Source organism: Danio rerio, chromosome 19, assembly GCF_049306965.1.
Source record: "Danio rerio strain Tuebingen ecotype United States chromosome 19, GRCz12tu, whole genome shotgun sequence".
NCBI classification, from domain to species: domain Eukaryota; kingdom Metazoa; phylum Chordata; class Actinopteri; order Cypriniformes; family Danionidae; genus Danio; species Danio rerio.
Window position 1 is genome coordinate 13,851,303 of NC_133194.1, and position 72,089 is coordinate 13,923,391.

Below are 72,089 nucleotides of genomic sequence, written 5' to 3' on the forward strand. Positions count from 1 at the left end.
GGCGCAGTAGGTAGTGCTGTCTCCTCACAGCGAGAAGGTCGCTGGGTTGCTGGTTCGAACCTTGGCCTGTTCTCCCTGCCTTCACATGGGTTTCCTCCGGGTGCACCGGTTTCCCCCACAGTCCAAAGAAATGCGGTACATGTGAAATGGGTAGGCTAAAATTGTCCGTATTGTGTGGATTTGTGTGAATGTGTGTGGATGTTTCCCAGAGATGGGTTGCGGCTGGAAGGGCATCCGCTGCGTAAAAACTTGTTGGATAAGTTGGCGGTTCATTCCGCTATGGCGACCCCGGATCAATAAAGGGACTAAGCTGACAAGAAAATGAATGAATACAAACAGATTTGGGTAACACTTTAGAATAACCTTTGAATAACTATAGATTTGTCATGTGACATTGTTATTTTTTATACTCATTATAATACTTCATTTACACTGTTTTGTTTATTTAAACATGCATTTTTATGTGAATTACATTAGAATCCTTAAACCAATTTTATTTTAATTTCGTCTAATTTTATACATATAAAAAAGATTATTTACAACTTACACAGCAAATATTTGTCGTTTATGCAAAAAAAAAAGAAAAAAAAAAAGAAAAGTAGAGAAGTTTCCTGTTTCCCCTCGCCATCTTCAGGCAGCTGACTTTGCTTATATGAGTCACCTTCACAGTCCGCCTTTTTTCTGCAGGCTTTATCATTTTCATGAGGCCCTGCAGACCTTCAGAAAACACGAAAGCTGATCCTGAGAAAACAGACACACATTAAATACTGTGAAATCAGTTATAGTCAATGATTTCTCACAGTTCCAGGCCATTTATTATGTTTCTCAGTTGGGTTATCATTTCATTAAAATCTTTCTCAATATCTACAATTATGACTGATATATTATGTCCTCAGTTGACTGATTACCTCAAGAATTGCAAAGGTTTGTATTGCAAGGTTTCTAAAATGTTTCTAAAAACAGAATGTCACTGAGCTGAATTTAGAGCTTTGCGGCAAAGGCTGTGAATCTTTGTGTACATGTGATTTTTCAGGTTTTTTATTTGTAATAAATTTGTGTGTGTATCTGTTAATACATTATATACATAATGTACATCTCTCTCTCTTTCTCCCGCTTTTTTCTTCGTCACATGTCCCACGCTAAACGCCACAGGGGATTGGATGGAGTGACGTAGGGCCTCTTTTAAAAAGTGGAACGGTCGGGGAGAGCGGGGAGAGAAGGTGTTGGTTGTATTGATTGTGTATTCTTTTGTTGTGTGTAACGGATGCCCTTTCAGCGGCAACCCATCTCTGGGAAACATCCATATACACTCAACCACACTCATACAGACAATTTAGACTACCCAATTCACCTGTACCACATGTCTTTGGACTGTGGGGGAAACCGGAGAACCCAGAGGAAACCCACGCAAACACAGGGAGAACATGCAAACTCCACACAGAAATGCCAACTGACCCAGACGAGGCTCAAACCAGTGAACTTCTTGCTGTGAGGTGACTTGTTTTATGGGCAGTAAAATGTATTATTATTACTATTACCATTATTATTATTATTCATTCATTCATTTTGTCGGCTTAGTCCCTTTATTAATCCCGGGTCGCCACAGCAGAATGAACCGCCAATTTATCCAGCAAGTTTTTACGCAGCGGATGCCCTTCCAGCCGCAACCCATCTCTTTGGACTGTGGGGGAAACCGGAGCACCCGGAGGAAACCCATGCGAAGGCAGGAAGAACATGCAAACTCCACACAGAAACGCCAACTGAGGTGAGGTTCGAACCAGCGACCCAGCGACCTTCTTGCTGTGAGGCAACAGCACTACCTACTGCGCCACTGCCTTGCCCATTAATAATATTAATATTATTATGATTATTTAGGTAGATTGTAATTTTTATTTATTATTTTTTTGTTGGTCATCTCCAGGGTATAAGATTCACGTTTTGGGTGTTTAAAAAAAAGAGAAAACGGAAAAAAGACCCTTCATAGGGTTCATAAAAGTTATTTTATTTGTCAAGTGTTTTATTTATGCTACGTCCTTAACCCTAGACCAGGGTCATAACGTGGAAAAAATTAGTGGTTCATTCCACTGTGGGGACCTCTGATAAACAAGCGACAAAGCTGAAGGAAAATTAACGAATGAATGAATGAATGAATGAATGAATGAATAGCACATGCCTCAACTCTTTCTCAATATTTCCCAATAAACTAACGTTTAGTTTAAACATTAGTACATCATTATTAATTTATTGTTATTGTAAAAAGCTGCCTATATTTTGTGAGTCAACTTTCATCAAAACTTTTTCCCTCACATTCTTTAAAATGTCTTTTTACAGCAGACAAAAAAGTCAGAGATGAGAGTGCATAAATGATAACAGAACAGTCATTTTCCATTCTTTTCAGTCTTTATGCATATTGTATAGCGAGTGCTTTTGGCTGCATTTTTATAGTCTCACGCAGGTTACTTTCCAAGCATTTCACAGCTCTTACACCTGTCATATTACAAAAAAATATGAAATACAAAAGCAGTCTGCAGCCAATTTGATTGCATGTTATGGACGGATTTGCTTATTACAAATGCCTCCCTATCTTCAACTCTGTGAAGAGGTTCAAAGGCACCTATTGTCATCTCTTGAAGAGGTAAATGTAGGTTACTTCACAGGAAATTGTCTTGAGGAAGGAGAAGAAAGCGAAATAGCATTCTCCCCTGCTGGTATAAATAAAAAGCAATTATTCTAATCCTTCATCTGCATTCATGCGTTTCTGTTTTTTTCCCACCCAGCCTGCAGTCAAGCTTTTAATAAGCGGTCAGCAAGGCAACTAATTAATTATACTGCTAATTTCATGCTGCGCTAATGCTATTGTAATACGTTGAAGTGATTCCATCAACTTCTTTAGGGATCCTTTGGGTTTCCTTTGTGTTAAACTTATTATTCACATTGCGCATTTGGTGATGTACAAAATGATTCCGCTTATGCCCCACAGTCTCTAAATTATCTGCTTTCATTTCGACATGTAATATGCAGGAAATCAGTTAATTGATAACATAGGAAAAGTAAAGTCATTAATATACATGCACTCAGGGTAAACCGTTTGAAATGTTTGTTAATAAGTCTAATGTACAATTGACTCTAGTTGTGTTAAAGGGCATATGTTGCTGAACAAGGGAAAGAAAGCAAATGCTTAATGGAGAGAAAACGGAAAGTGGTTTAATGAAAAACAGGAACGTAATGTGTTTAGTTCATTACAGTTCGCTGTGGGAAATTGCTTTAATATTACCATGGGAATATTGCAAGGTCAGTAAATTAGTAGCTTGGAATATTAATTATGTGCAATGGCAATCTTATCTTTGAATGTGCCAGGGGATTTTTGGACATTAGGGAAAACTGTGCGGCTGTTATAGAGATCAAACAGAAACATCACTTGACTGCTGTGATCTTCAGTTCACCTTAAGGCCATTAAGGAGATGTAGCTGTGGGTGGCAGGATGAGGTTGCTAAGGTGTTTTGAGTGTTTATGCTGTGTGCCATGCAGTAGCTTGTGTACTGGGTGGTTGCTAGGCCCTTGCTGGCAGGGCTCAGCAATAAAAGTGACTTGTCTCTTGCCTTTTTACCACTGCGGTGGCTTACCTTTATTCTTTCATTTTGTACATAACTTTATTTCTTTCTTTCTCTCTTTCTTTCTTTCTTTCTTTCTTTCTTTCTTTCTTTCTTTCTTTCTTTCTTTCTTTCTTTCTTTCTTTCATAACATTGTAAAGATGCAGTGGTGGAAAGAGTACTGAAAAATCATACTCATGTAAAGGTACCATTACTTACCCCAAAATGTAGTGCAGGTAGAATAAAAATATCTGTTGTAAAGAGTAGCCTTTTTAAAAGAACTCATGAGTAGTGAGTATTACATTGAGTAAAGTTGATGCGTTTGCATGCAGTTTGTGCAGGGATGTGTAAACGTAACATTCTGTAGTGGATTTAGTGATTTTCCTATTTTCCTTCCTTTCTTCCTTACTTCCTTCCTTCCATTGTTTGTTTGTTCTGTCCTTCATTCAATTATTTTTTTTTGTTTGTTCGTTCGTTCCTTCATTCATTCGTTCATTATTTTGTTCCTCACTCACTTGGTTCTTTCTCATTCCTTCCTTCGTTCTTAGTTTGTTCAGTCCTTCCTTGTGTCATGATTACCAGCGATCTAACCACCAGAGATTGCTTTACTCTGATTATTTACAGACTGATTATACTCTCACAGCTGAAGCTGCTCAGACACTGATTATTTGGAATATGTAAACCCCTCTGCTTCACACACATGTTGCTGAGTTTTGTTAAGCTTTTGCTGTCTGTACGTATGCGTTTCTCCCTGTTTCCTGTGTTTTTGACCTTGGACTGTTTATTGTGTTTTGATCCTTTGTTAGGTGATGCAGTGGCGCAGTAGGTAGTAAAGGTCGCTGGATCTCTGCTTTGAACCTCGTCTTAGTTGCCGTTTCTGTGTGGAGTTTGCATGTTCTCCCTGCGTCCGCGTGGGTTTCCTCCGTGTGCTCCGGTTTCCCCCACAGTCCAAAGACATGCGTTACAGGTGAATTGGGTAGGCTAAATTGTCTGTAGTGTATGAGTATGAATGAGTGTGTGTGGATGGTTTCCAGTGATGGGTTGTAGCTGGGCAACATTCTGCTGTGGCGACCCCAGATTAAAAAAGGGACTAAGCCGACCAGAGAATTAATTAATTAGCAGAAATCATGACCACTTATATCAAACATATAGATGAATAGTTTGTTGGGTGTTTTTTTGTCCTTGTTTCAGTTCTTTGACCTAGTTTTGAGTTAGTGTCCTCAGATTTCATCTGTTTCTATGGTGATTCATTGGTTTATTAGCGTTTGTACTAAGATATCAGTGTATGTCATTTCTTGGTCTGTACATTAAGTCCTGTGTTTTCCGGTGTGTTCTCTCTGCTTTTTTTTTTTTACTGTTCTCATTGCTTTTTCATACTATTTATCTTGCTTGCTTGAGATCTCCAGATTCGTTAGTTACAGGAATCAGTGAATGCTATGGGTTTAAAGAAAACAAAAAAACTGCTATGATTAGATGCTGCTTTATTGCAGCCACTGGATCTAATGGCAGTTTAAATCCTCCTTTAACAGGCGATCACTCCTTAAAGTGCACAACATAGAACCTCCTAGACCTTTACCATTTATTTCACAACACAAAATGTCATATTTACACAAACAAGTTTGCAAATAGTGCTGCAAAGTATTGTGAAGTATTGCAAATGAGAGTGCATGCTTGATGAACTAAAACAAATATATACATGAAACACAAAAATAGCTTATTACATAATTAAAATATGCCTAAAAATAAATTATATTTAGCTTACTGTAGATTTATGTGGATGTTGTTTCATTTCAAATTAAAAACAGCATTTATGTCCATGTCTTACAATTGAAACTACAAATATCCTACACAAGATCTACAACAACTAAAGGGATGAGTTTCAGCAACATATCTGAGAAGGACTGGCTGTTCTTTGCCGATTTGAGAATAACATCACACGAGAAGCTTAATTTTGTGACACAATGTATTTTTCAACATTGCAGGCTTTCTCCTCTGTGGTTTACTGTAGTTGGTCCGTTTTAAAATGCATCTAGATACATGTCTGTTACAGATTTAACTCTTGATGCATCATTGATAAAAAATGTGCTTCAGGAACATGTTCAGGGATTCAAACGGTTCTTGGCAAGATGTGAACTTGGATTTGCATTTGTACTTTAGCAGTGATTGATGAGATTTCACAAGAATGCAAGAATAGATAATAAAGCATATTGAGAAATAGTCACGAGAAATTAGTTGATGGCCTCCTCAGCATATTTATTGTCCATGCACTGGGCCCTTCATGAAGGGAAGAGCCACAAGCAACCGCTTGTAGTGCCTGTTGGAAAGAACGACACTGGTGAGCCATATGAAGGGATAAAATGCAGCACGGCCCCCTCAACTGGAGGAAGGGGATCTTTGGAAGATCATTATTTACTGAAAACAGCATGGCATGTTTGAACTCTTGTTGTATTCTCTTAACATGTATTTTTTTATGTCACAAACATCTTATTTAAAAAAGCCATAAATTTGCAAGTTGCAAAAGCTTTATGAAGCGAAAGACAGTGTTTGCATGTCTGGCATATGGTTTTGAACATATGAAATTTAAGAACCTGCTTTGTGTTCAGCCTGAGTACTTCATTAAAGCTGATGGTTTTCATTAAGATAACATCATACATCCATGTGTTGTTTTAAAGAACTGTCCCTAATAAGCACTGGCCATGATATGTAGGTTCACACTGTTCCTTTGCTTCGTTTATTTATGTTTAGAAAAATGTTTACACAGGAGTGCATGGTAAACAATCTAGTGCCTGATGCTACATAATGAGTCCCTTCAGTCTTCCAACATATGGAAGATCAGAGGTGTGCACAGTGATAAAGGTCATATAGCACTAGACTAGATGAAAAATACTGAATTTAGCATTCAGGGACCTATATGGTATATTGATATATGATGAGTTCAGATGCAAAAGCCTCTATGTGCCATCTGTCATGTTCTTCTAAAATTAGTATTTTTGCACAGGCTCTTGTGTAGCAATAAATAGGTTCTTTTTATTTTGTTTAAAGTGAAATAACTGAATCTAAGCATAGGAGGACATAGGATATATATATATATATATATATATATATATATATATATATATATATATATATATATATATATATATATATATATATCGGCTTAGTCCCTTTATTAAAAACGGGGTTGCCACAGCGGATTGAATCGCCAACTCATCCAGCATTTGTTTTACACAGAGGATGCCCTTAAAGCTGCAACCCATCACTGGGAGACATCCATACACACTCATTCTCACACACTATGAACTATTTAGCTTACCCAATTCATTTATACTGCATGTCTTTGGACTGGGTGAATCTGGAATCCCACTCGAACAAAGGGAGAACATGCAAACTCCACACAGAAATGCCAACAGACCCAGCCTAGGCACAAACCAGCGACCCTCTTGCTTATATATATAACTAAAAAGACTGAAAGACTATTCAGGATAGAGGGAAAGACGAATGCAGCAATGTACAGAGACATCTGAATGAAAACCTACTTTAGAGTGCTCTTGACCTCAGACTGGGGCGATGGTTTATCATCCAGCAGTACACTGACCCAATGCACACCACCAAAATATCAATAGAGGGGCTTCACAACAACTCAGCGAATGTCCTTGAGTGTCCAGATCTTAATCCTATTGAACATCTCTGGAGAAATCTGAAAATGGCTGTCCAACCTGAGCTTAAGAGGTACTGCAAAGAGGAATGGGCAAAAATTCCCAAAGAAGGATTGCCAAGCTTGTGGCATCATATTCAAAAAGACTTGAGTCTGTAATTGCTGCCAAAGATGCATCAACAAATTATTGAGCAAAGGCTGTGAATATTTTTTTATAAATTTGCAACAATTTCCAAAAATCTTTTTTTTCACGTTGTCATTATGGGGTATTATGTGTATAATGAAATAAATTAATTTAATTTTATTTGGAATAAGGATATAACATAAATAATGTGGATAAAGTAAAGCGCAATGAATACTTTCCGCATGCACTGTACATCTGTAATGAGGGTTACATATGTATTTTGTTTACAGCAGCAGTGTGTTATATTCTCAGACTGCATGGGTTTGAATATACTGGCAGAAGCAATTCTTGGTAACAATCAAAGTAGCAGCAGAAGAGTGGCAGATCTATGCCACCAAGACTAAACACATCAACATTGTCATATACAAATTTAATAGATTAGATTAATCTAATTATTAAATAATAACTTTATTGTCATTACACATGTACAACACAACGGAATGCAGTTTATGTCTAACCAGGAGTGCAATAGCAGCAGGTGCATATAGGTACAAGATAGAAAGTGCATTTATTAAAAAAAAACTATGGGTAATATTTACAGAGGGACTATATTACCATACTAAATCTCTCCGAGAGTTGTCATGACAAATTTTGGGATTTTATGTTTTTACCCCACTTTTTGGAGTGATAACTATAACAGCTTCAACTCTTCTAGAAAGGCTTCCCACAAGGTTTAAGAGTGTGTTGAGGAATTTTGACTATATTTTTTTGAAGCACATTTGTGAGGTCGGGAACTGATGGCTTGCAGTCTCTAATTAATCCCAAAGGTGTTTAGGTTGAGATCAGGACAATCAATTTTCAGTCAGCTTCCTTCTTTAGAAGGTTTGAAGACCTTGTCTGTATATTCCATGTGCTTTGATTTTGTTCCTGGACTAGTTAACGTAAAATTGCAAAAAATTGCACTACATTCCAAAGGGACCTCCACCACCCTTTCTCCCAGTTGGTGCCCTTTTCTTTCCCACCTTTTGAATCACATAGAAGGAGATGCTGAATGTATTATGTTTAGACTGATATCAAAATATTAGTATATATAACACTGTCCATGGTCAGTCACATACATATCTTGTCTGTGTTGTCCTTGCTCATTGTGTCTGTTTATCTTGTGTCTGAGCACATGGCTTAACCTTTGTGTGTTTACCATGTGCTCCTTTGTTCCTCCCTCCTTGTTTCCAGATGCCAAGTCTCCTTGTTTAGCCCTCATCTAGTTCTCGTTAGTCTCAGTGTCTACACCTGGTCCTCATGTTTTTTCTTCCTTTTATATTGTGTTCTTTTCCCTCATGTTTTTGTTCATTGCTGCATGTTACTTGTTACTCAACTGTGCTTGGTTGTCTCTGTGCTGTTGTTTGTGAGTTGTTTTTTTCTTAATGTTTGTATATGTTTGTCTTTTTCAGTAGGCCTTCAGTGTCTTCACTGTCTGGCTTATCGTTATCAAGCCTGCTTGTTTAGGTTATATTTTTTATCTTGTTTAATTTCATAGCTTTAAGTGTTTAGTTTATTTTTATTGATTTTATTTTTGTTTTATTTCCAGAAAGTTAAATCAAATTTAATATCTTTGCTTTTATTTTCAATAGTTTCATTTCTTTTTTTTTGTTGTTGTTATTTTAGCTTGTTGTTTTGTTTCTTAGGTTTGTTCCCCTTGTCTGTCTTTGTCTCTGTGTCTCATCTCTCTCTCTGTCCCAGTCCAGCCCTGCCCACTGTGAGTCCCTGGCTGCTGGTGTGTGTCCTCCATCAGGCCACTTCTGGTGAGACTACAACTCTCCAGTGTGTCTAGTCAGCAGCACTTCTTCCCAGGCCTTCACCACCTCCTGCCTAGACTTGTCGCCCCAGGTCAGTTTCCTGTTCTAATGGCATTCTGTGGTTTCTGGCTGCACCATGTACACTCCAGCACTATCCATTTTCATGTCTACTCTATCCAGGACTTGCCAGCACTACCCCTTTCTTCACCATTGAACTGTGGTTTACCTTAAGCTGCAGTCACACTAGACTTTTCTCCCCATAGACTTTCATTCATAAGCATGCGAATGCATCAAACTGAAAACACAAGCTCATGCGACAAGTTTTGCAGTTCGCTGCATTGCAAAGTTCAAGCTTGGTAAACTTTGACCTGTAAAATCGCATCACTTGATTGTGTGAGACTAATGGAGGATGAAAACATGATCTCTCAGGACAGACATTTAAAATACAGACCAAACCCTTACTTTTTAAAATGTCTATTAATATTGTTTAATCCCGCCCTTTTTTTGCAGCTCCATATGACAGAATTTCACAAGCTCAAACTTTAGTGTGACCGCAGCATTACCCATATTACACTTCACATTGTCAATAAACACTCCATGCACTCAAGTAAACATAAATTGAAATTAAGGTTTATATTATTAAGGGAGAATAAAATTCAAAAACTACAAAGCCCTGTGTAAAAGTGTTTGCTCCTTGCTAAAACATGACTTATTACACCGAAAATCAAATTGTCTAGCCATACTTAGGGCTGATTGCTGCCACACCTGTTTGCAATCAAGAAATTACTAAAATAGGACCTGCCTGACAAAGGGAGGTAGACCAAAAGATCCTCAAAAATCAGGGAAAAAAATTAGAAATATATGCAGACTGACAAGACAAACTTTTTGGAAGGTGTGTGCTCCATAATGTATGGTGTAAAAGTAGCACTGCATTTTAGATAAAGAACATCATACCAACAATAAAATGTGTTGGTGGTAGCATGATGGCTTAACTTGTGCCGGAACACGCCGGATCCAGATCTGGCACCTCTGTAATCTGATCCAGCAACTCATTTCATCGATCCCCCTCCTCAACTGCCCTCCTCTCCCATCCGCTGTTCACTCTCATTTTCGTCTGCGACTCCCCCCACTCTTCACTTCCCTCCTGCGTCCGCAACACCCCTCTGCCATAGAAAAGTACGTTCTATACAGTATAAATGTGAGCAGTATGAATGGAACTCGGATGTACTACATCAGTCATTTTGTCATAATCACATGACCTAGATGCATGAGTTGTGTGTTCACATAGTGCAGCATGCATTGAATGCACACTTCACAATCTTGCCAGAAGTAGTAGGTACTTCTCACATACTGTTTTTCAAATTCTATATAGTATGGAAGTATGCGATTCTGAACGCAGCCCAGGTGATTGTGATACATGTGATTGCAGTGACTGCGACTGGTGAGAAAACAGCAACAAGTCTCTTTCAAATAATTCCTGATGTTAAAATAGATCACTATGGTACACTTTGTATTTATTATAGTATTTTGAACTTTACTTTTTAAACAACATAATTCATATCCGCTGGAATGACCAGAGCTGCACAATGTACACAACTATAAACAAGGATGCTTCAATCACACAACAGGAGTTCTGGTTTGTGGAGTTTAAATCAGGTGTATTTTATACATATATTATATATTATTATATTACATATATTAGCCATAATGGATCTTTATACAGCAGCATATTTACCTGTTTTATGGGCATCCTGTCACATAGTACAGTAGCTGTGAGTAGATGAGCAAAAACAGCATGTGTTAAATGCGTGGATGTGTTTGTATGTGCGTGCACAGTGAACATTGTCACTGCATTTGCGTGTGGCTTTTTCATCTTACTGTAGTATTTGTAACTGTGGGTCTCAGTTTCATCAGATCTATCTGTCATTTTTCTGTGGTTATCCTGACATCCTTCCCTTCTCTGAAGCAAAATGTCCTAAGAGTAGGTGGGAAGAACAGCTTATTCCAAAAGCCCAAAGCTCAAGCCCAAAAATTTTAATATGTAAAATAAATTATAAAAAGTATACCTGAAGTACTTGAAACTTCACAGGCACGTTCTGGAGACACAAACAACTTATTTCACATCATGTAAAAAGGCAAATTTGTTACCATTTTTTTAAGGATGGCATCCTACTTTGTAAAATTACACCCACCCCACTGCTCGAGTCAGTAGTATGAATCTGACCAAATTTTCATCTTGGGCACATTCTAGATTCAGTGACTACCAAGCAGACAAATTCACATTGGGTCTCTGATGCTACCTCTTCAGCCTTCTGGATTTCCTTTAGGTGTCAGAGCCTCCTCTAAAAAAGCTCTTTCAAACGGATGTCCCTTCCAGACATTTGTGCTTCAGCAGTCTGGAGCTCTCCACTCATGTTCATCAGCTTTTATAATGCTGATGTGAATTCAGCTCTTGGTCTGAGGTCATCTTGTGTTTAGTCATGTTTGCTTTTCACATGTTTGTGCTTGTGCATTCTGTTCACAGCTTGTTGGTTGCAAATATGAAAATGTAAAATATATTGATATAAATGTCAGAGGCAGTCCTTGGAGGATTTTTATTATCAACCAGAACTGATTTAGAATATTAAACTGTACATTAAGATATTTCATAGGATGTATTTTTATCTGATGACCATGTGTGGTAGTTCAGTTATGTTTAATCTTGTGCTCATTCTCTTGAATCATGCTTTGATTAATTAAATCCAAAGGAAATGTAAGTTATTGATGGTGGAAATTGTCTATATGCCTTAGGGAACACTGGAAATAACTTCATCAGAAGCTCAGAGAACATACAGAGACATTTGAACAAAGCTATTGTCATAAACTTTGTCTCTTTATCATATGATATATAATAAAAGGACCATGTAGCAGGCCAAATCTAAAAGTAAAATGTCCTGCATTGCAGCAGATGGCAATATAACGTCATTAGGCTGGAAAACTGATACCAAAAAGAACACTGTGATAACAATACAGAGCTTTCTAACATGAATAATACTGAATATACATTTTCCTTTGTTTCAAATTCATTATAAGACAGAGTGCTTATTTAAAGATATATTTTAAATGATGCAAAACATGTTTTTGGGGCTCCTTTTATGGTCTAAATCCTAGATCTAGAGGGTTATAAAGCTCATAGTCTACATTAATTGGCACCTTTTCTAACCCCTTTTCAAGATTTAAGATTAGTCATTTGTGTCTCCAGAGTGTGTCTGTAAAGATTCAGCTCAAAATACTCTTCAGATTATTTATATTCTTAATTTGAGAAATGTAAGCTGTTATGGCATTGCAGCTGTTTTTGTTGCTTATGCCTTTAAAGCTGGTTCTCCCTGCCCCCCATTCCCACGTGCATGTCAGAGCTGAAGGGGTCATGTAGATAAACAGCACAGTGACAGACAAGAATGAAGCAGATCTCCGTTACTACAGTAAAAACTTTATTAACGGATTATTGTTATATTTTATCCTGTTATATGTTTAGCTTTTCACTGTTTTTGCACAGCAAATGTGACAGGATACACATTGTATGGACATCCGTTATGTTAATATACAAAATAAACCTGATTTAAGTCCACAAACCGATATTCTTTTATAATTTTACTGACATGCGGCTGTTCGAATTACTATCCTTATTACAAACATGCACTGTTTTAAAAAGGTTTTAAACTTGTAAAACTCATTCATGATCACATTTGATGATGATTGATGATCACAGAGAGCTCAACTGATCTTTTATTCCTAGTTGTTTTGCGCACGTCCTGTCTTGTTGATATGATTATATGCGTCACTATGGAGATTTGTTAATACAAGTCTGTCAATCAATTCCGTGGGCAAAGGAAACCACTGTTATGTCACATTGTGGTGAGCCTCAAAATGGGAGGGATTTGGACCCTATTTTAACATCAGAAAATTAAAAAAAAGAGGCTTATTGTGTTTATATCACCTCAATATGAATGTGGACACACTATACCTACACACAGTTCTGTCCAAGCAGCTTACAAAAGTAGATTTTCTTAAAGGGATACATTTTAAGAAAACATTTCAGATCTGCCCTTAACACATCGACATTAAGTCAAGATGTTACTTCTGCAAATGTCTGCATTTCAGTTTGAATAATTTGTCACACAGTAATGCCAAAAGCATTCACAAAGAAAAACAGGGAGGCTGTAGACTTGTTGTTGTAGAGCTGCTGTTTATTTCCAGACAGTTATAAAGTACTAAATTACCACTTTGAAACATTTTATTCAAGTTGTGTACAAAGCCCATTCACATTGACTCACAATCAAGCAAATTCAGCAAAAGTAGCAACATTTTTAACTATATTTGCAATGAAGCCATTTAACAAGACTGCTGTGATGAAGTATGTTATAAGCATTCGTCAGCATTTTAAATCCTTGAAAGTTTTAAATATTTTGACAAAAAATAAATAAATAAAAAAAAAAAAAAAAAAAAAAATATATATATATATATATATATATATATATATATGAAAATGCATATGTATTTACTCATGTATTACTGTATGTCATCTTTGGTTAAAATCACAAGCACGGATGCATGCACACATGCAGGCATACTCTCTCTCTCTCTCTCTCTCTCTACACACACACACACACACACAACGCGCAGTACAGTGCACCAGGTGAGCGGCTCCTCAACCTCATCAGTGATTCATCAACATGCACGATCACGTTCATCAAGTTTGCTTAAACTAAGCATTCTAAAGTATGGCTGTATTTTACAAGCAAGGATTCTGACACAGCAACATTAAGCAGACGCTTTACAAAGGTTGCATGTAGGGGAAAAACACATTAAACTTAATGAAACATTTGAGGGCGCATGGAATCAGAGAAAAGAAAAGGGCTGTCTTTGACAGCTTGCAACATCATCTGGCACTTTCACTAAGTACATTTACATAGACACCAATACTCAGCTTTAATGACTAAGATAATACTCTGATTAAGAGTCTACCATGTAAGCAGCAATTATTTTTCTTTTTTTAATATTTCAAATTAATCGTGTGCGTTAACGCGTTAATTTTGACAGCCCTAATATATATATATATATATATATATATATATATATATATATATATATATATATATATATATATATATATGGAATTACTGCTTATAAGAATTATGTGAGGTGTTTTGAATGCAGCATCTATGGCAGGACAGTAAATTTAATGTTGTTCTTTTATTTGGCTGCCGTTATTAGTCTTGCACAATTTTTTATCTTTTTTTAAATATCTTTATAACACTATCATTGAGGTTTTCTTGTATTATTTGAGCTAATAGGATTGTAAAACTGCGCCATAACTATGCTTTAAATTTACTAAACTATGACGACTTCCACTGCTATGAAACTCAAAAATGTGTAAAGGGGCCATAGCTTAAGAAGCCTTGAAAGCTGAAACTAGTGGTAAAGGTAAGAAGTGTTATATTTCTGTTTGAAGTCCAGTCACAACACACTGAACCAGCTGGCCAATCAGAACACTCCGAGCTTTTCAGGAGGAGGGGCTTTTAGAAACCAGAACTAATTTCAGAAAGCATGGGAACTGCAAAAATTTAGTGTGTGAAACCATTTAATTGAATATTAAAGCCTATTAACTTAATACAGCACACCCAATAAACATTAGATTGACCTTTTCAAATGGCAGCATGGCCTCTTTTATAGAAAGGGTTGCATGAAATGTTACATATTTTTCTTCAATAAAAAATCCAAATAAGTAAAATTCCCAAGGCTATTTACTGTGGTTGATTCTGAGGATTTTATTCCGTAAAAGGATTGTTTATTTATGAATGCTGGTTGAGGTAGAAAAACTGAGTGCTATGACAAATTGTTTGTTATCTGACTCCCTGTGGAGAGAAGTAACCACAGTTTACGTTTAGTGCTATTTAAATGAGAGTCCTTAATCAAACACCCCTAGAGAAAGCTCTTGTGTTTCAGCTTCCGTCATCAGTAATTGTCTCCCACAGTTATATGGGATTTGTTGGAATTCGTTGGTAACAGAGATCACAGTGATACAGCTTTCTCAATGCACCCTTTGTTCTGATTTATAAAAAAAAAACAGTCATGGGTTCTGTTTAAGAGTATTTCTCACATGGTAATCCTGATGGTGAGCTGTCATTCATCGGATGAATCTGGATGACTTAAAACCGGCCTGTCCTAAAATAAACCACTCAAAAATATCTTTAGACATTTCAAATCATGTCACTTATTGAAACCACCTTCACTTGTGTGATTCTTCAGTACATATCTTTCTATTACTTGAATGTTTTCTCATTTCCCAGTTAATGCGTGACTAATACGAGGGATTGTGTGAGCAATAATAGGCTGACTTTTGAAGAGTGTAAACACTGTCTGGCTGTGTTTGTGAAACTCAACATATTAACACTACAGTTGACAAAAAAGCCCAACCCACCTGAGGGGAAAACAAATCAATGTTCCCTGTTTCTTCCTTCTGGGAAAAAGAAGATAGATTTGGCAGTTTAAAAGCAACAGCAAACTTTTGACTGAATATTTAATTCAACCACCTACTACGTGTAAGGCTACTCAGTTTTTAAAATAGCTTTTATAATATATATATATATATATATATATATATATATATATATATATATATATATATATATATATATATATATATATATATGAGGGAAGAATTTAAGTAAAAATTACGTATAATAATATTCATATTATATATTAACGTTTATAAAATGAAAATATAATCAAATTAATATTAATATAATAATGTGTTATGAACACACAATTTGTGATGCCCCCATACTCCAAAATTAATGTGATTTTAAAAAAATAATTTTTTCTATACCCTGTAAAACCCAACAGTCAACTTTACCAAATTAAATGAGTGTACTGTAGGTCACTCAAAATTTACTGAAAGGTAATTCTTCTCATTTGAAAACAGTTTTGAAGTCAGTGTTGAAAGTAATGAGTTAATTATATACCTCATTACTTCAACTTAAATGGGGTAAGTTCACAGTACTCGTATAGATTCGTTTTTTTTTAACTCAAATGGTTTGTAGCAAAACGGTTTGAGTTGTCTTATTAGGTTTTACATTACTCAGCTGGTTTAAGTTCTCTTCATTTATTGGGTTACACATTACACATTAGGATTAGTTTTTGAACTTAAATGGTTTATTGCAATCAGTTTCCTCAAATGGTTTGAGTTACCTTAACTTTTTGGGTTTTACAGTGCATATTTCATTAACAAACAAGATTTAATTGTATAATACATTTTATTAACCCACAGAAGTCTTATTTATTATCTGGGCTTCTTCTTTTAGGGTTCTGAATTTAATAATCAAAAAAACATTATTTAATAATTTGTATTTTTTTATTAAATTATAGCAAATTTTATTAAACATCAAGAACAATTGTGTTGCTAAAAGTACAGTTACATTTTTAAAAATGCTGCTCAGATATGGGGTAAAATTACATATTTAATTCATATACTGGTTAAAGTAAATAGTTTTGGATTAAAGGATAAAGCGTTTAGGTGATATTTGTACTTAAAATGCTGTAAGAGACTCTTGTCTAAAATACTTCACTTATTTTATCAAACACATTTAAAGTCCAATGTTTACATACATTGTGTAAGTCATTTTTAATAAAATATTTTTTTATATTGGTAATTTATAATATTTTTGCCCTTCCCAGAGATGGGTTGCAGCTGGAAGGGCATCCGCTGCGTAAAAACTTGCTGGATAAGTTGGCGGTTCATTCCGCTGTGGCGACCCTGGATTAATAAAGGGAATAAGCTGACAAGAAAATGAATGAATGAATATTTTTGCCCATCTTGTGATCTAATTTGTTTTCATTTGGCTTATTTAAAATTGGCCAAACAATGTCAACTTTCCTTATACCATCTTTGTTTGTCTTGTTGAAAAAATGTATTTATTTATTTATTTATTTATTCATTCATTTTCTTTTCGGCTTAGTCTCTATTAATAAGAGGTCACCACAGCGGGATGAACCACCATCTTATCCAGAACATGGATGCGCTTCCAGCTGCAACCCAACACTGTGAATTTATTTATTTATTTATTAAATAATTTATTTTTATTTTATAATTTTTATTTATTTATTTTGAAGCAAGTGATTATTTTCTGCTATTACCTTAAGTACTGGGGCACCATCCCGTAGTTAAAAACGTGTTTAGTAATGACAGCCCTTAGCAGTAAAAGTTTAGGCATTTGTGGACTAGAAAGACGCATTCAGTAAAGTTGCACGGGGTTCCGGAAGGTGCTGTGAAAGCTTGAGGAGCTCTGGAGGTGGAGCTGTCGCTGTTCCCGATCCTATATATGCATCTGATGCAGCAGAGACCCCGCTCTTCATGGAGATCTTCAAACACCCTCCTCCAGCGCGAATAAACGCCTCTGGACTGAAGGAAACACACTGTTTAAGATTCAGTACAGACAACTCCTGCTCCAAACAAGTGAGTCCGTTACTGAACTTCAGCTTTGTCGTTTCGAAACCTAAATGCATTTGATCCCCACCGAAACTTATGCAGTATTGTTTTGACCGATTTGATAACACGCACTGAAGAACATTTTCTATCTCATTCTTTGCACCGCATTCCGTTTGCATGGTTAGGAGCACTACTGCTAAACAGGGTTGTGTGTTTTGTAAAGCTTTTCAACTGCATGTTGGGATTACACCTCCAGACTATTCATTTGATCAATTCATTCATTAACCGAAGAAGTGATACGGCGCTGTCCACCAACTAGTGCTGAAACCTCATTCAGTTTTCATTCATCAAAATCCTGTCTATCACACGGGTAGGCGATACTGTCCTGTCATTTAGCAACTTAAAATGGTAACGTTTAACATGTGACGATTACGTCTTATAAATGTTATTAAGCAACCTCAATGCAATTGTATTAACCAGTTTGGCTATCTAAATGGTAGGCTATATCATCAAGATGAAACTTCTATTATTAACTAGCTGATATAAAACATGGCATTAAAATGGATGTTTTTTTTTTGTTGGGTCAAAATCTTTTGTAAAGCATATAAATACGATGTGCTGATGCCTGAATGGCGAGGTGGGGGTTAGGTTGATTTTTTTAGACTCGTTATGTTCATCGCACGCTGTTTTCAAAGCTTGGGTAGCAGTTTGGTGAAAATATTGTTGTAACTGTACTGAAGGTGTTGCTTGCTTCAGTAGCCTAAGTCTCGGCGTGTCCGTGGGTTTGCCTAGCTTGTTGCAGTGTTATGGACTAAAGGAGCGATGCCCGATGCGCAAGTGACTCAGTTTTATCGATTGCGGAGACGGTGAGCAGCAGGATCGCTTTCAGTGGATGAATTCGGAGGAAAACATTGTTACCATGTCTTAAACTTACTTTCACTTTAGTTATTTTAAATAAATGGCTGAAGACTGAAGTAGTTGGAGTATTCTAAAACCTGTTTACGACTTTTGCTTTACATGGTTCGTTAATTTGGAAACAAAGAATCTTTGTTTTCCGAATCATCTATAACTTAATATTTTTCAACTTAAACCATTTTTTTTAATGTAATTATCCACTTCTTGTTAATTAGTGAATGAAGGAAAAGTTTTAAATGCTACCATGTTTTACAATGTTATTACTGTATTCTTTTGTTTATTTATTGTTATCAACTGTGACCCTGAACCCATCTTAGGCTATATAGCTCGGGTCTATTTTTTCACGGGTTTAAATATTCCTTTCATACCAAAGATCATCTTTCATGAAGATATTTTGTATATCTCTTAATGCAGGTATATCCTAACTAAATTTTTGATTAGTAATGTGCATCTTTAAGCACTTGATTTAGGCAACTGAAAGCGGATTTTCTTATGGTTTAGATTAAAACTCCAGATTTTCAAATAGCTTTATCTTGGCAAATAAGGTCCTATATCCTAACAAACCAAAGCTTCTTCATTAAACTTTCAGGTGATGTATTAATCTCAATTCAAATAAAAATTACACATACAGTTGAAGTCAGATTTAATAGGGTCAGATATAATAATATATTTCCCAAATGATTTCTTCTGGAGACAGCTCTTATTTGCTTTATTTCGGTTAGAATAAAAGCAGTTATTATTTTTTTTAATAAATTATTTTTTTCAAAAATTTTAAGGACAAAATTATTAGCCCCTTTAAGCTATAATTCTATTTCATAGTATACAGAACAAACCATTGTTATACAATAACTTGCCTAATTACCCTAACCTGCCTAGTTAACCTAATTAAGTTAAGCCTTTAAATATCACTTTAAGCTGTATTAAAGTGTCTTGAAAAATATTTAGTCAAATATTATTTACTGTTAACATGGCAAAGATAAAACAAATCAGTTATTAGAAATTAGTTATTAAAACTATTATGTTTAGAAATATGTGGAAAAAATCTTCTTACAATTCAGGGGGGCTAATAGTTCTGACATCAACTGTGCGTCAAAAGGTAAATTTTCCTTAAATTAAACGAGAAATATAAATTTAATTGGATTTAATTTCTTTGAATTTAAAATTGATAAATGTATTTTTTTTTATTCAAAACAGCATAAGTATTACTCTGAAAAGTTTATAAATAAAATAAATTCATTTATATTTGCATAAATACTCACTTTCAGATAAAAAAGGTTATCAGTTTTATGGTGCTGTGGTTCAGTAGGTGTACATATCAACACAATTATGCCTCCAAAAATGTAAGATACAGTGCTCAGTATAAATGAGTACACCCCATTTTGAAAATCGATATTTGAATCCATTTCTCAGTGAATATGGGTAATATATATATTGGTGCATTTAAACAAAACAGATTTATTAAGATATATTTATTAAAATAATATTCTAGTTACAGAACACCTTTAGAAATGGAAATATAATACATTTAAATTCATGCAAAATATAGCAAAAAAAAAATCCATTTAAACAAAGTTGTATATATTTTTTGTTTTTCTTGATTTGTTTCTATTTTTGAAAATGTAATTTAATATTTTTCACTCACATATACTTTTATTTGTACTAGTTTTTTTTTAACCATTATCGTAAGTTATTTTGTTAGATTAGCTCCAGATTTGGCTTCAGTACTGAGTCTGATTAAACTAATGTATACGCACAAATATAATATTGTAAAGCAGTGGTCACCAAACTTGTTCCTGGAGGGCCGGTGTCCTGCAGATTTTAGATCCAACTCTAATCAAACACACCTGAACAAGCTAATCAAGGTCTTACAAGGTATACTTAAAACACCCAGGCAGGTTTGTTGAGGCAAGTTGGAGCTAAACCCTGCAGGGTCACCGGCCCTCCAGGACTGAGATTTGTGACCCCTGTTGTAAAGCATCAAACAGAAAAAAATGATTTAAATGAGAGATTCTTAAGGGGTGTACTTATATGCTAAGCACTGTACATGGAAAATTTATTTTTATAAAAGATTTTAATACTAAAATAATATAAACAACAAGCATTTTTGACAATTGAAGGCTTTACATATATACAAACCCCGAATTAGATCAAAAACAGATCAGTTATTAAAAACTGATTTGGTTCAATTATTTCTTTGAAATTTTCAATTTCTTGAAATCAGCAAATAAAAGTCAAACAAAACAATTATTTAAAATGACTGAAGCTAATCAATTATCTCTTAAAATTGGGTGTACAGTAAATAAATGTTAAACATTCAAAATATAAACAGGGCAGAATCTACAGTCAAAATATGTCATAACAGTATTTAGGAAAGTCTATATTTCAAATAGTTAGTACAAAACACTAAAATACCAGATGCACTGCAGGGAAGACATTTAACACAATCTATAAGGCAAGGATTTCAGGAGCAGTAGCCGATAATATCAATTTAATACGCTTTTGAAAAATGGCTCTGTGTTAAGGTGTGTGATGCAATGCAACCACAATCAATTTGACATTTAAAGCAGAAACATATTAATTTTATATTTAGTTCAAATAAACATAAAAAGATGCATGGAGACTGCTGGGAAAGCTATTAAAAGATAAAATAAATTACATAATTTAATTAATCTAAAACAATTATTTCTGTTGGTTTCTGTTGGCAATGAACAGTTGCAAGTTTATTAATTAATTTAACAAAAGCATGCATATAGCTGATTGTTTACCCTCAAAACAAATGATTGTTTTCCTAAACATACTGTATCTGATCAGTATCTTTTCATCAAAGAGTGAATAATAATGAGAATGCCTTTTCTATATATGAAGAGTTCAGATACAAAACCCTCTAAATTCATCAGAGCAATGATACAAAACCCTCTAAATTCATCAGAACAATGTCTATCAGGCTCCTCTAATTAGGTTCAGAAGTTTCATTTTACAGGTAATGATAAGGTTATAAATAAAATAGCTTTTTTTTTTTTAAATGTTACTGTAGACAATTCTTTGGTTTTTAACAAGGTAAATTTTCTTAGGCGTCAAAACCAGCTAAATCCACTTTTTTGCAAAAACCTCTAAAACTGGGACAAGACATTGTAATTAGTTGAAAAAGCACTAAAGATGCATTCAGAAATGATTTAACTAAACATATAACATACACAAACCATCTGAAATTAAAAACAGATAAATCTGTCAAGTAAGTGGTGGTTCATTCCGCTGTGGTAACCCCTGATAAACCAGGGACTAAGCAGAAGGAAAATGAATGAATAAAATCGGTCAAGTGCATTAATCAATAACATTAAAATTGACATTAATAAATCAATTTTATTATTAAAAATTGTTGTTAAAAAACAATCTATTGTCATTTCTGATATTTGGGATTTGCATTTAATGTAAGTAGAACAATGTAAACATTGTGAAACATCAATATTTGTGCATTGTCCATTACTAAAACTATAATTTATTAAAGTAATATAAATAATGTACAGTTTTATCCATTATATTTATCTTAGCTTGCATAGCTTGCATTAGCAAATAAAACACAAGGTAAGGCCCACTATGCAAAAAAGAGAATGTCGTTTATTCATCCTCACTATACTCAAGGTTTTGGTCTCTTTTTCATCTATTGCTTATTCTCATAGCATCCATGCGAGATAAAAGAACAGCATCTTTACTTCGTCGAGTTGCTGTTTAATGTATAGTAAATCGGACTCATTCAAAGTAGCGGCGCTGAATGTATGTTACACTTCCGGCTGTACATTGTGTTTTCTTTTTCATATAATACACAGAGTTTTGAGGTAAGTGACACTTTCATTTGCCATTCACTGACAGTTGGACAGGCTCATGCAGTTCATCAAACCTCATCTTTTAAAATCAAAAGTGTAACTGAACAGTCTCCTCATAAAAGCCTGTGTACAGTGCACTTCTACATTAAAAACATATGATTCGATTTGCGCCGTCTGATTGGTTCTCGGGACATAGCAGCTTTTGCTGTCAAAGTGGCATGATGTTTAGAGGCTTTTGTAAACAAACTGTTATTTCTGAATGAGCTGACGCTGTGATTTAGATTATGTCAAACAAAACTATTTGTTGAACATGTACTACGTGCCCAAAGCATTCCATCAGTGTCGTTAGCTTATTTTTGGCAGAAGTGGTGTTTAGCGGCTTTTGCAACTCTCCATATCGATTCATGCACTGAAAAAAAATAATAATTCTGCAAAATCGCAAACAATTTAACTGTGTTGAATTTAAACAAGCAAATTTAATTTAGTACTTTTCACCTTAATGTGTTTAAATTGAACCCAAATAAATAGTTTATAGCCACTATAATAATAAAATAAATTATAAATGCAAGGAATCATCTTTAAATAATTTTTTTTCAGTTTGCTATTTATCATGTCTAACTATTAATCTCATTAAAATTAATTAAATAAAGCATAAAGCACTTTGAACTAAAAACTAAAAAAAAAAAAAAAAAAAATTATTAATTTACTCTGAATGTTGCATACATAAAAAAGCATACATTTTCAATCCCAGAGTTGTGTTTGTTATGGTGTTATTTGTCATAAGAAGAGTTATTTCATAGAAAATTACATTAAAGTAGCAACCTAGTACCGAATGTTAAAAAAAATAAAAATAAAATAATAATATAAGACAATAAATAAGGAAATGTTTTCTGTACCTTTACTAGAATCTATTTTGTTTTGTTTTGTTTTGTTTTGTTTTGTTTTGTTTTGTTTTGTTTTGTTTTGTTTTGTTTTGTTTTGTTTTGTTTTGTTTCGTTTTGTTTCGTTTTGTTTTATTTGTTCCCAGTCAAAATGTTCTCAAACATGTAATGAGAGTAATCAGTTAAAGCAATGACTAACGTTAACAGATGGCTCTTTATTATAAAGTCAATAATTAAGTTTATTAAAACAATGATCTCTCGTTTGGCACTTTAGTGCTCCGACAGCATGATTTTAGCCAACATACTGTTAGTGTGCACATATCTCTTCTATAGTATTTATTTATGTCACTTATCAGTTTTTGTATTTGTGTCACTTTTTATAATGTTTATTTTATTTTATTTTACAACAAAACTCACCTAAATTTTAGATAAAAAACAGCATACATTTTCATGTATATCTACAAAATTCAATCCCAAAATTGTGTTTGCTATGGTGTTATTTATTATAGACAGTATTATTTAATAGAACATACTTTAAAGTAGAAACCTAACACTGAACGAAAAAAAAAAGAAATTTGAATATGTTTTCTGCACCCTTACTAAAAGCTATTTATTTTAATTTAATTAAATTTCTATTTATTTATTTATTAAAAAAAAAAAAAAAATATATATATATATATATATATATATATATATATATATATATATATATATATATATATATATATATATATAGGTAAGTCTTACTCATTGACTAAAACAAACTATGTTCTCTCATTTGGCATTTCAGTGCTATCAGACGGCATGCTTTTGGCCAACATACTGTTTGTGTGTAGATATCTCTCCCACAGTATTTATTTATGTCACTTTTTGTAATACCACTTTTTGTTGTAACTTTTTGTATTTATGTCATTTTTTGTAATGTGTTAATTTTAATTTAATTTAATTTAATTTAATTTAATTTAATTTAATTTAATTTAATTTAATTTAATTTAATTTAATTTAATTTAATTTTATTTTATTTAATTTAATTTAATTTTATTTTATTTTATTTTATTTTATTTGTTCCAAGTCAAAATGTACCCAAGGGTGTAATTTGATCAATTGGTTAATGCAATGACTAACATCAACAGATGGCTCTTTATTCTAAAGTCTTACCAAATAACCAAAACAAACAATGATCTCTCATTTGGCGTTTCAGTGCTATCAGACAGCATGGTTTTGGCCAACATACTGTTTGTGTGCACATATCCCTAATACAGTATTTATTTATGTCACTTTTTGTAATGTGTTCATAAACAGGGTATAAATATATATTCCGAATGTGTAATCTAGTGACTTGGAAATCACTTGTGATGGTAGGCAGATCAGTAGGCAATTTTGAGACGCATCCAGCATTAGGCATTGCAGAACGTGTTCATGGGATTGAGTCAGAGCTGCGTGGGTGTGTATGTGTGTGTGTGCGGATCATGCCACGTCTTTCTCTGTGTGTGTTTGCCCACTGCAGTGCTGCTTGGATTCAAAACCACAGCATAGAACGTATGTCTTAACTGAAGGTCAAGAGGCTCCTCTGAGCTTATTTAAGAAAAAGCAATAAACATGCACAGAGCCATAGATAAAAGAAGTTGTTTATTTGGAGTAGGGTTTAAATCCACGGGCCTGGTTCAAACACTCCCTGCTTTAATGAGCCCAGGGGAGCGAACACAGATCCCACGGAAGTCTGCAGTTGAATGCATCGCAGCGCTGATAAATGCCACATACTCTATCAGTGTTATGTAAGAAATATCTCTGCTTGATATGTTGGAATGATTGTGAGAATTGTTGCAGTTGCCTAAAATGTAGCTTGTGCAATTGTGTATTTTATTCACACTTCTGTAAATAAATGTGGGGTTATCAGCGTTATATTATGTTATTGGATGAGCTAAACTGGCTGTAGTGTGTGAATGTGAGTGCATGGGTGTTTCCCAGTTCTGGGTTGTGGCTGGAATGGCATCAGTGCGTAAAACATATGCTGGTATAGCTGGCGGTTCATTCTACCATGAACTTAAAGGACATGTACAACTGTATTTCGGCAGATTGTACAATCTTAATACTAACTTTCATGACTAAAATTTAGACTTTAGATTTATCAGGCTCCTTTTGTAATAATGCCAAATTTCGTTCAGACTTTTAGCTCTGGAAAAGTTAGGAGATATAAAATGATCTGTTATCAGACAGATCATTTTATAGAAACTTATATTTTACATTCTTTTTAAACACAAAAGGCCAAAGCAGAGAGTTTGTTTGTCAGACAAAACAGCAGATTGCCACAGGGTCACATCCTATATTTTATATTGACGTTATGATCTTAATTTATAGGGTTTAATATGCTGTTGGTTCACTCGTTACAGCTATAATAATGTAAATGTCAGTTTTCAGTTTCAGCACATGCCCCTCAAAAGGTCTGTTCAGGCCCTGACCTCCTGCTATCACATTGTCAATAACCTTATATTAGTTCACTCAAAAATGGCACCACTGACTCACACTTGAGAGGTTCCAAACCGTAATAAGTTTCTTCTTCTCTTGAACACAAATGAATAGAACTTTGCCGAGTGATAGAAACAGGTAGCCAATGAATTCCATAGTAGGAGTAAAAGTGTCATTGAAGTCAAGGTCTACCAGTTTCTTTTATGTTCAGCAGAAGAAAAAACCCAAACAGGTCTGGAACAAGTGAAGGACTTTTTAAATGGTCCTTTTTGGGTGTACTCAACCATTTATGTACAGGTTTGAACATTACATTAAAATGTGTTTACATCTAAACTTCAGTTCTTTTGTGGCCAAAATGTGAAATTGGGGTTTTGGCGATCAGTTTTGTGAAAAATAATTTCTTGATCATTTTTTATGTTTCTTTTAAACTTCACATTAACAGCAGAAGAACGACAGCCGGTCAGACAGCTATTTGCCCATTCATGCAGCAAGGTTATTTGAAATGCAAGCGCACGTTGCAGATTCATGTACTGCTGTTTCCAGCAAACAAGTCTCAAGCATGCCTTAAGAAGATATCGCTTAGAAAAAAAAATGCACCTTTATGATTTTCATATAGATCTGAGAATCATTCATTCTGTATTCCTGTCTTTATTTTCTATGGTATCTTTCTGGGTTCAACAGCGTACACTGAGGTTAAGCATTGAGAAAAGCAAACAAGACATCAGTTCATTATCCAACCACTCAGGAACACAGCCTCAGTACTATTAGACTGGAAGAGCACAAGGTGTTCCTAACATGTTTTATTCATAAAGTGTCACGCCAGGACATTTGAAAGATCTCTTTAGAAAGCACGACTTATGTTCTTATGTTTATCCGCAACACAAGACAAATACATCTACTGTGAGGCATCGTCCCAAAATGCAGCTGATTTGTAAAAGAGCTTAGTGTTTCTGATTTCAGCACACCACAAGAATGAGTCTGTGAATGTAAGGAGACCTCGGTGCTTTCATAAGTCTGTGACCGTGATGATCTGAAGCAGATGACGCACACAGTGCTTATTAAAGCTTCTCATATGACACATTTTGTTTGCGTGTGTGTTTGCTCCGAGCGCACTGAGGTTAATTTCAGTTGAAACCGATGAAATGGCATCAAGCTAACATTGTTCCCTCACATTCAATTTTGTATTTGTGCTGATTATAGGTAGAAAGGTGAATCATACCTATGATACAGTACATTTTATGTTGGAAAAATATTCATTAGTTTTATTATCCCTTTATTTATCTGGGGTCGCCACAGCGGAATGAAGCTTATCCAGCATATTTTTTACCTAGTGGATGCTCTTCCAGCTGCAACCGATCACTGTGAAACATCCATACACACTCATTCACACACATACATACACTACAGACAATTTAGCTTATCCAGTTCACCAATAGCGCATGTGTTTTGGACTGTGGGAGAAACCGAAGCACCTGGAGAAAACCCACATGAACACAGGGAAAACATGCAAACTTTACATTAAAATGCCAGCTGAACCAGCCAAGGCTCAAATCAGCAACTTTCTTGTTGTGCTACCCACTGTGCCACCGTGACGCCTGTTGGAAAAATATGTACAGCTTACAGTTTTTTTCCAACGGTGTACTCATGTTTTCAAAACAGCATCTCCTTTTTTTCAAAACTATATACACAATTCTCAAAACTGCACACACAAAACACAAAATGCCTCACTTCTGCTTCAAAATGTAACACTGCATTCAAAATACCATGAACCTATGGCAGAATGAAGCATTTGCATCAAATGCCAAACACTTCTTTCATAATATACTGTAACACTTTTGGATATAACAGGTAAACACTGTTGTTCTAAATCTAAAGCTCTTTGCTCTTTCACAGACTCATATCTACAGTTCAATACAATGTTCTACAGTGACAGTAATCTGCTGAGAGGAGGAACAGGTACACTGTAAACACCAATGACATGAAGAAACAGAAAATATTTACAGTTTTTTTTTTTTCGATTGTTTACACTCTAAAATAAAAATTTCCACACAATTTGCAAAAATTCTACTCCAAGGTGCAAAACACCGCCACAGATTTGCACAACATTACACACAATGTCTGCTTCACTCTTTTTGCAAAACATTACACACGGTAATATTTTAACACTTTAGACACAGATAAGGATTGTGAGGTTATTTCCTTGTCATTACAAAGCCCCTGATTGCCAATGACCATGCCTATAAACTAATTAGTGTGCTAACACATGTGCTAATTTGAAAACGCAGCACTCAGGAGTTCTATAAAAGGCAGCAGGTGATTTCACCTGTATTCATCAAAAATGGAAGGAGCTAGAAGAAGAGAGAGAATAAGAATGACAAAAGAAATCTGTGCAACACTTCTTGACCATGTTATCAACCATGGACTGACACTGATGGAAGCTGGACAGAGTTCAACCAAATCTCAGCAGAAATACTGTATTTCTTGAATTGAAATAAATTCTTCAGTCTGCAGCATCAGTGTTGTGCAGTGATTGATACGTTTATGGTAGGCCCATTTGTGTACATTCTCCCTATATCTCAAACTAATCATGAAGAATGTTGTGTGATTATATTTTTGTATGTGATTATATATATATATATATATATATATATATATATATATATATATATATATATATATATATATATATATATATATATAAAAGAACTCAGTTTTCAAAATTGTAAGTAAACAATAGAAAAAAAAATGTATTAGGCCAAACATTATTGGTGTATATTGGAAAAAAAACATAAAAATACTATTACTGTATGTAAAAAAAAAAAAAAAAAAAACAGCATCGTGAAAAGTATATTCTTTAGAGTACAGTAAAGAACACAATTGTGTGTGGGGGGTCTTGGGGAAAAAGAGCATTCATTGCCTGAAGTAGTGTCATGCGCTGTAGGGTTTGCCGTCATACACTTTACAGAGCCAGGCTGAGAATTTTTCTATTCTTTTCTAAAGGAATTTAGGATTATGAAAAGATAAATATGCAGTAGGTACAAAACTACAAATTGTGGATGTTTTTTGTGTGTGACCATAACAGCCTGGTGTCCCATCACCTTTGACTATTTATAGGTCTATAAAGCAGTGATTAGTTAGTGAACAGTTAAGAAATCAGTGTTCCCACATTTGAGAAGAGTGTGTGTGTGTGTGTGTGAGTCACCTGGTGAATAAGTGTAGCATTTTGATTGGTTGTGTTTGGAAAAGGAAAGCAAGTAGCTTCCCGTTAGAGTTTTGTGCTCTCCTATGCAAACCTCAAAACATGTAGCATGTAGCAGTGCATGTTTGTCAGCACAAGCACAAGTTCCATAGTAATAAACAGATGCTGTTTCCCAAACAGATTCTGTATTGATAATAATAACATCTAAAAATGTCGATCTTGGTGTGTTTTCTTTTAAACACAACTAGCTTTATCTTATATGAACATAAAAAGTTAGGAAAGGAATCAAATTCTTTCATTATGATGTTAGATGTGTGTATTTTTAAGTGTCATCTCTGTTGTTTAATGTTATCAAATGAAAAATCTAAATGAGAGATCAGGCACGTGCACACATAGGGCTCAACCTGTGCAGTGCACATGCCCTTTTTAGTCTTGGATAGAAAGTGCCCTTCCAAGATGATCTGAAGTGCCCCCCCCTCTTCAGTTCGCGCCAAAACACCCCCCCCCCCTACACTCTTCAGTTTGTGACCCCTCAACCACCCCCCACCCCCCTCACCCGATCTTCAAATGTTTCATCTTGCACATGCACCTTGGAAAGTCTTTGCACGGGCCTGTGAGAGATTCATTGGTTGCTCTTTAATCAGAATGTTTAAGTTATACAGTGAATGGGGCAAATCCCTGACTTTCAAAGCCCAATGTTGACAAGTATGTGCATCTCACCTGGTTGCCTAGTTAAAACAGCATTTCTGAGCTTTGTTGTAATATTACTAATAAACTTAGCAGCGCCTATACCACAAACACTCTGTAATCCACCATTGTTTTTGCTATTGGTTGTTTTTTATGCTTCTTCATTTTTCTGGTTACGTGGTTACAGTGACTAGTTTACATGGACACCAATAATTCGATTTTAATGCAATTAAGACAATACTCCGATTAAGAGTCTACCATGTAAACAGCAATTTTTGATTAATTTATTCAGATTAAGGTCATAATCTAACTAAAGAGAAATCAAATTAAGACATGTGGAGCATGCAGATTTTAGCCACATTATTAAAGTGCAGTACAGACATGTAAACACCTTAATCGAACTATTATCATCATGTAGAACACGGCAGTTTGACACTCTTTGCACCTACCGAGTCCAGACCACAGACACCAGCATTGTGAAATGCTGAGTTTTTTTTTCTTCCATTCAGCATGCAGTAAGAACATCTATTAAAACAACACTCTTCCAGCAGTTCATAGTTGCATCCAATATCTCGTTTGTCATGGTGGTCATGCATGAATTGTTCATGAATGAAAGTGAAAGTGCCAAGCTGCAGTTAAAGTAGACAAATTAAAAATGAAACACCTGAAATTACATGAAACTCCGGAGGAAATGCATTTAGCATGATGACGCAATGTCGTTAAACAAACTTATGTGCTATAATGTAAAACGGGAACATGAAAGTAACACTCAAAAAGCAAGTCATGTAAACACCTTAGTCTTATTATTCCCTTAATTAGATTAAAGCAAATAATTTGATTACTGATGTGCATGTAAGTTGTATTTTGAGATTTTATTATTATTGTTTCAGGTCACCAACAATGGCATTGTCATGTGGCTGCAACTATATTAAACTTTTGTGAATTTACCAACACCATGTGGACAGAGTCTTAACATCCCATCCTAATGGATTAAGTTCATATAAAAGCAATGTTTCTTGATGAAGATTGGAGGTGGTCTAAATGATTCTGCACACAGAGAGAGTTTTCTGACCTCGAAGATTGGTAAAAGCATGTCTTATCAAATTCTTCCATGAATGTTAAATAACACCGCTTCCAGAAATGTTTCACCCCTGTGAACAGTGCGCGAGATCATAAAAGGAATCTGTCTTTGAATTTCATTCATTATATTGAGAAATGCACAGCGCTGGCAAATCAATTGCAGTCTTTGTTTGGGTCCCAGAGGCCAGAAGATTCTGTGAATCATGTTTGCTCCACAGTTACTTCCTGTGTGTGTAGGAACAAAATACAATCCTTTTTTGTGGGAACAGAATTAATGCAGGATCTTAAAATGCAGATGAGGGTCTCTGAGGTGTACTGTATGCAAGGGCTGAACAAACCATAGGTCAGACTCAAAGGGAGACAGAGAGAGAGACTAGGGTAGAGTAGAAAACATGTCTGTTGTCAAAACACTGCTTTCTAATGAGAAAGCTGTCTGCTATATTTAAATTCTCACTAGGATGCAGGGCAAAATTTAGGGCATAACATTTTCTATTCACCTTCATGGTGTATTTATATGACTGCAAGGCGTACTACATGCTCACCTTCTTTTCACAGTGCGTCTTTCTCTAAGGTGATTTGGAATTCATTTAATCTTTCCTTTTTCTAAATTATTCTTTAAAACAGTGTTTCTGAAACTGAAGGTAAATCCTTCATCCATTTCTATAAAATCTAGGTTTTAATGTTTACTGTCAAAAAAAGGTCTAAAGTGGCTTTTTCACATCACTTTCAACTACAACATAAAACATTTGGCTGTTCTTGTACGCTCTTTATGTTGTATGTTTATATATATTCAGTACACAGCATAATTATTAAACTCAATCATGCTGTGTACTGAATATATGATTACATGTTCAACTGTATATGTTAATCCAGGATCACATCACACTTGGTAAAATCACATTAACCATATTTATACAACAGTTCTGACGGGTTCTTGAATCTGATTGGCTAATAGCCTTGCGATATTCTTCAATATCAGAACTCGTACAGCCGAGGAGGCTGTATTACTCTGCCCACAGCATACCAATAAACTCACTAGTTTGACAAATTGTCACCTTGGAGTTATAAGGTTCTGTCTGCGTTCTGAATGATTTTGTGATATTGATCTTTTGGGTGCGTTTCCCAAACAACAACGTAACTTGCGGCTGGACTATCATAGTACCATGCATCTCTCTGTCGCAGATCCATCACTTGAATAACACTAGTTATAATGTAAAACACCCATAATGATGCTCTAAACTGAGTGGAGTAACTGCTTCTTTAGAGAAGAATCCTTTGTGTAAATTACATTGTTTTACACACACACACATTTAGGAAATAAAATAAAATCCAATATTAGTGTTGGTAAAAACATGCATTCGCTTTTCATATTAACTGAAACATACGTAAATGGCACATAGGGCCTGTGATTGCTTTACTAATATCGACATCCATCAGCCTGTTATTGAGCAGAGGAAAGAAGGTTGAGGTACATCCACAAGATGGCAACAGAGACCGCATAATAAGCCCTCAGCTTATCGGCCTCTTTTCAAATTACAGCTGATTACAAAACATTATAAAATTGGAGAGTGACTTTCTTTTAATATGCTGCAATGGTGTATTTATTATACCATATAATTGTAGTGTATTGAGTGTGAAATGAGACTCGCATATCTGGAATGTGTGTAATTTGTGTTAGCCACTCTTTATATAAGTTACTTTTTTGGTTGGCTATCTGTTTGTTTCTAATGAGTTTCCTGTTTTCGTTACTGCAAACTAGTTCAGTAAAAAGAAAGAAAGAAAGAAGAAATGCCTGCATGCGTTTTTAGTGTTTTTCCTTATACAAACACAACAGTTATCTGGTAGTGTTTGCATTGCTTTGGCTTTTTCAGGGTTAATTATTGTGATCTCATGATTGCAACAGACAAATACTGGAAAAAGTTTCTAGATGGCATTTCATGTCGTTTAGTCTTATAACCTCAAAATGTCAGCAAAAACACCTGGGGCCTCATGTACGAAGACTTGCGTGGAAATCTTACTAAAACGTTGCGTTTTACAGCTTTGTGCGTACGCAGAAAAAAATTCAGATGTATGAAACACTGCGTACGCCGAATCTCACGCATATTCTTTTGTACATGCGAATGAACGTGAAACTGAGCGCAACATACACGAGCACAAAACCCCTCCCTGACAATGCTAATGGCAAAACCCAACGAAAAAGCAATGGCAAAATCAAGCAAAAAGAGAAACTTTGAACAGAATGTGAAATGGAGGTGCTGCTTTCGGAGGTAGACCGGAGAAAAGCTGTGTTATTTGCAAGTTTGTTCTCCGGAATTAACAACAAAAGAAAAAAATAGAGTGGGAGAGTTTAGCTGATGCGGTCAACACAGTTGGGTCTGAACATCACACTGAGTGCATTAAAAAAAGAAATAGTGTGGTTTATATCTGTAAAATGTTGCAGTACCCTTAGCAGTCTCAGTGGCGCACCTCGTAAGACGCATGTGATCATGTATTAACACGTTCGAGCATGAACTCGGCTCGAATCCAGCGTCTGATGATCTCTTTCTTCTTTTTTTCCCCGCTTCATATCAGATTTTGCCTACTATTTATCACGAGAAAGACAAGTAGGAATCATCAATAAGTTTGTGCATCATATTTTATTTGCACATTTATTGAATGGAAATGTTTCTGATTCACGTATGCAAATTCATCTTCAGATAGTGTCTGTATAGCAATGTGCGTGCAGTAGATCGCTCAGATTACATTGGGAAAACAGGCGACTGCTGCAAATTGTGCTTTAATGTTTAGCTGGTCAACTGTATGGTATGGAAACCTTATAAACCTACTAGATGAACCTGTCTCATACAGCTGCCATTGTAAGGCTCAGACACTTTGTAGAGAGGAATTTAACACAACTGCCTCTAGGAGTCGCCAATGGAAATAAAACAGACACGCACAAAAAATGTGCGTACGCCAGCCAGAAAGCTGCCGTGAAGCTGCACACATTCCCACGTTCAGTTCATTGTTAGTAAATCCAAACGTGAGCGATTCTGAGCGTGAAACCTGGCGTACGCAAAGTTTTTGTGCGTACGCAGCGTTGATACATGAGGACCCTGTTCTGTTATTACTTTAGGGTGTACTCTCACTAAGTACAGTTGCCTTGAACTGGGCCAAAGCACGCTTGTCCCCTCTCCCATCTCCCCCGATGGCTCGCACTCACATTACATTCGGGCCTGTACATTACATTAGGGCCACGCTTACGTCATCGATGATGCACTGTTCAGTAGAAAAGCCTCTTTTGTGTCATTTGCGTCTTTAACAAACTACGAAAGTTTGTGTTCATTGAACAGTAAGAATGATTAATAAATCCATTTGAAACAGTCCCTTAAAAGTCACCTTTTGCTTCCAGTTTCGGCGTTTTGCACTCACACACAAGGGTACCGCGGCAAAACCCAAGTGAACTGCTGAGCTTGATTCAGCGCACTCACACTTCTCAAACGATCCAGAAAATGGGCCTGGGCACTGTTCGGATAGCATAGTGTGAGTACGCTCTTATACATTAAGCTAGAGAATCATTTAAATAGATCTAAAGTGACATTGGCGAAGTAGCAACGGTTTTTGATGTTCTGACTCCTGCTGCAGAATTGAATGAATGACAGAACAAAGTAGTTCCTCATACTAAAGGATTTTGAAACTCTCTGTATTTTATTTTATTTTTTATATACTTTTACTATTATTATTATTTTATATACTTTATTATGTCGTTGAACTGTTCTATAAATGTGATATCACACTCGTAGCTACACTGGTAGTGCGATATGGCTGAATATCGTCACTGGTGGGACATCAAGGCACTCGGCCTGTGGCACGCATGCCTCCAACTATATATATATATATATATACAGTATATATATTAGTCAGTACCAAAGACAAAACTGGAACTCACACACTTTCCTTAGGGGTATTCCCTGATTTATCAGGGGTCGCCATGACTAATTACTCTTGCATATGTTTTACCAGTCGATGTAGCTTCCTGCCGCAACCCAGCTCTAAGAGTGCACTGATGAACTTCCAGTGCTGAGAAACACCCATACACTCTCTCATTTAACACTCATAGACTACAGCTAAAATTTTTACTAGTCACTGATACCACACTGGACTGTCTTTGAACAGTAGTGGAAATCAGAGCACCCAGAAGAAAGTGATACAAACACAAGGAGAACAGGCAAAAGGTTTTCTGGAACAGCAAGGACCCTAATCAGCCACCTTGCCGCTTAAAACTAGTACCAATCTAATAAAATAATTTCAGATCACATGCAAAAAAGTAAGAAATAGTAATAAAATAATTGTACACCTCAATATTATAGACCTTTTTCTTGGAACGCAAAATTACCCATTATGCTTTGCGTGTATGCGCAAGGAGAATGCGAAGAACTTCCGGTCGGCAGCGGATGCGTGTAAATAGTCACATTTGGACAGCTTTGAAACGATAGTTTTAATCTATTTTACCTGCATTTTATCCTCTTTGAACCTATACTGTTGTCCATCAGCACCATCTCCTGGACTGATCATTTAAAGAAATGCGATCTAATAGGATGGAAAACAGCTGCTGTGAGGCATTTTCCCCTCATTGTCAGATGGCATCTTCTGCAGTTTAAATGAAGCCTTGTCATCGCTAAAGTCAACATTTTCTCTTTATTTCAAATATATAACCAGCCCAAACAAATGTAATTCACCAAAATATTTGACACACAGTAGACACACCCCTAGTAGCAAAGAATTCTGGCCCAGATTTGGCATAAAGCTGGGACATCAGGCATTCATCCGGCACTGACATACAGGATGTGGGCCAACCATGGCCTGGGTTTGGGAGAGGTGGCACCGTCTATAATGTGGCACACAAGATTTGTGCCAGATGTAAAACGTAGTATTTGGCCCAGATTTAAAAAATTGATTGTGGGCCATGTGAGTTTGGCCAGTCTTGACCCACATTTAAAATACATAACAATAATTTTTGATTGAATAAATCAATTCTACCAATCAGGTCACTGAGAAAAAACAAGGCCCATAATGTGCCTAAAGCACAACGCTTCATAGGTTTATTAATTTCAATGCAATCGTGACACACCAACCTTTCTGGCCCAGTTCAGGCCCAGTTATGAGTTATTAACTTGGCTGAGACTTAGCCCAGATATGGTCTGTGTTTGGCCCTTGTCTGGAAGCCAGATTTGGTCCAGTCATGTACTGTAATTCACAGCGGCATATGGGCCAAGCAAAACCTGATTGTGTGGGCCAGAGCTGGGCCAGAGAAATTTTGCTATGTGGGACGTAGCCTGTACTGTCCCTCTGACACACTGATTTAATAACTGTGACTAAGTGAAAATATAGGCTAGTGTCATTTCGAAATGACAGAAAAACACAAACTGTGGTAAAAACAACACACAAAATAAAACACAAACGGCTCGCAGTTAGAATGAACAGCAAATCAGCCAGCAGAGTATCAATAACAGACTTTTAATGGTCATTTTTGTAAATTGCACGACTTTCATACCTGTTAAGTTTCATGCCAGTACTCTCTCTCTTTCTCTCTGTGTGTGTGCGTGTGTGTGTTAAAGAGCCGCTGAGCTAGCTGACAGGCCGGGAACGCACACACACACACTCTGTATTTCTGACGGCAGACACGTGAACTAGGAGAGCGTTTTTTCGTATTTCTGACACGCTTGAACCACATGTGAAAGATTATAACGGCTTTAACAGACACATTTCTAAGTTGTGTGTCACAAAAACACTCTGTTATCCATTAAAAACATTGTTAAAACCCATTTTCGGAGCGCAAATTACCAGTTGTACACGCTGTAAACGGACGTTTTTAGCATTCTACCGGAAGACGCTGGTCGCTATGGTGCCCTCCATGCAGCAGCCATGAAAAAGGTCTATACACTCAACAAAATATAAATGCAACACTTTTGTTTTTGCTCCCATTTTTCATGAGTTAAAAGATCTAACTTCTATGTACACAAAAGATCTATTTTTTTGAAATATTATTCACACATCTGTCCAAACCTTTAGTGAACTATTGTCAAGATAAACCATTCAACTCAAAGGTGTGGCATTTCAAGATGCTGAGTAGACAGGATGATTATTACACAGGTGTGCCTTAGGCTGGCCACAACAAAAAGCCCTTCTAAATTGTGGAGTTTTCACATAACACAAATCCACAGAGGTTGCAAGTTTTGAGAAAGAGTGGAATTGGGATGTTGGCTGAATATAGAAATACTTGGGAAATGCTATCTTAAAGTATAATTAATTTTGTAAAGGTTGTATATGCTTTTAAAGAGTGTCCTTGTTGCAATAGATTTATCATAAATGGAATCAAAATAAAATGATAAAAAATAAATAAAACATTTTAAAGATACCTGTCTACATTCACTTTATATCTGTTTTGCACATTAAAGGAATAATGAACTAAAACTAGGAACAAAAATCAGATTGTAAAATGAATTATGAGGTAGTCAGTAGTCAGTCTGGGAAACAATTAAGCAGAGAACTGTATTTGTAATCTACAGGAGAGCTCTGTTTAATTATTTTTTTTTTACAACATTTTTAAAAAAATACTGAGCGTTGAGGTGGGAAGTATGAAAATGAAATATCAATTAAATAAAGAAACAGCCCTCTTCAAGGTCAAAATGTTTCCCACACTATATTTAGCAGTATTTCAAATAACCCCATGGAAGCAAACTACTTTTAGAACAAAGACTAATCATTTTTGCAATCAGCAAATTGATCCACACATGGGCTTGGGGTTTGTTTTTCCTTGATTAGTGATTAGTAAGGCTGACCACAAAGTACAAAAAAAAAACAAGAAAAAAAACATTTATTTTTAAAGTGATCATGATTTATTTGCCTTCAAAATGGCCAATATAAATGTGGCCTGTGAAATAGATGCAATTTAAGATTCTTTTTATTAAATAAATGCACTTTGACTGGTATCTTCTAGGAAAAAAAAAAAAAAAACAAGTTTTAAATGAAATAATTTTCCCCCCCATGCACTTTAAGTCAAGTTTATTTATAAGCTTGCTTCAAGAGGATCTCATGCTTATGATTGACCATAGTGGCCCAGTGGTTCAAACTGTTGCTTTGCAGAAAGATCGCTGGTTCCAGTCCCAGCTGGGACAGTTGACATTTTTTGTGTGGAGTATATTTGTATGAGAGTGTATGGGTATTTCTTAGTACTGGGTTGTGGCAATCGCTGCGTAAAACATTAGCTGGAATAGTTGGCAGTTCATTCCACTGTGGCAACCTCTGATAAACAAAGGAATAAAATTAAGGAAAATTAATGAATGACTGTATTCAGGGGAGTTCCTAAGACCTATCTGAGCTCAGACTCTCCTCTCTTCTGATGAAATGGGAGGGAGCCCCAGGCTCGAGGATCTTACAAACTCAGCGCTCTCTCCCGAGATAGCATGCCAAACATGCTTTATTTATCAATCATCAGCTAAGTGTGAACTCTTGAAATATATTGAAAGATGGTTCACTCATTTACATTTATCATATTATCATCATTATTATTTTTTGTGGTAATATTTCACACTGTATACCCTCATTTCTTTTCTAACAATGCACTAAATGCAAAAAAAATCTTATTTTAAATATAATTTCTACATGTAATATTAACCACATTTCAGTGTAAATTCCTTTTTTTTTTTTTTTTTTTTTTACTTCACATCAATACTTGGACATTTTGTGTTAGGAAAAGTAGAAATATTTTAGTAATGTGTTGAAAGCACATTTTTATTGAATGTTAAAAGAGAAATGCATAAAAATTTCACAATAAACACTTTAAATTAATACAAGTAAACATAGCTTATGCCTCTTCTGGATAGAGCTGAGTAAATGTATAATCTTGATGAGCATATGAACAGATGGCTCTAGAATCATTGCATAGCAATGTATAGAAAACAATCTGCATCTCCTGTTTTCAAAATTAAAGTCCCGCATACATAGTAAGTTTAATATTACCTTAGATAAACTTTAAAATAATTGAGGAAAATGAGTATTGCTTTCTAGGAAACATTGGCTTATTAAACTTCGCCTGGTGCATGCATATTAATGATCCCAGAGCAACATGTCAGTTTGTGTTTTGACTGGTGATCTCTTGATGACTGCTGGCTGCTTTTCAGGTCCTGATAACGTAGAACATGACCTAAAGTACATGCAAATCTTAAGGGCTTGCCTCATGAGTCACACAACAGTCTGTATTGTGTTCTGCTATGCCTGTTTTTGTCTGGGGGTATACGCTCTGAATTTACACAACAACAATAAAACAATGGTGTCTGAGGCTCACGACAGGGCAATTTCCATATCCTATGATTTAACAATGCCTAGGTATACACAGATTTTCTTAATTGTCCATCTTTTATTCATGTGTGAATGCAAGCATAGCTATTGACAGTTTCTTTTTGAGAGTATCTTTTTTTGTCAGTCATACTTTCTAAATTTCTCCTTTTTGTTCAGTCATTTAATCTAGAAGTGTATTTTTATTCATTTGCATGTATGTTCCATTAAAAAAAGTAATGGCGTACAATAATGTACAACCAAACCATTTAATTATAATCACACTGTACTTGAATAAAATTTAAAAAAGCAATCTGATGATGACTTGGAGGTAACTTCATAACTAAAGTCCATATCATCTTATGTGCTTATGGGGCTTTAATGACTACTCTAGAGCAAGGATGTCAAAATTTGGTCCTGGAGGATCAGTGTCCTGCATATTTTAGTTCCAACCCCAATTAAACACACCCGAACCAGCTAATCAAGCTCTTTATAGGTATACTAGACACTTCCAGGAAGGTGTGTTGAAGGAAGTTGGAGCTAAACTATGCAGGACACCGGCCATCGAGGGCCGAGTTTGTACACCCCTGCTCTAGAGTAATCATAGATCTTCATTGATTTTCAGGTGCTTCTTAAGATTGTAACTTGAAGGTCAGCACTACTATAATTTTTACATTCTACTTTCTAGGCTTACAACGCTTTTGGAAAACACAGCTGTGAACAAATATACAACATTACTGACCTGAAAGAGCAAAATTCGCATTAAATACTTATTAAAACATTTGAAGTACACTGATTATTAGTCGGGTTACAAGTGTACACTGAGGTATACCAAAATTTAAAGCAAATTTAATAAGGTAATGAATCTATCTACAATACACTTAACAAAGACATACTTCACAAAGCGATATATTGAATCAGGAGGCTGTTAATAATGTGATAACGTGTGCCAGCAGTGGGCTTGTTTTCAAGGGGTCAAGGTTTTGCTGGTCAGCACTGGGCCTGTTATTCCCTTGTTGACAATACTGTAACCACACCATCTGGCAGCACTGACAGTTGTAATTAGTCATGCATTTTGACAGCAACCCAATTGGAAGACTTTTTTAAAACATCAAACTGATTACACATTAGAGAATCTTGACTAAGGTTTGAGATAGCAGTCTAATTTAAAAAACAAAAAGGGCCACTGAGATAACTGAAGCGGAAGCTCTGAAATATCAGATCATTTACATCAAAGGCTGTAAGGAAGGAAAAAATTAAAAGGAATATTTAAGCATTGGATCTATAATATGTATATGTCCTTGCATAAATGAGAGTGGGTGGTATTTCTTTTATCTACTGATGGCACATTTCTAAAAAAATTATTTAAAAATAAACCCTTTGAAATGTCAAACCTTGATACTGAAATGTTTGGCTACAATCTTTCCTGGATGTTCTTTTCATCTGCCACCTGGGACCTGCAAGGATTTTTTTTTTACCAGCCATTGTTGTTAAAGTTTACAGTGGGAATACACAGACACACAGTTATCACAGATATATTTAATTTAATTTTAATAATTATAATAATGATGATAATAATAAAAAATCTTCTACCTAATTGTTCAAATGAAATTGTTTCAAACATTCAAACACTAATGTGCCTTTCCCTTTTGTTTACAAGGCTATGTATGATTTGTAATTCTTTGTATTTTTAAAGATGCCATGTAAATTTAGGAATAGCTGAATAATAGGAATTTAATACATGGAAATGGCCATACTGTGAGCCTCACACACCCTTGTTTCCTCATTCTTGGGTGATTCCTCTGGATGTAAATGAGCAAGCAAAACTATTTATGAAGAACTAAACCACATACCTACAAGATATCAGAGAGCAATTTAAGTTACTGAATCAGTGCACTCCATGGCACTTTAATTGAATGAACTTTTAATTGTGATGTATATTAATGTAAATACACAGTTAGGTCCATAAATATTTGGACATCGTCATAATTCTATAATTTTTGGTTCTTGCACCAACACAATGTATTTGAAATGAAACAAGCACAATTTGCTTCAACTGCAGACGGTCAGCTTTAATTTGAGGGTATTTACATCCAAATCAGGTGAATACTGTAAAAACAGTTTGCATATGTGCCTCCCACTTGTTAAGGGTCCAAAAGTAATTGGACAATTGGCTTCTCAGTTGTCCCATGGACAGGTGTGTGTTACTCCCTCATTATCCCAGTTACATTGAATTCTGAAGTGTTTCAGGCAATATTTTCTGCTCATATTAAGCCAAAAGCTGCAGAACTCATTGGACGGAGCTTCACATTGCAGATGGAGAATGACCCAAAGCATACTGCAAAAGCAACCAAAGAGTTTTTGAAGGGAAAGAAGTGGAATGTTATGCAATGGCCAAGTAAATCACCAACATGAATTCGATTGACCATGCATTTCACTTGAAGACAAACCTGCCACAAGAAAAAGCAGGAACTGAAGACAGTTGCTGTAGTGGCCTGGCAGAGCACCATAAAGAATGAAAACTAGCGTCTGGTGATGTCTATGCATTTCAGACTTCAGGCTGTAATTGACTGCAAAGGATTTGCAACCAAGTGAAAAAAAGAGAAAGTTTGATTTATGATTATTTTTCTGTCCAATTACTTTTGGACCCTTAACAAGTGGGAGGCACATATGCAAACTGTTGTGTTTTCTGCACCATTCACCTGATTTTTATGCACTGTTCATACCCTCAAATTAAAGCTGACAGTGCAGTTAAAGCACATCTTGTTCATTTCAATGCGTTGCAATGCGTATTACTAATAAAAAGTTCAGTTTTAATATATTTACAATAGGAATTGTACAAAATATCTTTACGGAAGGGTGACATGTTTGGCTCAGCTGTTAGCTGTCGCTTCAAAGCAAGAAGGTTGCGGGTTTGAGTCCCGGCTTGACCAGTTGGCATTTCTGTGTGTAGTTTGTTTGTGTGGGTTTTTCTCCAGGTCCTCCATTTCCCCAACAGTCCAAAGACATGCCTCTGTGAGGAACTGAATAAACTAAATTGGCAGTAGTTTATGTGTGGGCATGATTGTGTATAGATGTTTCGCAGTACTGGGTTGCAGCTGGAAGGGCATCCGCTGTGTAAAACTTTACAAAACATGACCTTTATATTCTAATGATTTTTGACATAAAAGAAAAATAAATAATTTTGACCCATGTAATGCATTTTCCCAATTTCTACAAGTGTACCCATTCAACTTAATGTTTTGTCATACATATTCATAATTATGTGCATGATAAACAATTTAAAAGCAAAATTCCAATGAATAAAAAGACTCTGTGATACATTTAACCACTTTCAACTTGTCAAAGTCACACAGTATTTATGTCGAACAATTCTCACTTCTTAAAATGAAATTGGTTAACATGTTCAGTGAATATGTTACAGTATTTATGTTAATAAATGTGGCAGTAGATAGACAGAAATGCTGTAGCTGTCGTTCACTCACTCAGGCTTATTAATGCAGAGAGTCTGAGTCACCAATGCAGCACATTTCACACACGACCTTAGTTAGACGCAAGTTATAATATAACTGATATGTAGCTCCATATCTTTTCAATTATTACGCAATTATTCTAAGTCTTTTAAGCAGTTTGGTCTTTAAAGGGTCATCTTTTACAAACCCTTATATCATTTAAAACCCGAGGATACATTTTTTTTTTTAATCTGAGAGATTTCTGTTCTTCCACTAAAACTTTACACCCAAAACTCGGTATATCAAATCGACATGCAATCCCTTCATTATTAGTTGAACAGATTTAATAATAGCTTTTATTTACGAATTAACATTAGCAAACTGTAATATTACTTTTCATTTAAATTGGGCGTGTATAAGAACAGTGTATAAATGATCAAATGTAAATAATTACAGTATTCAAATTGGGTCAGCTATGTTTATGTGCAAACAAATAATATGCTAATATTTAGCACAAATGAATAGCATGGGATGGTTGACTGTAAATCCTTGATTGTGTTGAAAACCGGCATTTTTTTGTGCATGAGCTAGGATTTAAATCTGGTAAAATTATGCGTAAAGCACAGAATGAGCTGCCTTGTTTTATTTGGGGGATTTTTTTTTTTTTTTACCATTTTCATAATGTGGCCAGTGAAACACTTTATGATACATATTACTGTATGTCTCTATTTTAAACAAAGTAAAGAAGCAGGGATATTAGCTAGCACGCACAGTACAGTAATCTATCTATTTGTGCAGCGGGTACATGTACTGTAAGTTAATCTTTGTTTATTTTTGCTTATGTTTGTGTTTAGAAGTAACTGTTCAGGTAAACTAAGCACATTCAGTATTTATTTTACAGTCCTGTTTCACATGTACATTAAATCCTCCCCCCTAAATCTTACTGCATGTATTATATAACCCAAGGAAAAACACTGTAAGTACATGTACAGTACTATAACATTTTATGCAACCCCTATAGCGTTTAACAGGCAGTTCTGGGCAGTTGCTGATTGACTATGATATTTGTGTGCCCATGGATATTTGTGGGGCACATTTCAAATGTAAATCTAGTTTTGAATTATTTTCACCTCTCCTCAACAAGCCACATGGTTTGAGGCATTATTCATGCCTACAGCAAAAACAGGGCTCGAGAAACAAGCTACATGCTGAAGTTTACCGATTTACCCAGTCAATTCTCAACGTACGTTTCTCAAACCAGCATTGAAAGTTCTGAAACTCGTTGTTCAACCTCCACATCTTGTAGTCACACAATAAAAGCTGTTCATTCTTTTGGATTAATTGTGAATGCTTTGGTACATTCATACAGTACAATTGACGATACACAGTTGTCTGCTGTTTCCTATATTGTCAACTGTTTATGTCACATTGATCAAAATATTTTATATTTTTTCTTTGTTAAATTATGATGTTCCTCAAAACATCTGGCCAATAATTAATTCAATGAGCCATCGTACACAAAATCGTTTAGCTAATTGTTATAAAGTATCTGGAACCTTTTTGTACAAGACTTTTTACAGACATACATTGAATAGCTTTTATACTTGGCAAGCACATACTGTGTAGACAGAAGTATTTTATTCTGACAATGGAAGAACAACAAGAAATGAAAAAGAAACAGGGTTAACAGCTGAGAATAAAAGATATAGGAATAATGTGTGCTATAAAGGGCAAGTGAGGCAAAACACCGGAATAAAAAAATACAGAAGCCAAGAATGTAGACATTTCAGATGAAACACAGATGAGTTTTTCCCAGTCACATTGGTCACATTGGTGTATTTCTTTTGAATAGTTCTTTTTTCTTTTTCTTTTTTTGAACAATCTTTTTATTGAGTTGTAATAAAATAAAACATCACAATCATATTTACAGTTTTCAATTTAGAAGAAAAAACTAAAATAATGGGGAAAAAAGGGATAAAAAAGAATTAAACAGAGAAAAAGGGGGGAGGGCACAATTGTTTAAATTAGTAACAGAATATTAAAAAAAAAAAAAAAAAAAACATTTGGAGGAAATTGTTGAAAATTCAAATCATCTACAGAAGGCATGCACCAGATCATCAGTATGACAATGGCTTGTTTAAATAAATCTTTGAAAATAGGGGAAGTCAATGTTAGTGTATTTAGTCTTTTCCTGTTTCATGTTAACTGCTGAAATTTGAATTTGAAATAAGACAAGGGTGTCCACATTTTCTCAAAAATAGTAAGTTTGCCTTTTAACTTGTATGAAATATTTTCCATAGCTAAACAGAAGGATATATTATGAATCCACTGTACAAAACACTGTGCCTTTCCATTTTTCTTACAAAGCTATTAGACGCTTTGCTTGGAGTATATATCCAAAAAGCTTACGAATACTGCTGTGGCAGTCAATATCTTCACAAGTATGCTAAAATAAAGATTTCCAGTTTCATGTGCAGTTTTATAGATACCATTTCAAAATTGAACATTTCCACCTCTTTCAAACTTTTGATTAGTTCATAAATTTTGCAATCCAATAAAGCATTTACTTTAGCAGCGACTTTGTAGCTGCCTACACTGTAAAAAAATGAGGAAAAGGGTTTACTTGAAAAAAAAAAGCTTGGAACCATTTTTCACTCAAAAAAGCTTGTAAATCTTTAAAGCTTTGCCAAGTAAAAGACTAACTATAATTAGTACATTTAATTAAAAATGTTAAGTTAGGTTTACTTAGGAATTCTAAGTCAATTTTATTGACTTTTTGTTTTGTTTTGATTTTTTTTTTATGAGTAAACATTACTTCAAAGTGTTAAATAAAATATTATTTATTATAATGTGATGCATTGCAACTGTTTCTTAATTAAAAACACTGACAGACATTTTCATTGAGTACTTTAATTTAAATTAAACTATTCAATAAAGAAATTTAAAAAGAGTCCTGCAGAGAGAATAACAAGGGTCATCTTTGTTGGCATCGTCTTCTTCTGTAGTACTGCTCAGTATAATGATCTTCAAAATTGGTTGGTGAAGAAGACTTTTAGCAGGTCTCTTGACATTTGGTCAAATACACAAATATGTGTGAAGTGATTAAAATACTGTACACATAGTTGCAATGTTATTAACATTATCTCTTGCTTTATGATATTATAGACTGTATTAATGTTAAGACATGTGTTCTGCTGCGTAAAGTGATTAAAGTTTTTAAAATTTAGCCAAAAGTTACAATTTTGGGGGATAATAATACTAATATGACTTTAACACCTCCCTCGCAAAGATGTTTTGCATTCCCTCGCAAAGATGTTTTGCGTTCTCTCGCAAAACTGTTTCTCCACAAACACTTCCTGTTCACTGCACTCACGTAAATCCTCCCGTTTTTGCCGAAATTCTCCTGTATTTTACCATTCTACCCCACTTTCTTTACATTACTGTGCGTCGATCGTCGACTTTCATATGCTACCTCTGAACCAGTGAATGCATGTATAAGCGCGAGGGAACGCAAAACATCTTTGCGTGGGAACGTAAAACATCTTTGCGAGATAACGCAAAACTTTGCGAGGGAACGCAAAACATCTTTGCGAGGGAACGCAAAACTTTGCGAGAGAACGCAAAAACTTAGAAATATATATTTTCCTCCCACCCATTTTTTTCTTTCACCCATTTTTTTTTTTCACCCAGCCAATTTTTTTCTCCTCCACTACGTCTTTTCTGGGGTTCCGTACTGGTCTGTGTAGGATTGCAGGAGCTAAGAAAGGATCATGGCTTGTATTGGCTGTAGCTCACAAAAGTTGCTCTGTATTTGCATAAAGTTGAAGGTTTCTCAACGTTGTCACGTCGCTCCACATGACAACATGTGGCCAGCAATGGTTGCTGTCACTTGCATAGCCATATGTCTCACATAGCTGGAGATTCACATATACTTAGCAAACACGTTAGTGCCACCAGTGTTACAAGTCCTTGTGCCTATAAGGAGAATAATACATACTTTTATCATACAAATATAAAATCAAACTTATAGAAACCTTTATTATACAAACTTAAAAGAATTGTGAAATATAGGGTTGTATCATAGAGTCGTATCAAGTGTGCTTAGTTAAATTTTACTTTAGAGATACATTAGCGATTAATACAACAAACATAGGCTCATTCTGAAAATGTATGCCTATATACATTTCTAGAGATCACAAATTATATAACTAAAGCTATGTATGGCTGCATTTTGTCTTTAAAATGAAAGCTACGGGGCGGTACGACCCCGTTCCTTTTCTCTAAAAATCTAACGAGGGCTTTGCTTTTTCTTGACTGCTTTTTACCAAATACTGCGCTTGGATTTAGGGAAGGGGGTGGGTGGGTGTGATCAGTCGGTTGGATGGTCATAAAGTCAGTCAGTTGACAGTGGCCTCTAGTGGATTTATGTGAGTACAGCAGGCACGAATGGTGCTTGCAAGAGAAAATAGAGATCTGAAAAAGTGTACACAGCAGCCTCTGGTGGATTCGCAACAACAAAAACTGCAAAAAAGTTTCTTTCTGAGACATATTTTGCTGTCTCCAGAAATGTAAATAGGCATACGTAATCAGAATGAGCCTGGGTTGAATACAACAGCGTGTTGGGGAAGCATTCCAGTCCCCCGGTATACTGACTAAATTAGAAGAGAGATCTGTCAGGGGGAAATTACAGGTTAACCCAGAGGGGGGACTATTTTGCATGAACCAATTACACATATGGGATTAACTAAAAGGAACTTAAGGCATGATTTATTGACCAAAATTGCCTCCAGGTTCCAGACTCTCTTGTACAACCAGGAGTGCTGAACTGTTCTGTATCACATAGCTAAGACGTACTTTCTAACAAATAGATTGGACACGTATGTACCAGTGACCAGGTGGTGACAAGTAGGTCCCAAGGATTTGGGTGAGGAAGCACCCACAGGTCACACTCAGAGTATTACATTCAGACACTGAGGAATCTACAGATTTTTATCAATATGTAATTGCAGCCCAACCCTTCACCAGGGGAAATGAGCTCTCCTGTGTACAAAGACTTGAGTTGAATTAATGCTAAAACACTGTGTACGGACAAGAATGTAAATGTTTGTACGCAGTAAAAAAAAAATTATGTATGAAACACTGTGTATGCAAAATCCCATGCATATTCTCTTTGTATATCTGAATTAATGTGAAACTGAGTACACTTGCATGAGTGCAAAACCCCTTCCTGCCTCCTCCTGCGTATGAATCAGGTAATGACTCCACTTTGGCAAAACCAAACGAAAAAGCGATGGCAAAAGCAAGCAAGAGGAGAAACTTTGCAGAATGTGAATTGTATGTGCTCCTATCAGAGGTAGTGTCATTTGCAAGTTTGTCCTCTAGAATTAATAACAAAAGAAAAAAAAAAGAGTGGGAGAGTTAAGCTGACGCGGGTAACACAGTGGGGTCTGAACATCATACTCTGAACTAATTAAAAAAGAAATGGTTTGATGTAAAGGTGCAGGTTAAGAGGAGAACAGCGGCACAGCGTCAAAGTGTGGACCAAACAGGCAGGGGACCAGGGGATGCTGAACTACCACCCTTTGAGAAGAGAGTTGCCTCAATTGAGGGCGAAACTTTCCTGTATGGAGTAGTATCCATGTCTGTGGGAGACACAGATGTATTAGAGGAACACTTTGTTACGGCAGTACAGCAGCACTCATCCGCTCTTGTCAAGGCTGCACCACCGGCATTTCAGCTGCCCAATCGCATTTGAGCATCACATTATTTTTGAGCATCACATATTATTTGCACATTTATTGAATGGAAAGTTTCTGATTCACGTATGCAAATTCGTCTTCAGATGGTGCCTTTACGTGTGTGCAGTCAATTGGTCCGATTAAATTGGGAAAACCGGCGATCGCTGCAAATTTTGCTTTAATGTTTGGCTGGTCAACTAAATGGTATTAAAACCTTATATACTTGCTAGACATGCGGATGATCCTGTCGCATACAGCTGGCATTGCATGGCTCAAAGATGACTGGCTTAACCCCCAAAAGGTCTGCCAATTTCCTTTGGAGAGAACCTGTTCCCAGGATACTTTGTTGGTGCGATACTTTGTAGTGTGCAATTTAACATAATTGCCTCTATGAGATACCAATGAAAATAAAACACACACAAGAAATACACATACGCCAGACATGAAGTTGGCGCTGACCAATGCACATTCTCACGTTAATTTCATTGTTTGTAAATCCAAACGTGTGCGTAAAATCTGGCATACGCACAGTCTTTGTGCGTATATAGCATTGATTCATGAGGCCCCTGGTCTGTGAATAACCAAAATCAGGAGTGCTTTGCTTTCATTTTCTTTAGACCTAAAGCCTGTGCACACTAGGATGATTTTTGATGGTATTTATTGCTGACATTTAATGTCTTGTGACTAAACTGATGTGCTAAATGGCAGTGGTAAAATTGACATTATAAAATGCCATGAGCAGTTTTTTCTGATTTGATGCGCCACATAAAAACCTTGTTGACCAATGAGATTGGTGCTTTTGTTCACATTTCTTGAGCTTCTAAAGTTACAGTAAAACATGACACAAGTGCAAACCGGTCTAGCCGAGCACACTGGAATTGCAGATCAATCTGGAGGAGTTCAATGGTGAGTTTCATTTTTCTTTCACGGCTTGTAACTTTTTCCAGCCAATTTTTCGGGAACACTCACTTGGTTCATCTCAACTAAAAACCACTTGGGTATGAATGTCAAATAGTATCTTGAAAAAGTTGAACATAAGCATGAGTGAAAATAAGCAACTGAGATAGGGGTGTGGAGCAAGATATTAGCCTTCAGTAGGACATCCTCAAGTTTGGCTGATCATATTCTTTTGTTTATGCCAGTGGTAATTATACTGTAAGGGTAATTCACATCATGTCTGAGACATTTTAAAAAGAAAAGGTGAACTTCACTTCAGTCAGTCATGAGAAATTTCATTACTTTTGTATAGAAAAATATACCTATTACATATGTGGGGTTACTACCAACCCTACTCTAAATGTATTTTATGCATACCACTATTATGCATCATATGGAAGACTCAGTCTCTCATCTGTACTATACTGTAATATAGAAAGCCATTAGTATGAAGCAAAAATCTTTAAGACAGATCTTGTCCTTTTCAATCTTCAGAACTTATTATCTCTGCTCTCACGCCATCGACCCAACATAGTCACTTGATTTGGCCGTGAAGTTGTGTATTTCTTACTTTCTTGTTTGCAAAGCTTAGTATTTGGTCCATCAGGCAGTGATTCATTTACAATACTTTTATCAGCAGATAGTAGATGACAGCTTTGTGCAAAAGCCTTCTGACGCACACATTCGAATAGAGAATCCTTTATCCAGAGACCCGAAGCAGCGGCCACAATAAATCTACTCTTTTAAAGGAAACGTAATTCACTAATAAAATACACGCAGGACTGTTTTTGTGAACAATGGGCTTGTTTCAAAGCCCCATTTGCTATCTGTCATGAAATGGTTATCATATGTTTTTTAAGGATGTGCTTAGTGCTTAGATTTTATCTCGCACAGTTGCTGTCCTTGTGGTGTGATCATGTTTTTTTCTCTCTCTACCTTTTAATGTGCTATCTGAAAGATTAAAGCGGGAGATGATGAATAAGAGCAACACAAGAATTTATGATGGTAATTAGGTACCGTCTGGGTCTGTTTGTGATCAAAGATTTGTTCTGTGGACACAGATGACACGTAGAAAAGCTAGGAAATAGCACATTTCTTTTGTTTTTTCACTCCTTTAAAATGTCATATTTAGTCGATAGCTTTTAATACAAGGCAAATGCATGCTGTTTGATTTTCATCCAATTGTGGTCTTTAGTAAAGTTATATTGAAACAGTATTTTAGGTATAATATCTATCTATCTATCTATCTATCTATCTATCTATCTATCTATCTATCTATCTATCTATCTATCTATCTATCTATCTATCTATCTATCTATCTATCTATCTATCTATCTATCTATCAATGCAAATACTTTGTTAAACTGTTCCTCTTTTAATTTCTTGAGCAAATCAGCATATTGTCACGTGTCTTGATCACCAGCGACCTAATGCCAAGTTTAGACTGCATGATTTTCAAAGTAGTCTTGTCACAGTTGTTTTCACACTGCATGAATATCTGGGTTTGCGTTTTGTCGCCGCTTTGTTTACACTGCAAGATAGATCGGCGACAGGGGCTTTCACATTGCATGACTTTACAATAGGAGCAAGCGCTGACAACTTCGTCCAAACTACGTCTCACAGCCAAAAACACATAGTATATCTTTTGTTATTAACTACATAACCAGAAAGAAGCATTTAATGAGGTAGAAAATGTACATATTTGCTCACCTGGGTTTGGGAATCAGCAATTTCTCATCAACTTTCTTTTTTAACTTTTTGTATGAAACGGTAATGAAACCCGGACACGGGTGCTCCTGTCAAACCTCCACTAGGTATTCCTCCATTTCTTGGGTCCAAATAAACCGAAAATGAGAGCTTTTAACTTCTCCCCCAGCCTCCCGCTGGCCTGCAGGTACACACACACAAGTGAATGCTGCTCTATCATTGCCTGTAGGTAATCGGCGATGATGTTTTCAGTCAAAACTCATTTCACACGGCGTGATTTGAATCGCCAACAGCTCCAGATATTTAGCAGGCCAAATATCTCACAGGCATTGGTGACACATCGGCAATTTTCTCAGATCTTGTCTTTGATAGTTCATACTGTGTGATTGTCACTCACGTGCATGAGCACGGATTTGCCTGTGATTTCAGGCATTTGTCGCCGATTTCTGAAAACTTGTCGGCGAGTCAAAATCGTGGCTAAAATCATGCAGTCTGAACTCGCCATAACCACCAGAGATGCTGGAAAACAATCACATAGACACAAATCTGCTGGTAAATGGACTACAAGAACCAGTCATGCACCACACACACAACCGGATCCTGACTGATTGCATACACAGCTGATGCTGCTTAATTACTGATTACACACACATATATACAGCTCACTTTGAGACACTCATTGCTGAGTCTTGTTATCTGCAATAAGGACATTACAACGCGATTCCTAGGTCTGCCTTTGCCATCCTTTGCCATGTTTTTGATCCTTTGCCTCGTTTATTTGTTTTATCCTGTTTGCTGGCTGCCTTGTGACCATCTGCCTTTTAATTTGACTTCAACTCTGGATTGCCCTCATACATCTGTTTGCCCCTGTATTGACCACTGCTTGCCTGACCTCGCTAATAAACCTGCATGTGGACCTGTTGTCAGCGTCACTCTTCTGGTTACATAATGATTTATGAATTAACTGCATTTTAAGATATGTTTTTTTAAGCAATTAAACCTTTGCAAAAAAGCTTTCATAATATTTCTAATATTCCAATGCTGGTTTTGTGTGTGTGTGTGTGTGTGTGCATGCTTGTATTTTCAGCCTTGCTGAGATAAACTAAAAAAGAGAATGGGAATAAATTAAATAAAGACTTCACATTCTGCTTTACATTCTGCTATGTACATAAAGGATTCATCAGATCTCAAGGTTTGTTAAAGAACACTGGGCATTTCTTAAAGTGATCAGGTTAGCAATTATTGCCGAATAGTTAAAAAAAGAACAATTCAATTACTTTACTAAAGATGGTTTGCGGCTGATTGACAAACATTGAACCTTTCACCTAAAATAATAAGCAGTCAACTAGCAACCATTCAGAATACCCTAGCAACTAGGTAACAACTGACAGAATGTATCTCATTTAATGTAATATACACGGCTGCTTGCCACATAAGCAACTAATTAAATAGACAGAAGCTATTAGACACAAGGATCTTCAAATATTTTGTAAACTCATTATTTGCAAAGGAATTTAGTTCAGCTGCAAGCAGCTTTGAGTGTAGACAAATAAACGAGTTCAAACAAGGCAAACATTTGCGAGAGAATGTAGAGTCGTGTCATTTATGCAGCTTTCACTGAACATCATATACAGTAGTTGAACAAGTCAGCAATGTTAATGGCTGTTTCTCAATATGCATTCTTCTGTGATCTTATGTCCTCATGTTCTTGTGCAACGTCATCAATAACTGTCAAAGTTCAGTTCCAATACTCAAGACTGCAAAAACAGAGGATGCATGAAATTTTTAAGATTTATTCTTGTTATCGAGGACGCATGGATGCAGACTTGAGCACCGAACTCACTCTAGAAGTCCCAGAAGTCATTGTGACTGGAGGTTGGGAGCGCAGCTTTTTATAAAGGTTAATTATTAAAGTTCAGAGATATAACTTGTTTATCTCAGAAGTTTCCCCAAATGAAACGATTAATATGAACATTACCATGAAAATCTTAATAAAGGATAAACACATTAAGAGTGTTTATTTGCTGAATTTTGAATATTAAAATCTTATTTTATATTGTACAGCATATATTTGTAAAGTCTTTATGCATAGTATATATATATATATATATATATATATATATATATATATATATATATATATATATATATATATATATATATATATATATATTGAAAAGGGGAAAAACAATAAATCGTTTTATGAATGCTGTAATGTTTAAATCATTTTCCATTAAAAATGCGTGAAGGTCACTTGACCATCAGTAGGAACTTAGCATCTCATTTCTCGCAGAACGCGTTCTCTGTTCTTGTGGTCTACCAAGTTCATTCTTCCGAGGACACCTGGCAAGACCAATCCTTACAAGAACGCAAGTCCATTTTCTGCGTTCATGGAATCAACTGATAACCACTGATAACGCCAATTCAATTGAGTGACTTTCGAATCGGCTGATGTTGTGACTAATTGACAGGATAAAGAATTTCAGCGAGATGTTTCCACATACAATCTTTTATTTCACCTTTCATTTACAAAAGGTTATTTAAATTGCGTTAATTACTAGAATATGTACTCAAAAACAAAAAAGGTACAGTGTGCTTATTGTGTTCATATTGAAGTGCACAACCCTTATGATGCCCTTGAGGTGGGAAAAGAGTAAGGTTAGGGCCAGGTTTGGTGGTATAGTTAGGAAGGGCCCATAGTGGAAATAAAAGTGTAATCACAGAAACAAATTATAGTTGTTACAAATTTACATATTTAAATATAGATAATTATATTATAAGCATGTGAAAACATATGTACATAATAAGAACATTGTACTAAATGACTCATTTAAATGTAAGTAAATGGTAATTAAATGGTACTTTAATATAAAGTGCAACCTTTTAAAAAATAAATCTGTTGACCAAATTATTTTTGTCACCTAAATTGTTCTTCCGAAATCCTCTTTTTAAAATTTGTACAATGAAACTTTAAATTAAAAGAGAATACTTTTTAATATTTTTTTTTATATACATCAGTGACTATTCTTTATATCCGTACTAAATAAATAATTTATTTTATTTTAGGCTTTCATTGAATGTCACAAAGAATAATAATAATTTAAAAAAACTATTTGAATTAGAAGCACATTCATTCATTCATTCATTCATCGGGGCTGGGTCGCAGGGGCAGCAGCCCTAGGAGAGAACCCCAGACTTCCCTCTCCCCAGACATTTCCTCTAGCTCCTCTGGGGATCCCGAGGCATTCCCAGGCCAGCCGAGAGACATAGTCCCTCCAGCGTGTCCTGGGTCTTCCCCGAGACCTCCTCCCGGTGAGACATGCCTCCTTAGTTAGGCGTCCAAGAGGCATATGAATCAGATGCCTGAGCCACCTCAGCTGACTTCTTTCAATTTGGAGGAGCAGTGGCTCTACTTAGAACTCCTCCCGGGTGTCAGAGCTCCTCACCCTATCCATAAGGGTGCACCCTGCCACCCTGCAAGGAAAACTCATTTCGGTCGCTGGTATCCGAGATCTTGTCCTTTCGGTACATTTCAGTAATATATGGAACTTTCATCTGATTTATTGGTCTTTTGTGAAATGAAATGCTTAAGAACTAAGAACTATTTTAAAAACTATTTTAGAGGATAGATGTTTTTCACAATCAGTTATAAACAAACAGCAATGGACTGGAGCAACCACAACCCCCTAGCTTTCTGGGATGCACTTCCTGAATAAAAACTGCAGTGTGTCATGACTGTTTATCAAAAAAGTAGGAAATTTGTAGAAACGCCCTTGCTGTAACAACATTGGTTATAATTGTCATTAGTATCATTCAGAATGTCGAATGATAGCTTCTGTTAATTAAAATCGAAATAGTTTTAGAATAATAATAAACAGATTATTGCTGCAAATAATTAATCTGAAATACTGTTGTGGCTTTTTATTATTAATTTTCAGTTCAGCTCGATGAAGAGGTTTTGACACAAGTTACATTGTAAGAAGCACCATAGAAATCAAGATGACTTGACAACTAGAGAACATATGCACATGTACAGTATGGTTATTTTGCTTCAGTCCATTACTTAACATTTCAAATGTTCAAAAGTTTAAAAAAAAAAAAAAAAAAAGAAGCAAGAAGGTCACTAGTTCGAGTCCCGACTGGGCCAATTGGCATTTGTGTATGAAGTTTGGCTGTTCTCTTCGCATTTGTGTGAGTTTCCTTCCCTCTTTCCTCCAAAGACATGCACAATACATGAATTCAATTAACTAAATTGTCCATAGTGTATGAGTATAAATGAATGAGTGTGGATAAGTGATTTCTAGGCATGTAACGGTGTCAGAATTTCACGGTACGGTATTTATTGAATCATTTACAGGAAAAACAAAACTAATGAAAATACGCCAAAAAAGTGCCAAAAGTGTCAGTGACATACAAATTAGCCATCTATCTGTAAGCTTTGAAACAGGAACTTCAATGTTTCAATTTTAATAACAAAAAACTATTAAACCATGTAAAAAAAATATAGTTTCAATTTAATATTGTTGAAAACTCATCATATTCAACATTTAATCCCTCACTCACTCACTTAGATAGAGATGGGTTTTAAGGAAAATTATCATATAACTATAATCTGGTAAAAGCTGGGATCTCTGGGCATTTACAATGTCCCCTGCAACAGAAAAAAAACCTTCTCATTTGGGACTGAGGTTTCTGGGACAGAGATATGACTTGGCCCAGGTTGACAGCAGTGGGTAACGGTGTGCATTGTCTTTCCCCCACTTGAGAGGACAAGCCATGAGTGAGATAGAAGTCTCTTTGCGGTACAAGTCAATGTCTGCATCAATCTGAACAGTGTGCTGTATTTTGCAGTCCCCATGACTGTTATTAGTCGTATTCCCCAACTTGCAGGCACGTGCACACATAGGGCTCAACCTGTGCAGTGCACATGCCCTTTTTAGTCTTGGATAGAAAGTACCCTTCCAAAATGATCAAAAGTGCCCCCGCGACGCGACACACCCTCCTTCCGGCCCTTCAGTAGGCGCGCGACAACACAGCTGATCAGAACGCGCGCGACAACACCGCTATTCAGTACTCGCGCGGCAACAACAACAACACCCCCAGAGAAACCGAAATGCTTCCACACATCCGATTTAAAACCCGCTTTAGGTTCGATCATTTCCAGCTCTTTTTCATCCCCGCTACAAGCAGCACACTCCATTTCCGCATTACTGGATCTGTAGCGACAACAGACCGCAAAAGATGATGGGGCTGATGGGAATTGTAGTTTCCGCTACCTCCCGTTTGCTTCATTCGCCTGAGCAAATTTTCTCTGAAGACTTATAGTTTTATCGAGTCATGTGACTATGGTAATATTGAAAAAAATTGCTATTACGGTATGACGGTTTTTACAATACCGTTACATCCCTAGTGATTTCCAATACTGGGTTGCAGCTGGAGGGGCATCCGCTGTGTAAAACATATGCTGGAACAGTTGGAGGTTCACTCCACTGTGGTGACCTTTAAGATGTAGAATAAGCTGAAGGAAAATGAATGAATAATAATAATAATAAAAAAAAACACCAAGCAACTCAAAGTTGAAAGTTGTAGTTCTAACCACACAAATGTGTAATGCTATTTCCAAATGTTAAACTATGCATTTAGGTATCAAATCATTGTTGAATTATGTTGGTAACCAGTGTTGGAACTATTGAAACTCTTTCATGAATGAACTGCACTTGCATTACATACTATTATAAGTCTTTACATTTTAAACAATCTCTGTTTCCTTTTTTGCAGGTTAAAGATGCCCTACCTACCAAACCAGTGACCCCCAGAAAAGCCTACAGCCTTCCTATTCAACTGCTTGTCTACAATGAACACTTCTGAGACCACCCTGCCCTTCTGGGGCATGCATGTCAACTCCAGTCCTGCTTCATACATCCTGAACGCCACTGAGACCCCATCCCACAACAAGCCGAAAGCATGCGAGCAGCTCAACATCGCCACAGAGGTTTTCCTCATCCTTGGCATCGTCAGTCTGCTGGAAAACATCTTGGTCATCTGCGCCATAGTAAAAAACAAAAACCTACACTCGCCCATGTATTTCTTCGTCTGCAGTCTGGCAGTAGCCGACATGTTGGTGAGCGTCTCCAACGCGTGGGAAACCATAGTCATCTACCTGCTCACCAATCGCCAGCTTGTGGTGGAAGACCATTTCATCAGACAGATGGACAACGTGTTTGACTCAATGATCTGCATCTCTGTGGTGGCGTCCATGTGTAGTCTCCTTGCTATAGCTGTCGATCGCTATGTCACAATTTTTTATGCTTTGCGATACCACAATATCATGACGGTGCGTCGAGCTGCGCTCATCATCGGAGGGATTTGGACCTTCTGTACTGGATGTGGAATCGTCTTCATAATCTACTCCGACAATACATCCGTCATTGTGTGTTTGGTCTCCATGTTCTTCATCATGTTAGCGCTCATGGCCTCCCTTTACAGCCACATGTTCATGCTGGCACGTTCTCACGTCAAACGCATTGCTGCTCTGCCAGGCTACAACTCCATCCACCAGAGAGCCAGCATGAAAGCAGCCGTCACCCTGACTATCCTTCTGGGAATCTTCATCGTCTGCTGGGCTCCCTTTTTCCTCCATCTCATCCTCATGATTTCCTGTCCCAGAAACCTTTATTGCATGTGCTTCATGTCTCACTTCAACATGTACCTCATCCTCATCATGTGCAATTCCGTCATCGACCCACTCATTTACGCTTTCCGGAGTCAGGAAATGCGGAAAACGCTCAAGGAAATCATCTGCTGCTATAGTCTGAGAAACGTCTTTGGAATGTCTAGGTAACGACAGACTTAAGAAATAACTGGATTATCACTTCAAAACTTTCCGTCTTAAAGTTTCTCTTGATTTAGATGGATATGATCGGTGGATTTTATGCATGTATGGATGGATTTAGATGGATTGGAACTCATACAATGTAAAAAAATATGATCCTCTGTCAGGCAAATTCTAGAACTTGGAACTCTTCAATAAACAAAGATGCAGAATAATGCATAATGATGAGACATTTGCTGGAGAATTAAGAAGGCCTTAGTAATCATCGAACATTATAATCTTTGACAGACAATGTGATTTAATATCACAATCTCCAGGGAAACGGAAGAGCTGTTGATCAAAGCCTGTGGGGAAATCAAGTGCAATCATTCTCAAATTAACTGTGCAAAACACAGCCTGTCGTTGACATTTATGTTGTACAGGTGACATGAAACTGTAATATAGCATGCACTGTGTGGCTGCATGCACTGTGTGGTTGGCAAAGAAAGTACAAGACCCTCCCAAGATGAAATTCAAAGACAAACCATTGCTAGACTGCCATCTAATTAAAAAAAGGCATCATTTAGACACACATTACAAGACTGAAAGATAAAGTACAATGCACACTGGTACAAAATAAAGACACAGAGTGACAGTGGCATATATGGGTTCACTGTCATGCTCTTCACTAAATGTAAAGTTTAAATGTGTGAGAAAATGACTTTAAAATTGTCTTTAAAGGCATCAACATGTTTGTAATAGATATAAACTTTCCAGGTATGCCTGTCTAACAATCTGTGGATGTCTATGTAGCTGCAAATAGAAAGTAAAAGTATATACTACGACTATATATGATAAGTATTACTGTGCAACCACCAAAATAAAAAGCAGATATAAACATTGCTCACTTGTTCTCACAACAAACAATCTTACACGTGTGGGCGATTTGTGTATTATAAAAGCACGAATATGTACTTGAAATTATGAGTTTTCTCCTTGTTTGCTGTATTTACCATGGAACCTTAAAATGTAAAGAGATTAAGTTCTGTTGCTTTTTAATGTGAAGTATGTGCATTTTTCAGGTTGAAAATCAATGCTCTTTGTTTGCTGCTCACAGTCTTGAGTCACTGGATAAGTAAAACTGTACTGAAATTATGGAAATGAAAGTGTTTTGTTGGTTGCTGTTGCATCAAGCCTGCCACTCTATAACAATTACGGTCAGGACAAACAATTGCCAGAAATAAAAATCAGGATTATATAAAGAATTACACCAATTAACCAATGTTAATTTACTGCAAACCACATTCGTTTACGCACAATTGCTATTAACTGGATGCAATTATATTGATGTGTTCAGGAAGCTGGGGCTTGTTGTCATACTGTACATTTTGGTCACACTTTATTTTGATGGTCCGTTTGTTGAATTTAAGTTACATTGCATCTACATGCCAACTAATTCTCATTAGATTATAAGTAGACTATTAGGTTGAGGTTAGGGTTAGTGTAAGTTGACAAGTACTTGCAAAGTTTCTTATAGTCAGTTTAATGTCTGTTGAAGGAGCAGTAGCAACAGATATTAAGCAGAAAGTCTACTTATACTCAATTGGACAATTAAAATAAAGTGTTACCTCCCTTTTTTCCAAGTTAATATTAATATTTTTACATTCTTAAAATTTATATAATTAACATTTTATACATTTGTATTTATGAAACATTATTTTTTTTATTAGTAAAACATAAAGCAATTACACATAAAACTTCACAAGATAAAAAAAACAATTTAACCTAATAAAACATCTATACAATATAAAACACATTAAACTTTGGATTTTGCAATTGGAGAGATAATTACCTACAGTGAAAACAAGCCACATTTTCCCATTTGGTAGAAATTGGTAGAAAAAACTGTTTAAAATGAATGTATTTCATATTTCATATGTAAATCTGTTCATGCTATGTAAACTTTATGAAATGTTTAATATATATATGTAATTTATACTGTAGGGTACGTGCAGTTGAGTAAATATTCTTGTTTTGCACTGGCTTTTGATGGAGTCAGAATTTAAAAGTGTAATGTCTCTTGTTATTGCTCAGACTGTATAAAAATGTTAGATTTGGTGTTCAGTGATTATTCTCCTTTTATTTTGAATTTTCCCCATTTCATTTGGATTCAGATAAGTTAAGTTCAAATCACTGTGCAAGCATTGAAGTATTATTTAACCCTCCTTAAATGGGCTTATGATCATAGGATGTGCCTTCATTTGAATGCAGAGTCATAATGACCTAAAGGTTGTCTGATCTGTTCTCTCGCTCTCTCAGAGGCGCATTAACTGCTCCGGTGCTCAGGTCTGCTGGCTCTCCATGAAGAATCAATGACAATCTGTCTCTAAACCCCCTCGCTGTTTCAGAGGAAAACCGTGTTTATCCCATTCCTCGCTAAATAATTTGCTCTGGAGTGGTTTCACATTCATAGATCATTATTAGACAAGTATTATTAAAAACAAGAAGAGGAATCTAAACATCCAAAGTGCCACTCACAGCAGACAAAAGAATTGTTTTTCATTCGTGTGTTTGGGTGAAACAGCTGGTAAGTAATTTGGATTTGAGTGAACAGCGGTTATGCTCCTCACACTGTGATAAATGCTTTGTGCATCTGCACTGAAAAAAATTATTCAAAGATGATTCCTTGGATTTACTCAATTTTTTTAAGTTAAGTGGATCTAAACAATTTATTTGTGTTGAATTTAAACAAACAAATTAAGTTGAACATTATTAAACTTAATTTGTTTGTTTAAATTCAACACAAATAAATTGTTTGCAACAGTTCTGCATGCAAAACTTTTTTCAGTGTGTGTTATGCTGTGCAATCTCTTATCTTTATGTATTTGCCTGCATGTGCAATTAAAATATAAGAAACTTCTTGCTTGTGTCTTTTTCATTGTCACATGGTTTCAATAAAATGAATATGTATTAATGCAGGGAATCTATATACAGTAAAATGTATATGCAATTAAGTTTATCGAATCTTCTTGGTAATTTTTTTTGAGTTGAATTAAATGAACTTTTCTAGTCATCTCAACTTAAATCAGATATTTAAGTTGTTTAAAAAAATTTAGTAAAATGTTGTATAGCAAACCTGATTAACTAATTAAATTAAGTTAATGTAACATAAAAATATTTGTTGACATGTCTTTTTGTCATTTATTTTTTACAGCGCAGGTTAAGTTAGATCTGTTTGGTCTCATTATTAATCGCAATTTATTTATCCAAGTGGTTCCACGAGTGAGTTTATTTCTTCTGTTGAACACAAAGGAAGATATTTTGAAGAAAATTCAACCATTGACTTCCGTGTTGGAAAAAACAACACCTGTAGAAGTGAATGGTTACAGGTTTCCAGCTTTCTTCAAAATATCTTCTTTTTTTTATTTAACAAGAAATAAATTCAAAAAGGTCTGAAACAAGTAAAGGGTGAGAATTATGGGAATTATTCTTTTAAGATACTTAACATATCATGTTATTTCAAAAATATTGTGCATAGAATGTCAATCTACCTGAAAGATATCACTGATATGACTGGACAGACTACAGGAGAACACTTGTGGGCTGTATATTGTGGGGTTTCGGAGGAAGTTGGATAAGGAGCCTAAGATGGGTTTATCCACTTCTCAGGCTTTAAATACTGGAGATCTGCAGCTTTCAGGTTGAATCTAAAAAGCCCATTCTGTGGCCTCTTCTGATTCAGCCAAGAACATGTTTTTGGTAGAAGGGTCTTAAGTAAGCCCTTTTCCTTCCTAAATCCATGTATGAGGAGTGGGTTGGTGACTCACTTCATATCTAAGCTCAGTCTAGTCTGGTTTGCAGAAATTACATTAAACAAAATAAAATAAAAGAAGGTCGGTTTGGCCATTCACCCCATGGAGAAGTTTCAGGCTGTCCAGATTAAAGGACCTTGACCACTGTAAGGAATTGTCTCCAGAGAAGGGTCCATGAGCTCTGCTGAGATCCTGCCATGCATGTCATAAAGCAGATACAATGGTATTTGATCATTTTATTCCTTGACACAGTCAAGGTCTTTCAGTCACTGTAAAAGCTTCTGACCTAATCGCCAATTTCAGTTCTTGCAGGTGAAAAAATAAAACAGGAAGGCTGCCCATGTAGGTAGAGATAATGCACACTAAACCCACTGTAATAGGTTGAGACTACTCAAATGATTTTAAGAAAGTGATTCTCTCAGTTCGTTTGAGTAATGGGAAATCAACAACTCAATAAATTGTTAACCAAATGTGGTCTCTTCATTGAATTAGCTTAAATGTTTAATTACAGGTAACTTAAATGTTTAAGTACAGATATATTTAAATGACTAATACACTAAACTTTCAATTTTTTTAGCTTTTATATTTTTTACTTAGTTACTTACCATTTATATTGAAGTTAATATTTAGCCACCATATGTTGGTGTTTGGTATTATCAAATTTTTAAGAGGTGGGTCGCTAGCCCAACGGTAAACCTCCAACCTGGATGACCAGGACCATTTAGCTTACCCAATTCACCAATAGTGCATGTCTTTGGACTTGTAGGGGAAACTGGAGCACCCAGAGGTAACCCACGCCAGCACGGGGAGAACATGCAAACTCCACACAAAAAGGCCAACTGACCCAGCCGAGGCTCGAACCAGTGACCTTCTTGCTGTGAGGTGACAGTGCCACCCACAGACCACCGTGTTGCCCCTGCACTTATATCAATTAAGATATGTATATAAGTATTTAAATATCTACTTACTCATTTTACTTATCTCTTTCGTCAGATGGGTTCAGGTAGTGCCTCTGTCCTGCTGCACTTCAGCAAAACTCAACATCACAAGCAAAATGACCATCTTGTGTCATATGACAAATATCGACCAATCAGTGTGGTTTTCAAAACAAAATTTTAAGCGCAACTAATTTTAAACAGAGGCATGGTCAATCGCCTAAAGAAATTAAAATGTTAAGTTGAGAACTTAAAATATTAATTAAAAGTTTTTTTTTTTTTTTTTTGCTGCTTATTGAATGAGTTAAACAAATATGTTAAAGTTTTAATGGAAAAAATTGCATTTTTAAGTAATGTCAAGTTATATTAACTTAATATCTTTAGTAATGACAATAGCTGTTTTACTGTGCAGCAAAGTAGAGGACATACATGCAAGTGCTAGAGTAGTGCAGACATGGATTTTGTTTGGAGGTTCAAGGTATATGATTTCCTACAGAAAAGTTGAAAGGTAGATAGGGAAAAAAAAACGTTCAGTCACAAGCACCTTTGATGACTCCAAAAGTATGTGCTTTTTCTATATGGAAATCAGAGGTTACAGTAATTATTTATTTAATTACTTTTTTTTACTTTATTTAATTCTAATTTTTATTTTGTTTGACTCGTTCAGAATATCTGCCCTAATGTTTGTACTCAATGTTCTCAATTATTAAATTTGCAATCTTTTTTGATAGGAGCTCCTCTGTGGAATGAGGAGAAAAGTTCTTTGAGAGAACTTTATTATCTATTTTGCTATTGCAGGGGCTTGTCCTTGTGGAATAGCATAATGGCAATTTGGGCACTGGAGTGATTCACAATGTCAAATCCTTTTGTCTGTTGCCTCTCTTCTAACTTTGAAATAGAGGTGATGTTTTTATTACCCTGGTACAAGAAAACAGCTGCAAAGATTTTCCAGCAGCATTCCACTCTTTCATTGGTCACAAAGTACACAAAGCATGGCAGTGTTATCAGTATGCTCTCTCCATTATCTCGATGAAAGGAACAAATTGACAGAGCAGAAAAGTGTAAATTTTCCTCCAAGGTGTCCCACTTCTCATCTGTTCCGCTTATAAGTATGTTAAGCTTGAAGGAACATTCTAGTTGCTGCTGAAATATGTTCCTGGAAGTGCTAAAATTGACTGAGCAGAAAAGTGGACTTTGTCACCAGTAACACGTTACACGGGTAACGAAGTATACATCTCATGGGGTTTGTTTTTTGCAGTTTTTGTTCTTGTAAAAATCCACCAGAGGTGGCTGTCAACTGACTGACTGACCTACTGACTGACTGGCTGACCCCTCACACACTCCCTTCTCTAAACCCAGCCGATAGTGTTTTCAAAAGTACCAAGTGACCCAGTCACCCATTTCCCTAAACCCTACTCAGTGTTTTCAAAAATAATTCAGAAAAAGAAAAGCCCTCACCTGATTTTTACCACGTTTTCAGATTTTCCACATTCTCACCCTGTTTTTTACTTGTTTATTTTACTTTTTGCTTTTTGTTTTTGTTTTACCTGTTTTCTGGTGCTCCACTTTACATCTCAAGTCTGCTGATGTACATAGCGAGCTTATGAACAAAATGGGCAAACTGGCAGTCGGGGTTAGCGGGGGTGATGGCGGGGCGTTGGAGGCGGTGGGGTTGTCTCGCAGGGGAAAGTGATTGGGGGGGGGGGTCGTGGACGAAAGTGAAGAGGGTAAGTGACTTGCAGAAGAAAGTGAAAGTGAACAGCGGGGAAGAAGGAGGGCAGTTGAGGAGGTGAGGTGCCGGATCAGGCGTGTTCTGGCACAAATTAAGCACTGCTTAAAACCCATCCACATGCACAATGAGCTGGTGGTGCATGTCTGCTAAAATGCTTTCATAGGGTTGATGAGAAATGATTTAGGTGAGAGAATATAAAAGTGAACATTCTAACCATTAGCATTTCACTTTCTGTCACCCCTTCTGAAGAATATTGGGTTGGAGGTGATAGTATGGTGTCACCATATTTGCTTGCTTGCTGGTATTATGAAGAATAGGCAACCATCAGCCAGTAATGACTTTTCAGTAGAGGGGTTGTGGAATGCTTTTTGCAACCCACTCTCTCAGTTTGATCCTCTAGTACACTTAAGGCTGTAGCCTGTCAATATGTCAGTTTACTTCCCTAGGGGACCTGCTTAAACAGGCTAAATGCTTCCCTTACTGAACTGTTGGTAAAAGTTTTTTCGGCGACAACCAGGGAGTAGGGTAGCAGACGAAAAAATGACATTGACTGACATTTGCATCCTGTTTTCTCTATCACTTGCTTTTCAGCTCAGAGGGTATAAAAGACAAAGTACATTTGCATGATCCCTTGGTGGTTTCCAATGAAGGCGTTCGAGCATGATGGTTTGAGTCACCACAGACACGTTTCTTTTGTATCTATCAGCTTTCCAGGTTGGAAAGTTCTCCTGGCTGGATGCGCTTCAAGCATTTTTGCTATTATTTTCCAAAGTGAATTGAGGGTTAGAGTGGACAATAGAATACAGATTGGGGAAATTCCTAGCTTTCTTCTGCAGCCTCCTCCAGCGTTCTTCAAAACTGGGTGCTTGAGTAAATATTGAAGAGGTCTTAGGATGGCCAGTGTAGCAGCAGAGTCTGATCTCTTCCAGAGTGCAGTAAAGCTTGTCCAGAGTAAGTAATTCTCCTCCTAGGTGCTCTCGAAGGGATTCTTACATGCTGGATTGCCTTTGGTCTTGCAATCAGTTTGGTTGAAGACTATCTCTACCAGGCATTGACACTAGAACTACCAATTAATTAATTTTGACCATTTTCAAACGTTGTAGTGTAATAAATTAGGTGAAATAAAACACATATTACTGTAGCACCCTGGCTTTTCTAACATTTTTCTAAAATTTATATTAAAATTATAAAATTTCCTTATATATTTATTATTCTATCAAAAAGACAAATAATAGAAGACTTTCTACTGTACCTCAAATGGTCATAAAGGAAAGTTTGCATTATAAATGGTATATTATTTCAGCGTAGACTAAATTTTAGTAGTTTATGTAGGAAAGAAATCGCTTATTTAAATGCAGATGATTTCACAATGTTTTTTTCCTGCAAAACATTTTGCTTCAATTCTTCTTTGATTGTATTTAATTAAACATTTAAGAAAATGTTTGCATCAAAAACTTTCAAAAAATATTTTTACCGTGATAAAAAGATTTTGCTCTCCTCATTGTTAGCACAATGTAGTAGCAGTAATGGAAATTTGTCTAAAAGTTTACCAACCAAAAATTTTAGGTATATTTATATATTTGTGGTCAACAGAAAAAAAACAATGTAAGATTTAACTCAATTCAATACAATTCATGCTTATTTCTATAGCGCTTTTACAATGTAGATTGTGTCAAAGCAGCCTAACATAGACATTCTAGTAAATTGAAACTGTGTCAGTCCAGTTTTTAGTTGAAGTTCAGTTTAGTTCAGTTTAGTTCAGCGTGGTTTAAATTTCACTGCCGATAGTTTAAACACTGTAGAGCAAATCCAGTGCAGCTCCACAAGTCCCAAACCAAGCAAGCCAGTGGGGACAGTGGCGAGGAACAAACTTCACCAGTTGATGAAGTGAAGGAAACAAACCTTGAGAGAAACCAGGCTCAATTGGGCATGTCCATTTCTTCTCTGGCCAAACTTCTAGTGAATAACTGCAGTCTAGTCGCTGGAGGCTGGAAAATGCTAGACGACACGTCCATCATGTAGAAATACAGGTGTGTGTAGGTCACTGGCAGGTGTTCATGTTGACCCACAGGATCAATGCGGAGACATGTTTGTCACTGTGATCTTTCAGGAATCAGTCACAGGCTTTCCGCTCCTTCATGACCACCACGACATCAGCTCAGGCTGGTCCTTGTCATCCTTGATACCTTGTCATGATTTCTTTACAGAAATCAATGGTGCTGTATAATCTTTAGGTGCTTAGGGATGAGTATCCCCAGGTAGAAGAGCAAATAATGAGAGTGATGAGCTAATTTGAACTAACTATGTGAAGGGCACTAAGCTGCGAAACTTTCCCTGCCTGTAGGGGTTCAAGAACTGAGCAGGCCTTCAAGAAGGGTAATCAGGAATTTATGCACAGTGTCTTAATGGGAACTAATGCTTCTGTAGGGCAAACACATAAGGTGTCAAGTTCCTTCAAAAGGTAACAGTGTCAACCCTGGAAAAAAAACAATACACTACAACAACCTGTTATAGTTCTGGCATATGACAGAACCATATTAGAAATATTTTGAAGTTAAAAGGTAAAATTTACAAGATGTGCACAATTTTGGGGGCGGCCTATAGTGGCATAATGGTCACGTCTGTTACCTCACAGCAGGAGGTTGCTGGTTCGAGCCTCAGCTGGGTCAGCTGGCATTTCTGTGTGGAGTTTGCATATTCTCCCCGTGTTTACATGGGTTTCCTCCAAGTGCTCCGGTTTCTCAACAAGTTCAAAGACATGCACTAAAGGTGAATTAGGTAAACTAAATTGTCTGTATTTTATGTGTTTAAATGAGAGTGTATGGATGTTTCCCAGTGATGGGTTGCGGCTGGAAGGGTATCCGCTGCTTAAAACATATGCTGAATAAGTTCATTCTGCTGTGGCGACCTCTGATGAATAAAGGGACTAAGCCAGAAAGAAAATGAATGAACTAATGTACACAATTTTGCCATGCACACAAACTGATATTATATTATATTATATTATATTATATTATATTATATTATATTATATTATATTATATTATAATATATTATATTATATTATATTATATTATATTATATTATTAATAATATATTATTGTCAAAATTGCAGCGTGCTAACATATGCTTTACACACCAGCCTATAGAAAAAATCATTGAATGACAGAATGACTCAGCTTCTTGTTACTTAGGAAAGTATGTTCAATAAATGAATGCCACTAAATGCCAACAACAGCTTAAGCCAACCAATCACATTCAACAAAACATTATAATTAATAATAAATGCAGGTAGAGGTCATTGAAGTTTGTTCTTTAAAGAGCAGACAAAAATACTTCAGGTTTTAATTATTTATTAGCTAAAAATGTTGAATTGCCCAAATTAACAAAGGAACACGATATCAATCAATCAATCAATCAATCAATCAATCAATCAATCAATCAATCAATCAATCAATCAATCAATCAATCAATCAACCAATCAACCAATCAATCAAATCAAGTGAAAATAATTATTAAAAATGCTATAAAAAGACCGCTTCCGGTTCCGGCGAGTGAGGGAATGGCAGCATAGTGCATCGTCTCCTCCGACGAAGATATTAATAACCCCACTTAAACTTGAGAAAAACCCCTAACTGTTTCAAAATAACCGATAATAGTGGGGCAACAATGGAGACGAAAAAAAAGAGCAGGAAAACCAACACGGAACTTGTGGAAATTGAAGGCAGACAGCAAGTAGGCACCGCTGGAACACATGCGTTAGCACAGCAACACAATGCTAATCGTCAACAGCCTAGTAACCCTGACAACACGTATATCAATCTGGAACGAATCCTGGAGGAAATTCAAGACTTTCGGAAGGACAACAACCGCCAGTTGGATGAAATCAAAACCGAATTAAATAAGACTAATCAAAGAATCAGCCACGCAGAGGATCGTATTGAAGAAACTGAAACCCGATTGCAAAACGTGGAGGAAATCATGCAAAAAATCATCAAAATACAATCGCAATTGGAAAACAAACAAATTGACCAAGAAGGCAGATCAAGAAGAGACAATATAAGGATATACAACGTGCCTGAAGATGCAGAGAAAAACTCTATGGTTGATTTCGTAGAACAACTGTTGCGGGACACTTTGGATTTTCCCCCAGACAGGGAGCTGTATGTAGAAAGAGCCCATCGGGCGCTCGTGCCGAAACCCGGAACGAATGCAAAACCTAGATCGATCATAGTAAAATTCCTCAGATACAGAACGAAAGAAGAAGTGATCCGGAAGGCATGGGCGAAAAAAGAAATCCTCATGGGAGAGCAAAAAATATACTTCGATCATGACTATCCTCCCGCGGTTCTCCAGAAAAGGAAGGATTACTCACAGGTGAAAAAAGTACTTAAAGAAAAGAAGATCCGATTCCAAACTCCATATCCAGCAAGACTACGGGTGTACTATGAGGAAGGGGTTCACACGTACCATACAGCTGAAGAGGCATACACAGACATGGTGAAAAAAGGGTTCCGTGTGGAAAAAACGCCGCAGACAGAATCGTTGATGGAACAACTCAAACACACGTCGTGGGAAACTGTCTCGCATAAAAAGACAAAAGAGAAAACAAATCAACAAGCGACTGACATCCGAGAGCGTCTACAGGCATATAGAAGATAATTTAAGTCTGTCTACGCCATCTGCAACAAATACTTGAATTGGTACATTTTTATGAACCGCAAAACTTGAGATAATTTCTGCTCTTTTTTTTCTCCGTATCGTTCAATAATGTCATATTACGTCGGACACGTGAGGTATGTTTACTTTCATCTCATGTAAATACGGTGAACTGGGGGGCCCTGAATACCACCACAGAAAGAAAGGTCTCCCTCCCACGCTAGATATCATCAGACTGTCCCAGGGTTGTTTGTTTGAGACCCCTAACTTGGAAGCTCAATATGTTCATCAGGTTCTTGTAGTGTTCGTTATTGTTTCGTATATTGTTCTCCAGGGTTATTGTCGTCCTTACTCAAGAGATATTGAAATAGTAAACCAACATAAGTGACGAGACAAAAATAATTTCATTTAATGTTAATGGCCTACTTAATCCAATCAAAAGGAAAAAAATATTGACTAAAATGAAGAAAGAAAATGCCCATATAGTATACTTACAAGAGACACACCTGAATAATTCAGAACATGAAAAACTTAAAAGAATGGGATTTACCCAGATCTATTACTCATCATACCCCACAGGGCACAGGAGAGGGGTTATAATATTGATTTCTCATAAAGTTATTTTTGAAAAAAAATATGAATATGCTGACAAGGAAGGTCGTTTTATTCTGGTTAAGGGGATACTAAATGGAACATATGTTACTTTGTTTAATATTTATGCTCCTCCTAATAGTAAAATTAATCTCTTTCAAAATATATTTCAGACCATAGCCTCTGAAACGCAGGGTATTCTGATCTGTGGGGGTGATCTAAATATACACCTACAACCTGATTTAGACTCCACAAATAAGAAAAGAATTTTTCCCAAACCTATTCTTCGGAAAATTAATGCAATGATGAATGATATTGGCATAATTGATATATGGAGAGACTTGTACCCAAATACAAAAGATTATACACATTTTTCTTCTCCGCATAATACTTACTCAAGGATTGATTATTATCTTATGTTTAAAACAGATAGAGCCAGAGTTACGAGTTGTGATATTGGAACTATAGACATTAGTGATCATGCTCCAGTCTATTTAAAACTACAATTAAATAACAAATACAAAGACACACTATGGAAATTTAACCTAAACCTTCTTAATAATCCATCTTTTAAATTACATCTTAAAAATGAAATTCATACCTATTTAGAAAATAATGATAATGAAGAGGTCACTCCTCCTATACTGTGGGATGCCGCAAAAGCAGTATTAAGAGGGAAAACTATATCATTTGCTTCACGAAACAAGAAACTCCGGCAACAGGAATTAAACAAATTACAGCATCAACTAAAATCATTAGAAAAGGAACACAAGATTAATCAAAACCCAAAAATATTAAAACAAATTAAAAAAGTACAGAATGAAATTAATATGCTATATACTCAAGAGATTGAGAAAAAAATATCATTCTCCAGGCAAAAATATTATGAAAGTGGCCCCAAATTTATGAAAATATTGGCATGGAAATTAAGAAAACAACAAGCAGACCAAACAATATATAGAATCAGAGATCCTGTGACCAATACAATACAAAACAAACAAGAGAATATTCAAACTGTTTTTGAAATGTTTTACAAAAAACTATACTCTAAAATGCCTGAAGATAAAAACAAAGAAATTGACATTTTTCTTGATAAATTGGAACTACCAACACTAACTGATGAACAAAACAAATTATTGACAGCAGAAATAACAGAAACCGAAGTAAAAAAGGCCATTACTAAGCTTAAATGTAACAAATCTCCAGGACCAGATGGATTTACTGGGGAGTGGTATAGGGCATTCCAAAAAGAGATAATACCCATCTTGGCCCGGTCCTTTAATTGGACCCTAAAAAATGCGACTGTTCCACCATCATGGAAAGAAGCAATAATATCTATCATTCCAAAAGAGGACAAAGACAAGTTACAGTGCGGATCATACAGACCTCTATCTGTGTTAAATGTTGATTATAGATTATATACATCAATTATGGCCAGAAGAATGGAAGACCTCATGCCCAATCTGATAAACCAAGACCAATCTGGATTCATCCGACAGCGTCAAACTAATGATAATATTAGACGCACTTTACATGTTATGAACCATATCAGGAGAAATAAGATAACAGCAATGATTTTAAGTTTAGACGCTGAAAAAGCTTTCGATTCTGTCAGCTGGACATATCTTTACAAAGTCTTACACAAATTTGGCTTCCACGAAACTATAATCAAAAGTATACAAGCACTTTATGATACACCAACTGCAAAAATAAAGATCAACGGCCACCTCTCAAACTCATTCACATTGGAAAGAGGCACCAGACAGGGATGCCCGTGGTCCCCTCAATTGTTTGCACTTTATTTGGAACCCCTAGTACAAAGCATAAGACAGAATAAAACAATTCAAGGTATCAATATTAAAGGAGTGGAACACAAGATTGCCTGCTACGCAGATGATGTATTGATTTATTTAAGAAATCCAACCACTTCACTACCCTATCTCATGGAACAGCTCCAAAACTCTGGCCCTATCTCTGGATATAAATTAAACATAGAAAAAACTGAAATAATTACTTATAATTATAATCCCCCTACAAATATAAAAAATGTATACTCATTAAAATGGCATACAAAATCTTTCAAATATTTAGGTATCCATCTAACAAAAAACACAGAAAAAATCCAAAAAATGAACTTCGACCCTATAACTGCTAAAACTAGAGAAGATTTGACCAGATGGAACCTAATCCCCTTTTTTAGCTTTAGTTCGAGGATCGAAACAATTAAGATGAACATTGTACCAAAATTTTTATATTTATTTCAGTGTCTACCTGTAGAAATACCGGAGAAACAATTTATAGAATGGGATAAAATGCTTTCGCGCTTCATTTGGCAGGGAAAAAAGCCGAGAGTACGCTTTAAAACACTGCAGCTGCCGAAAGATAAAGGAGGATGGGCTCTCCCCTCTCTAAAAGACTATTATATAGCAGCACAAATCAGGACTATAGTAAACTGGTGTGACCCACACTATCATGCCCCATGGAAAGATATAGAAAACCTAACATTTAGAAATACGCCTGTTCAAGCCATATTAATAGATGAAAAATTACAAAAATATACAGAACAAATAGAAGACCCATGGACAAAACTTACTTTAAATGTCTGGACATCAGTGATGAAAGAATTTAACCTGCTAAAATACTGTACAGTTCTAAAATGGATCGCTTATGATTCTGATTTCACACCAAACAGATTGGATAACAGATTCAAATTATGGGCAAA

At 35.9% G+C, this 72,089-nt stretch overlaps 1 protein-coding gene across 2 annotated transcripts; it reads left to right on the forward strand.

Annotated features, from left to right (window-relative positions):
* Positions 1–17,550: 17,550 nt before the first annotated feature.
* Positions 17,551–60,561, forward strand: mc5ra (melanocortin 5a receptor). Of its 2 annotated transcripts, XM_005159581.6 has the most exons (2): positions 17,551–17,659; positions 56,606–60,561. In XM_005159581.6, exon 2 carries the CDS (start codon positions 56,682–56,684, stop codon positions 57,666–57,668), a length of 987 nt encoding a protein of 328 aa, XP_005159638.1. In that variant the 5' UTR covers positions 17,551–17,659; positions 56,606–56,681; the 3' UTR covers positions 57,669–60,561. The 2 variants fall into 2 exon arrangements, with proteins under 2 accessions (XP_005159638.1, NP_775386.1); NM_173279.1 differs by lacking the exon at positions 17,551–17,659 and having other exon boundaries at positions 56,718–57,668.
* Positions 60,562–72,089: the final 11,528 nt, after the last annotated feature.

Excerpts from the sequence above, each read along its gene's own strand:
- mc5ra (XM_005159581.6), top strand. The coding sequence starts at position 56,682 with ATGAACACTTCTGAGACCACCCTGCCCTTCTGGGGCATGCATGTCAAC.